The sequence below is a fragment of the Andrographis paniculata genome, unplaced genomic scaffold (genome assembly GCF_009805555.1).
Source record: "Andrographis paniculata isolate CXL003 unplaced genomic scaffold, ASM980555v1 Contig59END, whole genome shotgun sequence".
Lineage (NCBI taxonomy): Eukaryota > Viridiplantae > Streptophyta > Magnoliopsida > Lamiales > Acanthaceae > Andrographis > Andrographis paniculata.
In genome coordinates this window covers 603362-675450 of record NW_026137594.1, presented here as the reverse complement: position 1 = coordinate 675450, position 72089 = coordinate 603362, and the positions used below count along the sequence as shown (strand labels likewise).

General features: G+C 30.0%; 8 protein-coding genes across 9 annotated transcripts; 4 read left to right on the top strand and 4 right to left on the bottom strand.

Moving 5' to 3' along the window:
* The first annotated feature begins 6570 nt into the window (after positions 1–6570).
* LOC127257855 (GATA transcription factor 5-like) lies at positions 6571–8025 on the top strand. The gene is made up of 3 exons (XM_051284348.1): positions 6571–6737; positions 6805–7083; positions 7179–8025. The coding sequence occupies exons 1-3, from the start codon at positions 6648–6650 to the stop codon at positions 7791–7793; spliced, it is 984 nt and encodes a 327-aa protein (XP_051140305.1). The 5' UTR covers positions 6571–6647; the 3' UTR covers positions 7794–8025.
* A 13986-nt stretch (positions 8026–22011) lies between these two features.
* On the top strand, positions 22012–25995 carry LOC127258627 (cytochrome P450 84A1). The gene is made up of 3 exons (XM_051285554.1): positions 22012–22738; positions 23346–23587; positions 25169–25995. Exons 1-3 carry the CDS (start codon positions 22090–22092, stop codon positions 25790–25792), a joined length of 1515 nt encoding a protein of 504 aa, XP_051141511.1. The 5' UTR covers positions 22012–22089; the 3' UTR covers positions 25793–25995.
* Positions 25996–28179: 2184 nt separating this feature from the next.
* LOC127258105 (uncharacterized) lies at positions 28180–33561 on the bottom strand. 2 transcript variants are annotated; one of them, XM_051284758.1, is made up of 6 exons: positions 33421–33561; positions 32503–32824; positions 31241–31410; positions 29246–29315; positions 28755–28851; positions 28180–28622 (listed from the first exon to the last, which is right to left on the bottom strand). In XM_051284758.1, the coding sequence occupies exons 2-6, from the start codon at positions 32786–32788 to the stop codon at positions 28502–28504; spliced, it is 744 nt and encodes a 247-aa protein (XP_051140715.1). In that variant the 5' UTR covers positions 32789–32824; positions 33421–33561; the 3' UTR covers positions 28180–28501. The 2 variants fall into 2 exon arrangements, with proteins under 2 accessions (XP_051140715.1, XP_051140716.1); XM_051284759.1 differs by having other exon boundaries at positions 32503–32815; positions 33421–33557.
* Positions 33118–40656, bottom strand: LOC127258095 (zinc finger CCCH domain-containing protein 44-like). Its single transcript, XM_051284744.1, has 11 exons — positions 39842–40656; positions 39594–39673; positions 38526–38713; positions 37182–38178; positions 36921–37048; positions 36602–36661; positions 36471–36521; positions 36318–36388; positions 35984–36129; positions 35807–35878; positions 33118–35706 (listed from the first exon to the last, which is right to left on the bottom strand). The coding sequence occupies exons 1-11, from the start codon at positions 40207–40209 to the stop codon at positions 33425–33427; spliced, it is 4443 nt and encodes a 1480-aa protein (XP_051140701.1). The 5' UTR covers positions 40210–40656; the 3' UTR covers positions 33118–33424.
* Positions 40657–42536: 1880 nt separating this feature from the next.
* On the top strand, positions 42537–44048 carry LOC127258103 (transcription factor MAMYB). Its single transcript, XM_051284756.1, has 2 exons — positions 42537–43738; positions 43812–44048. The coding sequence occupies exon 1, from the start codon at positions 42691–42693 to the stop codon at positions 43699–43701; it is 1011 nt and encodes a 336-aa protein (XP_051140713.1). The 5' UTR covers positions 42537–42690; the 3' UTR covers positions 43702–43738; positions 43812–44048.
* Positions 44049–44130: 82 nt separating this feature from the next.
* Positions 44131–51911, bottom strand: LOC127258094 (zinc finger CCCH domain-containing protein 44). The gene is made up of 11 exons (XM_051284743.1): positions 51323–51911; positions 51099–51178; positions 50441–50628; positions 48526–49609; positions 48266–48393; positions 47774–47833; positions 47640–47690; positions 47456–47526; positions 46957–47141; positions 46785–46856; positions 44131–46694 (listed from the first exon to the last, which is right to left on the bottom strand). The coding sequence occupies exons 1-11, from the start codon at positions 51685–51687 to the stop codon at positions 44488–44490; spliced, it is 4491 nt and encodes a 1496-aa protein (XP_051140700.1). The 5' UTR covers positions 51688–51911; the 3' UTR covers positions 44131–44487.
* A 4525-nt stretch (positions 51912–56436) lies between these two features.
* LOC127258099 (WAT1-related protein At5g64700-like) lies at positions 56437–60503 on the bottom strand. The gene is made up of 6 exons (XM_051284750.1): positions 60245–60503; positions 59705–59767; positions 59468–59584; positions 58630–58885; positions 57721–57879; positions 56437–56871 (listed from the first exon to the last, which is right to left on the bottom strand). Exons 1-6 carry the CDS (start codon positions 60415–60417, stop codon positions 56590–56592), a joined length of 1050 nt encoding a protein of 349 aa, XP_051140707.1. The 5' UTR covers positions 60418–60503; the 3' UTR covers positions 56437–56589.
* Positions 60504–68590: 8087 nt separating this feature from the next.
* Positions 68591–71581, top strand: LOC127258098 (probable mediator of RNA polymerase II transcription subunit 26c). Its single transcript, XM_051284749.1, has 9 exons — positions 68591–69276; positions 69367–69435; positions 69514–69596; positions 69703–69770; positions 69940–69998; positions 70086–70119; positions 70825–70958; positions 71075–71162; positions 71249–71581. Exons 1-9 carry the CDS (start codon positions 68809–68811, stop codon positions 71356–71358), a joined length of 1113 nt encoding a protein of 370 aa, XP_051140706.1. The 5' UTR covers positions 68591–68808; the 3' UTR covers positions 71359–71581.
* The last annotated feature ends 508 nt before the right edge of the window (positions 71582–72089 follow it).

Genomic DNA, 72089 nt, shown 5'->3' with positions numbered 1-72089 from the left:
TAAAAATTATTTTATTTCTGATGTGTAAATTAGTTTTATGATACCAATATAACTAAATATAAATTTAATACTTTTTCCGTCCCATTAAAATTATTTTTCATTTTCGTACGTCTTAAAATAAGGTTACCATTTCCTAATTTAGTAATTGTACTACTTACTTAACATAATAAATATTCTTTCAAACTTACAATATATTACACAAATGTCATTACTTTTATATTACACCATACTAATAGGGATATTTTTGTCTTTTTTACTATAATATAATATAATACTAATATTAAAAAATCTACGCACAGAAAACAAACGCCACTATTCCAACGGAACGGAGGAAGTAATATTTGTAATATATAATAAAATTTAACATTACTAAAAATAAAAATAAATACTTTGTATTTGTATGATAAAAAATTGCAAATAGTGTCTTACATCTTATGAGTGATATGGAGTGAGCATTAAAAAAAAAAAAACTAAAGTATTTGTTTAGTATTTTAAATTTTAAGTGTTTTTAAATATTAGATATAAAAAAATATATAAATAATATAAAAAATAATATTTTATTCAATCGAAAACTTATTTTGATTGTAAAATAGATTTATTATTATTTTTCATAAATAAATTTATTTTTTTATTATTCAATCTTTATAATTTTATAGAAAAATAAATTATTTTTTGCCAACTGAATAATTATACAAATATAACGTAACTATTTATATATTATCCATATTATTAATTCATTCATTCATTCATTTACTTTTATAAAATATTTATATATAATGCTACAATAAATTTATACTCTCTCCGTCTCGTTGAAAAATTATTATTTTTTATTTTCGTCTGTCCCAAAATAAGGTTACTATTTTCTAATTTAGTAATTGTATTATCAACCTATATTACACAAATGTTATTACTTTTATATTACATAATACCAAGAAAAATATTTTTGATTTTTTTACTACAATTTAATATAATATTAATATTAAAAAATTTACTTGGAAAAAATAAATAGTAATCTTTACGAACCGAGAGAGTATAACATTATATTTATTAAAATTTGTATATACATATCCAATAGTATTGCAAAGTTGATGATGATTAATGAGTAGTGAGAGAGGTGAAATTGTTTCCTACAAGGCATGCTATTTTGTCTCTAAAAAAATCATCATTAGCTTTGTCTAGCTGGCTCAACCGTGTTCTAATAAAAATTATTTAGATAAAAATATAAATTAATAATTTAGTTCAATTAATTTTAAATTACAATCAAATAAATCATCATTATAAATGTGTTTAATTTAAATAATTAATTGAAGAAATATGGTTAAACATTTGCATGCAGTATAAGATTTTGTGTGTCAGGCAGCCTTTCTCACTTTTGCAGCTTTAAGCAACCTATAGTTTCCCCCTTTTGTCACTTCTAATTTTACTCTTTTTTTTTTTTTTTTTAATAATTTTATTTATCATTTTTATTGGTCTTAAAAAAATTAGTTTTATTTTTATAAATAATTATATTATTATTATTTTTTATTTTTAATTATTATTACACAATATTCACTATTTTTTACACTACTACACTCAAAAGACAAAAAAGTTTTTTACCTGTATTTTTTTAAATATCATATCAAATACAACTTATACTATAATTTTTGGAGAGATGGAGTATTTCATTCCATAATCAAACTATTCTTAAATAACATTTATAGTAACTTTTTAATATTTTTATTATATAATATACTCCTATTGTATCATGGAGTATAAAACAATACTCCTTTCTATTCATAACAAAGTTGTTGTTTTATTTTTCTATTTTCGTCTATCTAAAAAACAATTGTCTTATTTTTTTATTTAGTAATCGTAGTTCTTATTTTATAATAAAATTATTCATATTTTTCTAAAGTATTCTTAATTATTACTCTAACATATATTTTAAAATAATTTAAAAATTAAGGGTATTTTAGTCTTTTATCTTCTACTTTATATTAACTTTCAATTAAATATTATTATTTTTTAATTCTCGCGTCCACTCCTTATAAGACATATTTTTTGGGACAGAGAGAGTAATATTTTTAATATTAATATTTCATCCGTTCAAACAAATATTATACGTTTATTTTTGGCACAAAGTTTAAGAAATAATAATATTTTAATTATTGTGGGTAAGTAAAAGTAGTGTAATGATATTTTTGTCCTTGCTTTTTTCGTATAAAAGTAATGATGTGATGTAAAGTAGATGTATTTGTGAAAAAAATAGGGTATTTAATTAAATCGTTATTTTGTAATTGGACATCAAAAAATAGAAATATATACTTTCTAGCCGGACGGAGGAAGTATTATATTAATTTATAATAAAAAAATATAATGATACCTCTATTATTGTGTAATATATAAGTAATAATATGTATATATTATATTATAAATTATAAAAGTGTTTATTATATTAAGTTAATAGTGCAATTATTAAATTAAAAAACGATAATTTTATTTTTAAAAAAATAAAATAAAATAAAATCCTCTTTATAAGAAAGAGTATTAGTATTCTTGTTATTATTATTATTGTTGTTGTTTAATAGTCATGTATATAATGTATATTGAGATGAATGCAATAAATATAACATAACATAAAATGAATTGACAAATAAATTTACGTGGTTCACCAACAGGGGCGTTGGCTACATATAATCTTATTAGAATTTTAAAATGCAATCGCAATTAGAATTACATTATAACAAATACTACATCCGTCCCATAACAAAGTATCTATTTTTTCATTTTAGTCCGTCCAATAACAAAGTATTCGTTTCCTTTGGTAGTAACCGTACTATCTACTTAACATTACAAATACCCTTACAATTTACAATATATTACACAAATGCCATTACCTTTATATCATACATACTAATAAGGTTATTTTAGTCATTTTTACTTCATTTCTATTATATCACAATATAATACTAATATTTTTAAAACTACGTGCAAAGAACAAATGAATATTTAATTCCGAACGGAGGAAGTATTTATAATATATTCAAAACAAATATGACTGTACCCCAAAATATATCCAACAGTCAAAATAGACTATGAGGTAGTGCATACCAAAAACTAAAATATCCCAAAACACAAGTGCATGTATTCGCTCTGGTTTTTTTTTATATTATTTTTTAATATTATTTAACTATTGAACTCTCAAAAATTCTAATGAAAATACAATAATTTGTTTTATAAAATATTATTCAAATATCAAAACGCAAAATTTTATTCGATTTTGATTAAAGTTATTATGTTATATATAACATTTATGATTTTTTTATAAAAATACATTATTATTTTTTACAAAATATATTATTCAAATAAAAAATAAAAACACGACAATTATAAACACACAAAATGATACAATTATGCATTGCTATTTTCTATAAAAATACGAAGTATTATTTTATTCAAAAACTATTCTATTTAAATTGTTATTAAAATAATAATAATAAAAAAAATCAAACAAACAAATCAAAACCAATTAAAGTATTAATAATAATAATAAAAAAAACCTATATATTATATGGATTATTGTCATATAACCATATGTTTATATATTGTATTTGTATTAAAAATTCATATAGAAGATTTATATGTTGTGTTTGTTTATGCTTTTAAAACATTTCAACGTTATTTATGAATAATTTTTTTTTTTTCAAAAATATAAAACATCAAATACAAATTTTTGTTTAATATATTATATCAAATTTTATATTTTAAATTTTTAGAGCAAAAATAAATAAATAAATCAATTCTTTTGTAATTCATTGCTTTATTTTTTATTTTTAAATAAGATATTAGGGTTGCAAATAGTTGATTATTTAAGTTTGAATTATTGGGACAATAGGAGTGGTGAGTAATTAATTACCAACATTATAATCAAACTTATGTCACCACCAACTTTCTAGCTGCCACACCTTATATATATATATATATAGTTATCAAAAAATTTTTAATTTTTTTTAAAAAAATATTCATGTGTATTTATAAGAACAACAATATTAAAATTATTTACATATTTTTTATTAATTAATAAAATATTTATTATTTTTAAATTTATTAAAAAAGTATATATTAAATTGGAACAAAAAAATTATGTATATATTTGTGGGTAAAAATATGCAGATGTGCTATATAGATATACTTTTAATGTTGAAATCAATCGTAACGTATGTATATTGTATGAAACTACGTCATGCGTTGCATTTATATTATATTATTGAAAAAAAAATATCACTTATTTATATTATACTGAAACAATTATTTCAATTAAAATTTTATTATTTAAAACTCTAAGTCAAACTCCTAAAACCCGTAAACAAACACACCTTTCAATTTATTTGATTGTATTCCCTCGATCCACAATCTATCTATCAATTTTATCATTTTGATCCTACGAAATCAATCTATCTATCTTTTTTTAGGAATTGTGGTTCAACATATATATATATATATTTTTTTTAAAAAAATTCTTACATCTTCCTTGTTATTACAGTAATATCATCATGATAAAACTATATTACAAAACATTTATATAGATAAAAATCTATATTCATTCATCTATTATACTATACGGCATATATATATATATTATCAATATTTTAAAATCAAGGTGCAATAGGTAAATAAATATTTTCATTATGGCCGAATGGAATATTTCAATTTCCCATTTTCAATATTCATTTATATTCTTTTAACTTTAAATCAATAATTTAAATTCAAAATTTACCAAATTTAAAAATAATAAAGATTTCAAAACACCAGCAAACAAATCATAATTAAAAAGACAACGCCACAAACAAACAAATCCTTAATAATAATAATAATAATAATAATAATAGTGTTTGTTTGTGTTATTTTATGAAACGGGATTTTCTGGGATAAGTTGAAAATGCAGTAGCGGGAAAAAAACGATTAGTCGTAGTCAGATAAGATGGGCCCCACTACCCTAAATTCGTTGCAATAAATTATTATTATTATTATTATTCCACAACAGTCCTAGTTTTAATTATTTCCAAAAAAATGCAACATTTATTTTTGGTACAAATTTTTAGGTGAATAGTATTGACTAGGATAATTTAGAAATTAAGTAATACGATGTAGAGAAAAATATATATTTTATTTTTTAATTTGGATGATATGAGAGAATAAAATGTAAGGTAAAGATTAATCCTTTTTTATTTTTGAAAATATTGCAGATATTTGAGACATACACAAAAAAAAATTGTAGAGTATTTGAGACAGATGATCCGATAGAAGTATTATTTAAACTTCAAAATTTCAAACACATCCTTTATTTTTATTTATTTATTTTTACAACGGAAGAAGGGTCCACTTTCCCGTGACTGACTCTCGCTTCCATTGCACACATTATAACATAATATTTCCATCATTTTTAGTCAAATTAACTTTAGATTTCATATATATATATTTTAAAAAATATTTATGAAATATTAAATTATAATTATTTATAAAGGATAATTTAAAATTTCAATCTGGACAAAAAAAAAAAAAAAAAAAAATCCATAATTTCCATGAAAATGAAATTACTTGTATTATTATATCGATAATTTCATTGCAACATTTATTACAGGAGCGTTACTTGTAATATGAATATAAATAAATTACAAAATTTGATGGGAAAAGTGTTTCTCTTATTAACTCTTATGCTAATTTTGATATATTTCTTTTTGAATTGACTTTTTATCTTTTTCATTAAATTAATTTAATTGCTAATTTTATTAAACATTTAAGAAATAAAATTATATTCAAACAATGATTACATCGGTTAAAGTTTATAATTAAAAAGTAAAATAAAATTAATTTGAAAAATAATAAATTAAAAAATTGATCAATATAGTACAATAAATATGAATTGATTGTAATACGAAGAAGCGTTAAAATGGTGATTAATTTAATTAGAGAATAAATATAGGGGTGGCATTTGTTGTTCAAATATCTATCTGCATCTGCATCTGTATCTGTATCTGCTGGTCCGCACGGGAAACGAAACGGCCACTTTTTGTTTCTTTCTTTAATTTTATGTAATAACTCATTTCCATAATTTTATATAGTTTTATCTTCTTTTCTTAAAATAATTTATTTTTTATTATAATAAAAAAAATTCTAATATCAACACATTTTTATATAAATTACTAATATATTCTTATACATTTTTATTAATTAATAAAATATTAATACAGCAATTTCATTTTAGACTATATATTTAGTCGTTTAATTTTATAGTGAAAGTTAAAAAAAAATAATACTAATAATAAATAGTTAAAAAGAGAATAAAAATAATTTTATTATTATTTTTTGTATAAAAATAATGATATTGTAAAAAAATAAAAATATTTATAAAAAAATTGAATATTTTTGAAATATTTTCTTTATTATTAGATGACTTAAAATACAAAAAATATATACTTTATTAGTAAAATAAAACTATTATTAATAAATTTATTACAAAAAATTCAAATATATATACACATTCATTTGTATGTATCATGTATGTATATGTATTTGAGGTGAATAGGGTAAGGTGCTTTAATCCTGTTCCCCCATCCCTCAGCGCCTCTCTCACTCCTGTTTCTCACTCTAACTTTCTTTCTCATTCAATGCTTTACCGAACCCTCCATAGCCCTTTCCTCTTCACTTTCAACCCTTTCTCTCACTACCCACATCTGCTCTCTTCTTCTCGCTCTAAGGCAGGTTCCTCCATTTTTGGCTTTTTCTATTTTTTCTTGTTCTAAGCTTACTTTTGGGGCTTCGCAGGGAATGGAGTTTCTGCACGAAACGGCGTCGTTTGGAGATGAAGGCTTGTGGAGTTCCGGCGCCGGCGCCGGCGGGGACGACCTGTTTGTCGACGAGCTTCTTGATTTTTCGAATGGAGATTCTGAATTGGAGGAGCATCTCGTGACGGAGCAGCCGCCAGAGGAGAAAATTGGAGCTTCCTGTGGCTCGCCGGAAAAACCCCCGGCGGGGGCTGAAATGAAGGGCTTCGCCGGAGAAGATGAGTTCGGGTCTTTCCATGGAAGCGAGCTGAAAGCTGAGGTGATTTAGCCATTTAGGGTTTTATAATATTTATTTATTTATTATTATTTTTTTAATTTTTGAAAAGATTTGATTTTTAATTTTTTATTTTGCAGGCCGAGGGTTTGGAGAGTTTGGAATGGCTCTCGCATTTCGTCGAGGATTCGTTGCCGGATTATTCCCTCGCCGGAAAACTGGTTCCTCAGTCGTCGGAAAAAATGTCCGACGCGGCGGTTCCGGCACCGTGCTTTGCGACCCCGGTTCAGACGAAGGCGAGGACGAAGAGGGCCCGGACCGGGGTCCGGGTCTGGCCGGTTCTGTCTCCGTCGTCGTCCACCTCGTCGTCGATATCGTCGGCGTCGTCAACGACGACGTCGTTTTCGCCGCCCAATCTTCTACTGGTCCCGGCCCAGCCTAAACCGGCGAAAAAACAGAAGAAAAAACCGGCCGACGGCGGCGGCGCGGCGGCGCAGCCGCGCAAGTGCAGCCATTGTGGCGTCACCAAGACTCCTCAGTGGCGGGCCGGCCCGATGGGCTCAAAAACACTTTGCAATGCCTGTGGAGTGAGATATAAGTCGGGCCGGCTCTTACCCGAATACCGGCCCGCTTGCAGCCCGACCTTCTCTACCGAGTTACATTCCAACAATCACCGGAAAGTTCTGGAGATGCGGCGGAAGAAAGAGACGGAAACCGGTGGCGCCACCGGTTCGCCTCCGGTTCAGAGTTTTTGAAGAGGTCTCAATTTTATTAGGTAGGAAAGTACCAAAAAATAGGTAAAATTATATCTATATTTATATATATATGAATTTTAGGGTAAGAGTTAAATTCGAGGCTACAGTAGGATATGATATGATCTGAAAACCGGTGTGTTGAACCCGGTTCGTGTATCAGACAGCTCGGTTCAGTTAGTGTACATTCTTTTTCAAGGACCAGGGGCATGGAAAGCCTTTAATTTTTAATTTACTTTTATTTAGTAATTCCTTTTATTTATTTATATATATATTTAATTTTTTTGAATTATAAAAATGACACATTTGAGTAGTTGGGAGTATGAAATTTTTGGTTGAAATGGCATTTAGTGTTGGCATTAATAACTGATGATTTTATGAAAATTGATGGCTTAAATTTGTGGGTTTTGCTCATGTCATTTGTTCTATTTTTGGCATAATTTAATTTATTTATATTATTAAAATTGGTAGTCTTGGAATATGAAAAATAAAATTTAAAATTTGATGAAAGGCCTATATAGTGTGATTTGTGGATGCTGAGGTGGACCATTCTTGATGGATCATAACAATTACACTTTCGTCAACACAATAATAGAATATATCTAATTTATTGCAATATTACAATATTTTATAGAGTTAACATTGATATGGATATTTTATGAAAAGAAAAAATATATAAAAATTTTAAAGCTTGTTTACTTTGTGTTTTTAGGTATAAGTGTTTTTTATTTTTAGATATAAAAAATTATATCAGTAATATAAAAATTAATATTATATATTTAATTATTGATTTTTTGTTAATAGATAAAATATATTTGTATATGTATTAATATGTGTGTATATTATATATTTTTAAATATTTTTTACAAAGAGTTGCTCTATCTTAAAATTGGTAAATGAACAAATTCTTAGTACTATAACCATTTTATTTAGTATGTCAAACTTTTATAGATCAAGTAGTGAGACATTCTGGGTTGGTGTGTGTGTGCATGTGTTGGGTGAAATTCCTGTCGAGAGTGTGAGTACACATAAAAGAATAAAATTGATAGAAGTAGTTGTCAATCGTCAGATTTGCTGACAAGACATCATTGTAATATATCGTAAATTGTGTTTATAACATGTGAATCATGTGTGAGAATTATTTTAAAATTATAATGTATTGAAATGGAAACTTATATAAAAATAATCTTACATATACATATATATATATTATGAAAGCAATATATATTTTATTTATATAGTTACAACTAGTATTTTTGTCAAATAATTAAAATAACTTTTTTTTTATATATACAAGCGTGTTCAGTAAATATTTGTATCAATAGTTCCCACACCAAAATTTATAAAATTTCATATAAATTAAGAATAAAAAAGGCTATTACACAATTATATCAATTATATAAATATCTATATAAATCAATAAATAATTCTATCAATTTTATGAATGTTAATGTAAATCAATACAGAATAAGTCATATGCTAAATTTATACATATTCCATCAGTCGGGCCGGTTCGGCCCAAGTCCAGTTGAATATGGACATGAATAAATGTAGCTTGGTTTTAGGCCTGCTTCGGGTCGGGCCGGGGCCAGTTTAACCCATTGGATAGTTTGACTTTCATATTTGATGTATGTATCAATTTATTTTTATTAGTTAGATAAACAAATACTTCCTCCCCCTCCGTCCAAAAGGTCTTTGCAGTAAATTAAAAAATAATAATATTTTATTAGTCAGTGAAAATATGTAAGAAGTTTTGACATTTTGTCGTTTGACTTTATATAAAAAAATAATTGTATGCGTAATTGTATATTTATAATTTAGTTAAAAGTTAATGGTATTTTGGTACGTATATGTGTGTATAATTACTTTTAAGTGAGACGAACCAAAATGATAAAAAAAAACTTTGAGGTGGGACAGAAAGAGTATATTTTTATGTATTATATAAAGTGTGAAATAGTATAGTTACTATCATTTGGTCGAATTTGGTTGTGTGGTTTCCAATTCGTAGGTTTGAAGTTATAAAAAATTTATAACATGTATCAATATATGTATATTTTAAAAATTGATTTGTATTATATAAAATTTTATGGTTTATAAATTATATTTATGCTGTATATATATTTTCTATCAAAGTAATTAAAATAATAAATCCAAACAATACTTTGTTCAAATATTGGGCTCATAATAAGCCCATTATTGAATATTTTATACACATATTGGGCTCATAATAAGCCCATTATTGAATATTTTATCCATTGGGTCAATGATATTTTATGATAGTTTGGCTTTCAATTTATACATTTCCACTAATTACCTTAATAATAATAATAATAATATTGATTGAAAATCGTCTCCTTAAAAAATAATAGTGTGAACACACATAATACTTTTAAAGAATTTTGAACATAATAAAACAATTGCGAGTAATATTTTGTATATAAAATATGCTTTTTGCTTTAGTATTTTAAATATAAATCCGCCCCACCTATATTATCCTTGGCACGGTAGATATAAAATTTTAGGAGTAATAAATAATAAATAATCAAAAAATACATTTAGTAAAAGCAAATACAATTCAATATAAATATTATAATTAAAATTAAAATAATTAATTATTCTAATTAAAATTTTAAAAATTATAAATTTTAAAATATAATTTAAAATAAACTAGTATAATTTTTTTTTAAAAAATAAAACAGTAGATGTGAGATAAACTAAAACAACGAACATCATACGTGAAAAAAAAAAATATTCGATATGATATTTAAAATATATTACTATTGATAAATAATACTTTTTTTATCATAAAATTATAGTTTGAGTTGTGTTTGATACGAGATTTAAGGAATATTAATATTATATTATAGTGGATAAAAAGTATGGATAAAATTTTTTTTGCCCTTGTAAATATATTAGAATAAAAAGTAGTGACAATTGTATAATAATAATGAAAAAGTAAAGATAATTTTATAATGATACGATTATTCATGAAAATGAGACTATTATTTTGAAACGAACAAAAATAGTAAATAAGATTATTGTATTAGAGTAAATAAAACTGAAAGTTAGATTTTTTATTTATTTTTTATCATGTAATAAATTTTAATTAATTTTTTAATTAAATATTTGTTATGGCGGCTGCTAAGATGAGGTGATCTCTGACATTGCAGTGATGTCAGAATCCAAATATGAATGGATATGTACAGACACACGCTATTCTAAACCACTAATTTCCTTTGTTTTTTTTTTTTTCTTTTTTTTTTCTTTAGGGTTTAATTTATTTTTATTAAATATTAGTTCAAATATGATATTCCTATTTTGTAAATATATATAGATAATTTGTCAACTCAAAAGATATATATACATATATATTTATTTTTAGGACAGAGTTTAAAAAATATTGTATCAAATGATAATTAGGGTATACTTTTGAATTTAAAAGTTTTTTAGTTAATATATTTAAATTTGATGTAATGATACGTAGATAAATATATATTTAACACATTAAAAATATATAATAGAGTACATATTTATTTAAAAAATCTATAATTCTATATTTGAATAGATTAAAGAAGCATCAGAATGTGTATATATTAGACTAATAAAAAATAATATACTCCCCCTTCTGTCTCCGCGAGGGATGAATCCTTTTATTAGGGACGCAATTTTTTAGCTAGTATAAATTAGTAAATTATTAATAATAAGTTATGATATTAGCTTATTATTTTTTATATGAATAATATTATTGCTATTTTAAAATTTTTTAAGATTATATTTCAAAAAAAATATATGTAATATGGATATCATTTGATAAATAATAAAATTTTATATAATAAAAAAATATTTTAATTTATTTATCATTATCATAAATTAGTTTTATATAGAATTTGGAATTTTAAATATAGATAAAAAATTACTTCCTCTGTCCCAAAAGATTTGTCTTGTTTTTTTATTTTCGTCCGTTCCAAAACAATTGTCTTGTTTTTCCTTATTTAGTAGCCGTGGTCCCCATTTTATAACAAAATTATTCCTACTTTTCCATATTTTAGCCATTTACATTCCACCTTATACCTACTTAAATACTGTTATTCCTTAATTTCCGTATGAACTCTCAATAAGACACTTCTTTTGGGACATAGGGAGTATGTTAATTGATGAGAGAGATAGAAATAAAAGAGTTTTGAGTGGATTCTACGGGTAAGATGTTAGAAGTTTAATTGAATTAATTTATATTTGTTAAGTATGTTTAAAATTAATAAAATTATCGAAATAAATCATCTTTTTATGGGACTTATTAAAAAGAAAAAGGGTAATCAGTAGCTATTATAAAATTTGCAATGATTAAATACTAATAAAAAAAGAAAATAGAGTCTAAACTTTTACAAACATTGATTAATTAATTGTTAAATTATGCACTTTATTATTTTAATGTTTCTTTTTATAGGGTTTATCTCAATAAATTACTTGCTTGTTCTATTGGTAATTAATTAATTAATTAATTAATATTCAATTGACTAATTCAAATCCCATTTAATTAATTATGTATGTAAAAGTATATTATTTTAGGTACACATCTTGATTAATTTATTTGATATTTGTGGGTGTAAAAATTCAAGTGGGCTGGGTTGGTTTGCTTGTCATGATTAGATGATATATAAATCTAAATGTAAAGATAATTTTATTTGATTTTATTTAAATAGTAATAATTTGTAATATAAAATAATATCTGAATATTATAAGGAATAATCACAATTATATGTCCGAGGACTCGGATAGTTGAATGTGAGGTCACTGGGCTTACCTTAAAATTATTTTCTTATAAAAAAATTATATATTTTATTCACGTTTTAACTTTTTTATTTTATAATTTTAATTTAATTTTAACATTAATAATTTATTAATATAAAATTAAAATAAAAAATTACATACATATTTATTAAAATCGTCATTATTTGTTAATTAATATATATTTTAAAAAATATCACATTCCATATATATATATATTATCTTACAATATATTATACTCCATCCGTTTCAGAAGAAGCGTCTTATTGGAGTTGACACATGTATTTAATTGAAAATGAGTATAAAATAAAATATAAAAGACTAAAATGTCTTACCTTTTTTAAAGATTTTAAAAAGTAGATTAGAGTAATAATTAGGGTTAGTTTAGAAAAATATGAATAATTTTGTTATAATATGGAGACCAAGATTACTAAATAAGGAAACAGGATAATTATTTTGGGACGCACGAAAATGGAAAAACTAGACAATTCTTTTGGGACGGAGGGAGTATAAAATATTTAACGGTAAACTATTTTTTTAGTCTCGTAATTGGACCCTCTTATCATTTTAGTCCCGTAAGTGGAGCCGTCGTAAATTAGCGTGGCTCGCCGGAAGTGACTTGTCCACCAGGTCAGCGACACCTGGCGGACACGTGGATATATTTTTTTTTAAACTCATTTTTTATTTATTTTTAATTTTATTTGTATTTTTTTATTTGGTCCAATTAAAAAAATTAAAATTCACTTGTCAGCCAGGTGTTGCTGACTTGGCGGGACACCCGGTGGACACGTCACCTCCGGCGAGCCACACGGGCGTCTCCAGCGCCGGAGGACTAAAATAGCGAAAAATTTTCACGTATGGGACTAGTTTACGACAGGCTCCACTTACGGGACTAAAATAATAAGGAGTCTAGTTACGGGACTAAAAAAAACAGTTTTACCAAAATTTAATATTTAATCGTTTGCAAAATAATAAAATTTCAAAACTCTTATGGTTAAATTATATTGACTTATAAGTTGAAAATTAAATATGTTTGTGATTGTGAATTGGACACATGAAAGACTTTATTTAATTTCCCTCTTTGACAATCAATCTCTCATTTAATATTATAGCTATCAAACAAAACATATATATTTGTATGGACGGTGCTGATTGATTTGCATCGATCAAAATTTATAAAATAGACTCGTAATATTTATTTTTATTCAATATAATATATATTATGCTAAATAAAAAAATTATATTATTAGTTCATATTTGTGGAGGTATATGTTGTATATACGAGTTTTATTATTCGGGTGCCTTTCCGATACAAATTCCAAAAGGTAATTTTTTTTTAATCTCGGAAGTAGTTCAAATTTTAGAAGCCCAAATGAAAATTTCTGTTAGTGTAAATTTTAGTATACTATATTACTTAAAAAAAAAAAAAGATTTTTTACAAAAATAATAAAATATTTTAGAAACCACCACAAACAAACACACCCTAAACGTTTTTATTTTATTTTAACTACGTTCAATGTGAATGCTTTTAAGGTAAAAATAAATTTTAAATATAATAATTTTTTAGTAACAATACTATTATAGTTAATATTTTTTAAAAAAACAATTGATACTTAAGTAAGTTTAAAAATAGACGCAAACAAAGCCAAAAAAATACAAATAATGAGAATACAACAGTTACATTGACATATGTAACATTTGTCACTTATTATAACCACCAAATTATTATGTAATAATAATAATAATAATAATAATAATAATAATAATTACTCAAAAATATTGAAAATTGTTTAAGATAATTCTTACTTCACAAGAAAAATTTCCGTTCAATTTTCTTATTTTCAAAATTTTTAAAAGTTAGTAAAAACTTTAAATATTCAATATAATACATTGTGAGATGAAATAAATATTTGCAATGATGTGTTCTTTACAAAAAAAAATTATCATTGATGCATATTATCAAAATTTTTAAAATTATATAATTAATCAAAATATTTGTTTATATAATTAATTTTAGGGTTTGTATGTCAAAGTAGTTGAATTTAAATAAAGTTTTGCTTAAATAGAAATTTTGAGATTACTTTGTAAATTTTGCATATATCTATCTATTGCTAACATAGCCTACAACGGTAATTAATTTAGATTTGTCGCGTAACTTTGTAAGGTAAAAATTCCAACAAACTTATCTATCTACTTTAATATCTACCTAAATTTTAATTCAAGCAATTTTAATTTCTAGATATACCTAGTTATATATATATATATATATATCTACATATATTATATGCTTTATAAATAAATGATTAAAAGGGATACATTTAGAGGAAAAAAGTTCGATTTATTTTGAATTTTTTCTATTTGTTTATTCTTAGACAATAATTTTTATTATCTAAAAACACATACTATTTATTCTTGAAAGAGATTATGTAATCTACTATACATATATATATATATATTTAAAAAAGACACACACATACATGTTCATTTTTGTAACTTATGAATTTGTTTAGCTTGTATTTAATTTTTTATTTTTATTTTTACCATTTGAGTCGGCTTTTAATAAAATTATATATTTTTTTTAATCACAAAATATCATATAAAATAATACGTAAATAAAAATTCAAATTCGATTGAGACCATTCAGTTTTCATTTTGTTATTATGAAATTTTTTGCTAAAGCTATCTTTGTTTTTGTATACTTATTTTTTAAAGTAGCATAACTTTAGTATTTTTTTTAAAAATCATTTTTCCTTATTTTTTATTTGAAATGAATTTATAAATTGCATTTAGAAGTGAAAAAGAGAAAAACTTTGGATAAAAAGGAGAAAAATTGCAAAACTTATAGAATATCTCAAATTGGAAATATTAGATAAATATATAAAAATTTGAAGAGGGGTATAGGTAATTGAATTTTTCTTTACGTAGAAGTGATGCATTAATTAATTAAATTTAATTACTATTGTGTGAATGCTTTGAATTTTAAACATTTCAATTTTGACTTGTGAATTGACACAATAATTAATATGTATGTATATATTGTTACTCCTATCAAATATTTATTTTACTTTCACAAAATATAACATTATTATTATTATTATTATTATTATTTATTTTACTTTTTTATTTTTTAACTCCAAAATTTTAAAAATTTATGTCGAAATGAAATCTTAGTCACATCAATGACCAATTATTTTGAAACTTTTTTGCTTGAAAAGATATGTAACTTTTTTATGTTGAAAGCGGGGTTTTGGATTTTGATTTAGTATTTGAATAGTAAAATTTTTGAATTTGAATAGTTGTATAATATGATATAAATAGGTGTTGATGTGATGTTTTGAATGTAAAATTAATTTTTAATATAATATAAAAAATAAAAAATAGGTGTCGATCTGATGTTTTTGAGAGAAAAAATGAGATTGAATAATATATTTAAAATCCAATCCTGAAAACAAATATGGCTGAAGGAAAATTTGTTATTTGCCTTTTAATATTATCTTTTAATACGATAGAGTTGTCTTTCATATAATATTTTATATAAAAACAATAAATATTAAAAATAATTATTAAATCACATGATATATGATTGGGGAGTTGAGATTATGTATGGGGTTTGAAAATGATAAAATATTTAATTGAAATAAGATTTGTTGTGATATTCTAAATAAATATAAATATTTTCTATGTCACATTTAAATGGAAAATTCAATATTTGCTATGATGATTTTAAGGAAAACAAGAATATATCATATTGCAAGACCGATTTGAAACCCTAAGCAAATAGAATTAGGGTTTGTTTAATTGTGTTTGATTTTGTTTAAATGTTCTAAAATTCAATATTTTTTAGGTGAAAATCCTTATTATATGATTTATTTTTGATAAATTATAAATGGTTATATTATTTTGTTAGAGAAAAAAATAAATATATTAAATACTAAAATAATATTTCAAACTCTTTAATATAATTCCTACAGGTGGGCTAGCCATAGATCTTGATTAGGTTGTCCAATCTAAGAGGGGTACAAATATATCATATAAAAAAATAAAATTGTTTCGTAGAAATTAAAATCATGTGTTGTCAGTTCATGTAATGTATTTATTTAGATATCTTTTAAAATTGTAAGTATTATTATAAAATTCAGTTTTTTTTTTATTTATTATTTCTAAATTAAGACTTAATTTTAAAGTGTTGCTATTTTAAGCCACATACACTTGTATATTTAATATGGACCATAGCATTTATTGGACCATACCATTTATTGACTTTTGAATTCTTTTTCATTAGGGTCTATAGTCTCGTCTCTTTGGGTAATTTAAGATGTGTTTGGTTTGTGATTTTTGTATATTTTATATTTCCTTGCTTAAATAGTAATTTCTTCCTCCCTTCGTCCCACATACCATGTCCACGTTACCGTTTCTGTCCGTCTCACATTCCATGTCATTTTTCTTTTTAGGAAAATGATTATACACTTTAATCTCATTTTAAACTTTTTAATTTATTTTTTTAAATTTTAATTAAACTAATTAGTTATTTTAATATTAATTTATAATTATTTATATTATAGGATAATTATTTTCACTAATATATTCTTAATTATCTATTAATTATACCCCTCCTAAAATACCGTATCTACAGTGTAGCAGACACGGTATGTGGGACGAAGGGAGTATTATATTTTATATTTTATAAGAACAAATAATACATATCTATTGAAAGTATATGAAAAATAGTAAAAAAATAGTGAAAAAAAAATTAAAACTTATAAATTTAATAGAGGTTTTTTTGAGGTTTGAAAAACATTAAAAATAGTAAAAAAGTAAATATTTAATATGATGTTTTGTCAAAAATAAACAAATAAATTTTTTTACTATTGATAAATAGTATTATAGCCGTCAAAAGTAGGTATATAAATCTATATAATTGAAAATTGGCTTTCAAAACCCTAATTAGGACAACAATTTAAAACATGTCAAATTATTGTTGGGATTGTATTAACTAATAACTAAGAAAACTATCTATTAAGAAATACAAAAATAAATAAATAAATAAATAAATAAAAGATTTGTTGGTGACCTACATAACACCCCCCCCCCCATATATATATATATATATATATCTTTGCTTGCATTACCAATTTCACATCTCTTTCCAAGTTGGTGTACATCATCTTAATAATAATAATAATAATAATAATAATAATAATAATAATAAGTATAGAATAATTTTGAGTTCTTCTTTCAATTATTTAGTACTAATACTCATTGCATTATTTATACTTCACCATTAAAATATATCCTCAATTGGACACAAACTTTATTAAAAATAAGTAATTATTATTATTTTTTGTTTCTTATAAATAAAAAAGGTATAAAAATTGATATAACTTTTTTACTAAAAAAAAATGAGGTTTTTTTTATTTTTTTTATTTTTTTTTTTATTTTTATGAAACCATAAAGAAAAATGAACATATTTAGTGGAAGTAATAATGTATACTGCATCAAATACAACTTATAAAAAAATGATATAACAATTTCGGATATGATCAAATATGTGTTAAAAGTTCTTTAATATTTTGATTTGTTTAGAAAATAATAAAAATTGTTATTTAGTGCAATGTACTTAAGAGAGTGGTGTGATATTCTAAATAAATAATGTGTCTATGATATTATTCATAAAGATTTTTTTTTTTTAATTTATAAATGGTGTGAAATAAAATACTACATTTTTCCTCTAAACTTATGCTCATTTGATTGGACACGAATTTTAAAAAAATAGATAAAAATATTTTTTTCCTTTTATAGTAAATAAAAAATAGAAAAGAATGATATTTTTTACTAAAAAAAAAGAGATAAATTTTTTTATGACAAAAAAAAAGAAAGAAAAGTAGATATAAATTTAGATGATAAAAAAATATTTTTTTAATAAAAAATAAATAAGTAGAGTTTTGATTGGTTTACTTAGTTGGTTCGACAAAAAAAAGATAGATGCCAAAATTTATGGTCCACAAATGTTAATAGTAGTATATACATACACACATATATATATATAAAATAGATTATATTTATAGTATATGTATTTTAAATTGAATATGTAAAATTAGTGATGTTATTCATTATAATGTTAGCAAGAGAAATTCATATTATTAATACGATGGTGAATTATGTAATAAATTTTTTTAAAAAATATTTCATATTTTAAATTAACTATTAAGCATGAATTCCACACACACACATACGTATAGAAACTATTTTACTCGATTCTCCGTACTACACATTTTTACCATTTAATCGAACTGTATAATAAATATATAATAAAAACATTTGGAATTAATTAGAAGCAAAGATTAATGTTAATTATCAAAGATAGAGTGATAGCTTGGATTTAAAGTATAATGATTGAAAAAATTGCAATGTGATCATAGGGAATGTTTTTTTTTTTTTTTTAATTTTGAAATGAAGAAAAATGACAAATTCTCAAAGGTAAAATGAAATAATCAAATTGTTCAATGGTCCAAACTAAGAAAATTGACTTGAAACTGCATGGAATATATATAGAGGTTTTGCATCAAAATCAATCAATTTTAAATATGGTTAGGAAATTAAAATAATAGTAGTAAACAATTAAATTATTTTGGGTATATATGTGCTGTCATTTTGAAAATTTAATAATATATATATTATATTATATTATACAAACAAACATACTAGTGGGCGTTTATTATATGTATTTTTAATTATTTTTTCAATGTATAATTATTAAATACCAATAATAGGTGACTTGTGTTTTTATAGTAAAAAAATTATTTATCTTGAATATACATATATATATTAATATATATCAATGTTCAATTATTTATATTCAGATAATATATATCTCAATAATTGATCGATGGGTGTATCTGTATATGGATATATGCAATTTTTTTTTTCCCTTTATATATTAAAAAGTAAATAAATAAAGGAATGGTTTCCATGGCCAGTAATCAAATGAAAAGAAATAACATCCATATTTGTATTTTGTAAACAAATTAATGCATTTTTATATAAAATTACGGAGTTGCATAAAAAAAAAATAAAAAAATCAAAACAAACACAATATAAAAATCTGTATTTTGATATCTGCTTTATTATATTATTGATAATTAATATATGGATTACATTAAGTATATCTTTCTATTTAAAATTATGTATATTCATAATTTATTGTTCATCCATAATATACTCCATTTATATATTAATTTTCAATAAAAATATTAATATTTATAAAATATATTTTCATAAAAAAAAAAAGATCTCAAGACACAAAATATACAAAAAGAAAATGACATATAGAATATTTTAAAATGTTTGTTACAACTACTTATATTAATAATGCTATTTTGCTTTTTTGTAGTTCATCTATAACCACTTTAAAGATTTAGCATGTTTACATAATTAACAATTTTTTTGGGTCACAATCCTTAATAATATATTTTTATTTTTATTTTCTTGAAAAAAATGAGATGTAATGAAAAAAAAAGCATTTTGATTATTTATATTAACAATTAATGTTTATTACTTCATCCCTCATTAAAAAAAAAAAAAAAAGCCGCACTCGTCTTCTCTATCTGTCATATCCTTTCGTTCCAAAAGAAACGACTTGTTGGAAGTTGGCACGAGAATTAAGGAATAATAGTATTTAATTAAAAGTGGGTATAAAATAGAATGTAAAAGACTAAAACTTTTTGCAAGATTTTAAAAAATAGGTTAGAGTAATAATTAGGGGTAGTTTGAAAAAGTATGAATAATTTTGTTATAAAGTAGGGACCACGATTACTAAATAAGAAAACAGAACAATTGTTTTTGGACGGACGAAAATGGAAAAACAAGACAACTCTTTTGGGACGGGGGGAGTATTTTTTTACTAAAAAATCATACGATAATAGAAACTGAATATTTTATTATTAATGTGTTATTACTTTACTGTAAATTAAATCTTCTGAGTGAAACAAATAAAAATGATAAAAAAAGTATATTTTCAATTGAGATGAAAAAAAAAAAAAAATAGATATAATCTTACATTCCCTCGGTCTCATATCTATCTATCCATTTACCTTTTGCACAGAGTTTTAAAAATATTACTCCATCCGTCCAAGCTAAAAGTATACAATTACTTTTGGCGTGAAGATTAAGGAATAATAGTATTTTAATTATAGTGGGTAGGTAAAAGTAGTAAAATGACATTTTTGCCTTTACTTTTTTGGTATAAAAGTAATGATGTGATGTAAACTAGGGATATTTATGGAAAAAATGGGGTATTTAATGAAATGGTTACTTTGTAATTAGATGACTCAAAATAGAAATATGTATACTTTCTAACTGGATGGAGGGACTAGTATTATATTGAGATGTAGTAGAAATAAATGTAAAAAGACTAAATTAACTTTATTAGTATTGTATGATATAAAGATAATGACATTTGCGTGATATATTGTAAATTGAAAAGATATTTGTAATGTTAGGTAGATAGTACAATTACTAAAGAAAAAGAAATAAATACTTTGTCATGAGATAGATCAAAATAAAAAAAAAAATGAATAAATTATTAAAGGACGGAAGAATTATTTCGGATGTTGAAAATGTCCTCATGAATGAATATAGTCACATGTGTTGACATAAAAACTTCCGGAGCTAACATATATTAGCTATGCGACATTTATATTGCTAAATATTGACATAAATTTAAATTTATTAGTAAATATACAAAATTAGATTCACATAAATGTACTTATAACAATTTGACATTAACCAATTTTTTAATTTTTTAGTTTTTATTAATGTATGAATTTGTTAGCGGTATTTCAAGTGCACAATGAATAAAATCTCGAGTCTAGCTAAATAGACTATAAATATTAAATCTATATTCTATAAATAAAACTCATATTATATGGAGTATATTTTATTAAAACATAATTTTATAATACTTTAATGTATATCTTATAATTATATTAGTCATATATTATATAATAAATATATATTAATTAAAAAAATATTTCATCCAATGGAATTTTAACCTTCCACGCCCTTAGATATTGTCCCAAACTCAGATATTCACTTTCCAGTCTCCCACTCAATAAATAATGTAGCTTATGGCGCCTACAATATTAATAATTTTCCCTTTAAAGCTCCGGGATCCGAACTCCAACCCCTTTCCCTATTCCCGAAACTAGAACGCGGGAGCACCACTCCCTGGACCTTCCAACAACACAATTAATTATACACAACCTCCCCAAATTGCTTTCGGACATACCCATAGTTCCAAATTACCCATTACCAATACAGTATTTTAAAATTTTAAAAATAATAAAAATAAAAATGGGCCCACCCACCCACCAACCCTCTTTCATCCCACACATATAATACAATATAAATGGGAGGAGAGCCATGGAAGGATAGGGTTTGTACCAAATCCACTTAAAGAGTGTAAAATTTAAAATCCCATTGTACAAATTTTAATTTTTTTTTTTTTATAAAAAAAATGATTTTGGATATTCTACTCTTCTGTGTAATTCCACTCTCTTTTATTCTATTCTCCGTCGCGAAATTCCGCCGGAAACCTCTGCCGCCGGGGCCGCGGGGGTGGCCGGTGATCGGAAACATAGACATGATGGATAAGCTCACCCACCGCGGACTGGCGGCGGCGGCGGCGCAGTACGGCGGAATATTCCACCTCCGGATCGGATTCCTCCACATGGTGGCGATTTCGAGTCCGGACGCCGCCCGGCAAGTTCTTCAGGTTCAGGACAACATATTTTCAAACCGGCCGGCTAATATTGCCATTAAATACCTGACGTACGACCGGGCCGACATGGCGTTTGCGCATTACGGACCGTTCTGGCGGCAGATGCGGAAACTATGCGTCGTGAAGCTCTTCAGCCGGCGGCGAGCCGAGTCGTGGGACTCGGTTCGAGACGAGGTGGACCGGATGGTCCGAGTCGTCGCCACCAGCGCGGCCGGCGGCGCCGTCGATGTCGGGGAGCTTGTTTTTGGGCTTACGAGGAATATTATCTACCGCGCCGCCTTTGGATCGTGCTCCGGCGAGGGACAGGACGATTTTATTAAGATTCTCCAGGAATTCTCGAAGCTTTTTGGAGCCTTTAATGTCGCCGACTTTGTTCCGTGCCTAGGTTGGTTTCAGATTTATGTTTTTTTTTTTCATTAAATTTATATTTAATAAAAAATTATTTATTTATAACTTAAGAACTAATTAGTATTTTCTTTTATTTATTCAACTATTTTTCTTCAAAAAAATATGATCATCTTCTTAGACACAAAAATTTTAATGTAATCACTTAGTATCTCTATCCATCCGATTCTAGGGTTTCATTTACATTTTGCATATTAACTTTTTAATATTAATTATTATATCAACACATAATACAAAAAAAAAATTATACAAATAAAAAGTATTTTTAATATTAGATATAATGCCATAATAGGTAAATATGACCCTAAAGGCTGATGAAGAAAATATTTTTTTCTTTTACTAAAAATACTAACAAAATTTTTTTACACATTTATAAAAAATTGAAAGGAGTATAATAAGTTTATTATATTTTATATTTACTGTACTTTATATTAAAAAATATATATATATTTTTATTCATGTTAAGAAAAGAACATATTTTTAGTGGTCGGAAAAGTAAATATGTATTATTATGATTTATTAGATTAAATTTCTTTTGATTAAATTAGAAATAATATGCAATTTTGAAATTGTATTAAATGTAACAGGTTGGATGGATCCACAGGGATTCAATGCCCGTCTAGAGAAGGCGCGCGCTTCTCTGGACGGGTTTATCGACACCATCATCGACGATCATATGGCCAAGAAAAATATCGGCGGGGCGGAGAAAGAATCGGACATGGTGGATGAATTGCTGGCGTTCTATAGCGAGGAATCTAAGGTTTCAGATTCTGAGGATCTTCAGAATTCCATCAAACTTACGAGGAATAACATTAAGGCTATCATTATGGTAAGTAACAAAGAACCAATAGCTCAAAATCCTTTTATATTTTTCAATTTTTAATATTATATTAAAAATTCAAATTTAAATTTTTTTATCACATTAAATTTGCCTTAAATTCATATTTATTATCAGGTTTTCTTTTCTAACAACAAAAAATCAGCTTTTTATTTAAAATATTATTTATAATTAAAAATTATTCATGCTTTCTTGCCTGGTTGGTGTTTCGAACATAGAAAAGCATTACGAACCTTTTGGATCTTATATTTTTTTATTCAGTATATTTTTTTGCCACACAATCTATCCATTCATAAAATATACTATATTATAAAGGTATAATATTTGTTTGATTTTTTTGATTTAAAATTTAAGTTTTAATTTAATATTTTATATAAAAAAAGAATTATTTTTATTAAAAACAAACAAACAAACACAACCATAGCTTCTGAATAAAAACTGCAATTTTTAGCCCATAGGGTTTGTCTGGTTACCATTTAAGGCAATTTTTTTTTTTTTTAAATAACAATATATTATTACTATTTTTTTACAAAATACTATTATATTAAAATATAATATAGAAAATATTTTGTAGGCTCATATTTATTTTGAGCGGTCAGCAAAAAAAAAAAAAACAATTTGTTAGTTAGTGAGTCACCAATCGAATTAAATGTTCATTAATTACACGAAACTTCTAGCACATTATTGATTTACGCTACAGTTCTATAATAATGTAAAAAACCTAAAATTAGTTGTGCAATAAATTTTCAGAAAATTATTACCAATTTAAATTTGCTTCTTCTGCCCCCTTCCTTTCTTTCTTTCTTTCTTTCTTTTTTTTATTTTATTTTATTTTATTTTATTTTTATAATTATTATTTTTATTTAATATTTTGTTTTTGTCATCCCCATTTTCAGTTTGGTTGGAGATTTTATCTTATATTTTATTATTTTTTCTTTAAAAATATTAAATTTAAAAAATATTTTTGTTTTTTATAGTATAATAAATATCAAATCAACATATATTTATATTATATTATACAATTATTTAAATTTAACTTTTTAATATTCAAAATCCAAACCCTCTACCAAGCACATCTTAATTGTATTATTGGAGTATGTTTTAAGTTATATTTTTGTAAGTGTTTCAAAATTATAGAGATTTTTAAATACAATAAAAAATTAAATAAAAAAAAGTAAACATTTGATATAGTAATTTTTAAATAAAGAAATAAATATTTAATTGAATTTTTAAAAAATAGCGTTTGATAAAGGAGTAATACATAAAATAATTTATATATTTTTTTTAATTTTTAAAATAACATATCAAGAGGCCCCTCCAAAGATCATTACTATACGTAACCTTAATTTTATTAATTTTTTATTTTCTAAATTTGAGATAAAAAAAACTAAGAAAGAGTATAAGATGTTCTAAATTAAAAATATCAGTGAAAGAAACCTTAAACAAATTCAGTCGAGTCGATGCTCATTACTCAAGTATGTCTACATATTATATATACTAGTTTTAGCAACTCCGGGATCCCAACTCCCGGATCAGCCATATCTACGTATAACGCAAGCGTGACGTGAGCAGGACGTCATGTTCGGCGGCACAGAGACGGTGGCGTCGGCGATCGAGTGGGCGATGGCGGAGCTGATGAGAAGCCCGGAGGACCTGAAAAAGGTCCAGCAGGAGCTCGCCGACGTCGTAGGGCTCTGCCGGAAAGTTGAGGAGCCGGACTTCGAGAAGCTGACGTATCTCCGGTGCTGCCTCAAGGAGGTGCTCCGCCTCCACCCGCCGATTCCGCTCCTCCTCCACGAGACCGCCGAGGACGCCGTCGTCTCCGGCTACCGGATTCCGGCGGGGTCGCGCGTGATGATCAACGCCTGGGCGATCGGCCGGGACGCCGCCGCCTGGGACGACGCCGACAAATTCCAGCCGGCGAGGTTCCTCCGCGACGGCGTGCCGGACTTCAAAGGGAGCAATTTCGAGTTCATACCGTTCGGGTCGGGTCGGAGGTCCTGCCCGGGAATGCAATTGGGTCTTTTCGCGCTGGAGGTGGCGGTGGCGCACCTCCTCCACTGCTTCACGTGGGAGCTGCCGGACGGGATGAAGCCGGCGGAGATGGACATGGACGACGTCTTTGGGCTCACGGCGCCACGCGCCACCAGGCTCAGGGCGGTGCCGGCGCCCAGGCTGCTCTGCCCGCTTTACTGACGGCCGCCGGAGAAGATGCTCCGGCGGGGAATTGTTTGTTTGGGGACTTTTTTTTTATTATTATTATATATATTATACATATTTTGTGTGTTTTTTTTTTGGATTTTTGGTGGATTTTGGTAATGATGTGTATATTAGGGAGAATAAAAATTGAAAAGTGATTAATATTATGGAAAAATTAATAAGAAAAGGGATTGGAATTTGATCCATGTATTTTAAACTTTTTGTTTTCAGAAAAAATAAACAGTTTTTTCAACAATAATTGTGGTCTTTTGCTATGTCGTTTTAAATTTAATTTCAATTTGTTTTCAAGTTTGTCGTCATTATAATTTCTTATAAAAATATAATATTTTATTTCATATAATAAAATAAAATCAAACTAAAAAAGAACACAATATTGATTGTGTTCATTCAACAAATAATTTTTAATATATTTTTTTATTAAAACTATCAATAATATATATATTTATATATGTAGACAATATAGGGTGTGTTTGTTTGGAGATTTTTCCCTAAATACACTATTTATCTAATTTTTTTTTTCAAAAACATCAAATCAAATATTTATTTTTTATTTTTTATATTATACTAAAAATCAATTTTACATTAAAAACATCACATCAACACACACTTATTTATATCACATTATACAACTATTCAAATTCAAAATTTTTACTATTTAAATCTCAACTCAAAATTAAAACCCCCGAACAAACACCTTATGTATTTGTAAAAATGCTTTATGAAACCCACTATTTTCTTGATCAAATTTGAGATAGATACATATAAACATTTATTTATTTATAGTGTATGAAAATAAAATGGATATCAATCTAATAGTACTATTTAGTAGAAATAAAATAAAAATAAATGAAGTAGTGGATGTACGTCCTCTTCACATTTGGTGGGCTAATATTGTCAAATTTAATGAACTATTATTATTATTGAGTGTTTATTCCGAAAATGTTTCACCATGTGTCCAAATCAAATTTGGTGAATTTTGCCAAGGCCCTTTTCACCAAGTCCGTGTTTGATTGTAAATAAGAATGTGTAGTTAGAAATTTGATTTTAATTCTATTTAAGTAATGATATATTGTTTGATTATAAATTAAGCTATAATATAATATATATTTGATCAAAAATATATTTGAAATATTTTTAAAAAGTATACTTTACATTGAATATGAACATTATTTTGTAAATAATAAATTATATATAATACAAAAAATATATATATATATTATTAACATAGATTAGTTTATAAAAAAATACAAAATACAAAATTTATTTATTTATTTATGAGAGATGAAAATACGAGATTAGAAGTGAATTTCTATCTTAAAATTTTTGGAAAATAGTTTAATTAAAAAATTAAAATATATTATCAACTTGTATTCCAACTTCAAAACAAATGGATCCCAAAATTTGAAGGATAAGTGTGTTGTTTAATCATCTTGAAAAATATTAATTTAAACTCCCATTCACAAAATTAATCATTTTTCCAACTGATTATTATTTATATTTATATAGAAACATATTATTCTAACACTTCAATCATTTACTTACCATTTCCAGCACAATAATATTCACCACTTTCACCATTCTTGAAACTCAATAATGTCTGCCCTGAAACATATTAATCAATAAAAAAATAGTCTTGTTTATATACACACATCATATATATATATATATATATTTAAAAAATAAAATACTAATATCACTATTATTTTTTTTAATCATTTTTTTTTTTAATTTTAAAACTCTAAAATTTAAAAATCTCTATCAAATGAAACGCAATTCAATACTTTCAACTTCATCACATAAAGTGTACTTGTTTTATTTTAGGATAACTTGAAGATGGAATTTATAATGTAGGGTCAGTTTGCGAGTTGAAATGTTACAAATATGTTGCAGATTATTAAAATACTAGTCGTTTTTAAAAATAAATAAATAAAAAATAAAAATCCAACAATGGGTTTCTCTTCAAGGTTAAAATGAAAAAGACTAATCCACTTGCAAAAGTAAAACACGATTTTGCAGAAAAAGGAATAAAAGAATGCGACTTCTGCCAATACCTAAAGTCGTCATCAATTTTTGGAGTTAAGGGACCATCTAAAAAAATTGCCATTTTAGAGTGGTGCCCTGTTACTTTTTCAATAAATAAATCTGAAAATGAAAAGCAAATGATGAAACTGGTTATCACTTACTTAGCCTAAATGTCCACATCTTTGGTCCGAACCACTTCGAGAAAGAAAATTATATTCCAAAACCTGAATATATTTATATCATAATTTTTACTATTTTCTTTAAAAATTAATTACTAAAACATTTTTTATAAAATAAAATATTACATCCAATTAATTATTTATTTATATCGTGCTAAAACATATCCAAACTAATTAATCCTTGTATGTTCTCAAAATCAATAGCTACTTGGGAACACCTAAAACTCAAGTAGATTCCCAAATGTTGTATTAAGAAGTAGCACAACACAAATTCCTAATTACCAAACAAAAATCACAGACTAACAACAAGAGTAATTCCCGACGCCCATTCCGGTGGTTTAGTCCGATCAGCTGAAGAACAACAATTACACACGACAAAATGGTGGAAGATAGCAAGATAGATTTTTTTCTACTACAAAACCAGTCAGGGGAGTCAAGAAATCGCGATTTATTTTCCATAAGTGCGTGCAAAATTAGCCTTTGCTTACTTGGGCCGTCGTCTGTAGGGATACAGAATGTCGTCCAGGCTTTGTTTAATTTGATTTCCAGCTCTCTCGATGTTCTTCGCGACCTCATTTGCGACTAGTTTGGCATTGCGAGCAAATCTGCATTAAATGGCATAGATTTAGGCATATAAGATTCAATGTAGTAACTAGAACTTAATAGTGCAGCTAAATTTGTGCTAGCCAATTCATTCTTGAATGCGACGAGGGGCGAAGATAATGTAAGAAACTTGCCTAGTGAGAAATGGATTCCCACTTGAAGTGGATGGTTTAGGTGTTGCCGGAGATGGTTTAGGCAATCGACGCTGAGGTTGAGGCAAGCCACTGCTATCTGTGAGAGATAACAAAATGATTATTTTCATAACTAAACCAATGCCATACTATAAATTTATGGAAAAATAAATTATTTTTCTTGTATAGATGGTATTCCTCATTGTAAGGAAATACTATTGTATCTTCATTCACTGTTACTCGCATATGGCGACTGCTAATTCAGCAGAGCATCGACAACATATAACTACAGACAATACACGATTTATATTATTTTTAACGTAATACAAATGCAGCACATAAACTACCAACACACGATGTGGCAGAATCCCATAGAGCACATACTATCATTCATTTCACAAGCACAAGTTAGGCATCACTCTTTGTTGTCTCTCTTTAAACCTCACAAGTGTAAATCGAATTTAATCAGAAAATTACACAACATGACAAGTTACCTTCTTTATGATGCATATGAGCAGGGGTTGATTCAGGCTCGATAGAGTGAACACTCCGATCCACCAAAACCTGCACAAATACATTGTCACGACTGTTAATAAAACAATGCAATTAAATGAAACGAGTTGGAGCAAAATAATTACGAATGATCACCAATCATCCTCAAGTAAGTCATCAATTTTAGGACCAAATTGTGTGCTATGACAGATATTATAATTTTTTTCCTCAATGGTTGCTTTTCATTTGATAAATGCCTACCTCATAGCCAAAGAACAGCCGAACAATTTAGGGTTTGTTTCTTTAAGGTCTAGATTTGGTCTTGCACTATTAAACAAAATTTTCACTCCAAAATCGTCAAATCAAACACCTCTTTTCCATTTAATATGTTACACAAAAAACCAATTTTATTTCATTCACACATTTCATCAAAATTTCACCATTCTCAAAGTCCAAACCTCAAAGAAGCACACGACTTATCTATATGCCCCAACAATCCTATAAAAATACCTACTAAAGCTTTTTCAGAGAGAAAAATTAATAACCAGTGAAGTTATCATTTTTGCAACTTCATAAGCATGATAAGGATCTCCATGGAAATGAGAAAAAGACAGAAGAATACTTATGAATGTACCAAAGATGCAGATCTCTAGCCTATCTCTACAGAAATATCAGTAGAGCACACTACCCCTTCAAAATTCCCCCTAATTCTTTTCTTCCATAATGTCCAAAACATAGCAAGTGAAATGTTCCTAACCATTTTCTTACTACTTCAATCACTGTGTCCGAGAATCATTAGAATGTTTCAACTATGTACCAATAATGTACGTCAACTCTACCCTATCGTCTGTCATACTAGACTTAAGCCCACACTTGAAATTTCCCTGTCAATTTGTTGTGTTTTGCGATCCATGTGCACAAAAAAGATGCTTAAACTCTTAATCTTTAAAATTTGTCTCAGCTTATTACCACTTCAAAAATCTTATTAGTTGTTTGCTCTAAAAGCATTTATAAGCTCATGAAGAGCTGTTATTATAGAACCCTATAAGAGGTTTACAAATAAGTAAGATACCCCAAATCATGTTTAGCAGATTATATACGTTACAGAATATTTAGGAACAAATACCAGTGATCTTATCCATTAGCATTGTACAAGATACAGAACATTAATGAAAAGCACTCTTATTGTGTAATCAAATATTTACTATCAAACTTTATTACTAGACGTGCTCTATTAGCTACAAGAACTTGCAAGCTCTAACCGATAAGGTGGTAAACAGCCTTCTTAAAAGAACTTGTAGTCTATGCTAGGAAAAATAGCCACTCCTTAATTGAACACCCAAAGAATCCCTAACAGTTCCCACCATTTTCTTATGATATGTTTATTTGGGGGTTTGGATTTTGAGTTGGGATTTGAATAGTAAAAATTTTGAATTTGAATAGTTGTATGATGTGATATAAATAGGTGTCAATGTGATGTTTTGAATGTAACATTAATTTTTAGTATAATATAAAAAATGAAAAATAGGTGTTTGATTTGATGTTTTTGGGGGAAAAAAATAGGATGAATAGTGTATTTAAAATCCAATGCCCCAAACAAACACACCCTTAATGGTTCCATCATTACTAAAATGGCAACAGTGTACCGTTCCTCCATCAAAAGCAACTTATTGTTTTAAATTGCGGAGGACTTTGAATGATTAAAACTCGTTATTATCCTCAACCCGTGATTATTATGCTAATTTAAATGATTATCCTATCATATTTCACAAGTAGGATAAAATAATTCCTTAAAACATGATTAAGTAATAGAATCCTATCCTTAAAAGTAAACACGCCCTTATTGAATAAAACACGAGACAATTACAAACTGCTGCCTTTGTTCTTCAATAAAAACTATATAAACGCTGGAAACTCGCACCCAAATCTGTTGCATTCTTACCTTTCTACAATAAGAACCAACAAATCGAAAATAGAGAACCTTGTGAGCTACTAACCTCAAGGCCCACACAGACTGGAAGTTCATTTTGAGCCTTTTTCCCATCAGCGGCTTGTCCTTTACGGTCCATGTAAAGTGAATAACCAACACAGGCATATCTAAAATCAGATAGGCCCCTGCCGTCTTTAGATGCTTCCATCTCGGATTGTCCAACAATATATGGGGGCACTAATTCATGAAACAGGGATTAAGCCCAATTTTTTAACATTGCCTAGCGGGAAAACAACATATTGAAACAACATTTACAACAGGAAAACCACAAAGCATTTCACATAAACAACTAAAATAAAAAATTGAAAGGCTTTACTAAACTTCAGTAAATCTAAAACTTCATCTCCCCATGATTTCATGCCATGAATCATGATAGTTTTTAAGCAACCATTTACATTCTGAGAAGTATACTGAAATAATAAAACGGCCGAGACAAGCATAGAGTTCACACAATCTTTTCACCAAGTTATTATGTTTTTGTTTTGTTTTAGTGTTTTGGGTAGTTTTAGATTTAGAAATTTGTGTGATGAAAATAGATGTTGGCTGTATGTTTTGAATGAAAAAGATAGGCATCAAATGTGAACTTTTAATAACGAAAAAAAAAAAAAAAGCACCGTAAATTGGGTGTGTTTGGTTTCTGTGTGTCTTATATCTAAATAGTAGTTGAACTTATGTTTTGTGAGAGCAAATTAGTATATTTTTATAGAAATCGTAAGAACACATAATGCAGAGCATCCAAATGATGTCAGAGCACACAATTCAGAAACAGAAAACCCCATTTCCATAAAATGATCTTGGCTTAAATAGACACTACAATAAAAATGCAATATTTCATCTCACAAAATATTCAAAAATTACAAAACAAAATTATTTTAATGCCACTTCACATTTTCTAATAACTAACAACAAAAACCCTCAAATATTCATCAACACTAAAAGAACACCACCACATATGAGAAATATTCAATCAATTAAGTCCCATACTGTCATCTTTACAATAATAACTCTCACAGATTTTTTTAGCTCCAACAGATTCATAAATTTCAGAAACACATAATCCACTCAAAGATGCAAGTTTCTCCAGAAGATAATACACACACACACATGTATATATATTTTAAGTGAAGAAACAAGAAGGTAAAATTTTATAAATTCAATCCTCAATGGAAGCAATTAATCGGCGAATTGTCACTAAATCAAAGCAACCAATTGCACGCACAGCGATAATCCATCCACAATTAAATAAATAAAGAACAAGATTAGGGTTACCAGTGGGGAGGGAACGGGTAAGGCCAACACAAAGAGGATTACGAGCACTGGATTTGAATTGAGACGAATAATAGAGGCAGCCTTTGCAGGATTTGGCTTTGTTCCCATTACTGGTGGGGTCTGCAGCAGCCCGAATCTTGGGCGACGATGGAGATGCGCTGCGATCGCTCGGCCTCGATTGATTGGAATCCTCCGGCATGTGATTCACAGCCGCTCCGATCAATTCCCCGTGCGGTGGCCCCGCCGCCTCCGGCCGAGCATTTATCTGGTCCTCTACCTCCGCCATTTTTGTCTCACCCGTTAGCTCGCATTTCTGCGTAGGCTGAAGATTTCAATTTATGAATAGAAGATTCTCAAATTTTATTTTTTTATTATTAATAATAACACAATTTATTCATATGGTATTGAGGAAAATAAAAAAAATTTAACCATTTTTATTTTTCTTATTTTTCCGTAACTCCTTTCTACCTTTTTTTCTTATCAGTAAATTATTGAATAATAATAGTATTAATTAGTAGAATTATACAAAATGATATACTAAATATTACTTTCTTTTGGGCTTTTTCGTTGGGTCATCCGAGTGAATGTTGGAGTAATTTGAACAACAGTGGAATCTGAATAATGTTCTTAAAATCTTTATGGGTAAAATGTCAAAAAGTAAATCAAACACGCATATAAATACTTACAACCTAATTCGATAATAACATGAAATTATTGTAAAATTGAAAGTAGGAACATTGATTTTAATGTCCAAAAACAGCCATAAAATGGTAGTACGTACCTTAGCTTCATATTCATTTACTTACTAATAGAGAGAGAGACAGAGATGACCAAACTCACAACAAATCTACACCTAAACACACATCAACAACAACATCAAAAGTACCTCATCTCCAACCACAAATTTAACATCATTACCTCATCACGGGTGAAGGTACCCACAAAAGGCACCCTTCTTGCAGAGCCCCTTCTCGTAGAATTTACATACTATCCGTGGCCCCTTCCGCAAGAATCCTCCCCCCGTGTACGCCTGCCTACCCCTCGGGGGCCTCCCCCGGCTGAAACCCGCCTCGCTGCTTTGATACCCCGATCTAGGGCTCGTGTACCGTTCCCCGCTGTATTTGCGTTGCTGCTGCGATTGCTGCGACTGCGGCTGCTGCTGCTGTTGTTGCTGCTGCTGTTGTGGCTGCGGCTGCGGCTGCCCGTCCCACGGCAAGCTCCCGTTTCGGGGACTCAGGTTTATGCTCGGGTTGACCCACCCGGTCCCCGGGTTCGTCCCCCACCCGATGTTCGCCATTCCCTGCGTCGGTCCTCCCAAGACGAGATTGACATTGCCCTGAACGGTGACGAGATTGATGTTCCCTTGGACGTTACCCCAGCCCGGGTCGACTGGATCAGCTCCGTTGCTGGTGGCGGTGTTGCCGTGGCCAACCATTTCTTGGGCTGGGTTGTTCAGTGCCGGCGGGTGGAATTCTGAACCGGCGTCTCCCGAGTAGACTTGAGCATTCGTTCCGCCCTCGCTGCTTGCCGAAGAATTTGCGCTCGATTTCCTGAGCGAGTCGAAAGCATCGAACGCCTCGATGGGATTGCACGAGGATTGGGATGTCATCTGCATCTCCATCTCTCCCGTCGAGCCGGAAGCGTCGCAGCGTTGTGGGTCGGGCAGCGGGTTGAAATCCTCGATCGAGCTAAAGCAGTCGTCCTTGCATTCTTCAAGGAATTCGCGAGCAAACTTTATGGCTGAAGTAGGCGAATACATCACACCTTGCGATTCCATGGCGTCGACTTCTGCCAACAAATCCGATACTGATTCCTCGCCCAAAGCATCAAACTCGATCGGCTCGTTTAAAATCTCCAGCCAGCTAGGCATATTCGACGTCGCCGGCTGGGATGCAGGAGCATGAGAAATCTGGTGACCGTAGGCCATCGAGGTAGCCGGATATTCATCGAGCACTTCGGTTTTCATAAAGGGAGCAGGAGTAGCAGATGCAAGACCAGAATCCCATTCCGGGATAGACGGCTTTACCGGCGTCGAGGAATATCCGCACCATTCATTTCCGAGATCAGGAAGTTCCATGCCGCCTGCTGTTATGACGGGAGCACCGCTACAACTCAGGCCTGAATCAAGAACAGGAACGTTCAGCATCTCGGATGGCTTGGTTTCGGCTGTATCTTTGGTTTCTTTGGCCTCGGTAGCATCTTTATCATTCGAAGATCTCGGGGCAGGGCTCAGTAACTCCAGAATACCAGAGGTGGGCGGTTGATTCTGCGTGTTGGCCAACGGTGGACTTTGAAGATCAGATTGATCAATGTTCCCAATCTGTTTGTTTAAATCCAGCGAGTTCGACACCGGCGTAATAACAGACTCAGATTCCATAAGATTCGAGCTCAAATCAATATTCAGAGGCCTCGAATTTTCTTCGGCGGGTTGTTTAACTTCATCCTCAGTTTTGCTTTGATTCTGAAGTTCATTCCCGGCGCTCGTCTCATCTTGAGTTGGCTCGTTCAAATTCTTTTCCCTGTTTCCTAAGCCATGGTTTAACTCGTCGCTCTCCTGGCAACGTGCATTCGCTTGGACATCATCGGCGCTAGAATTCTTGTTATTGAGCAAATCCCAGCATTGCGGCCAGGAGGAGTCGGAGGCATTCTCATTCACATGTCGGGAATTTTTCTCGGATAAAACACTTGCATGATTCGTCGCGGTATCGTCTGCCTCTTTACTCTCTGCAGTGGCGCCATGTGTACCCTCACTTTCACCGATTCCTTCAGAAGCCCGATTCTCTTGCGACCCAGGAGAGTGTTTACACGACGACTCGGATCCACCGTGGGGATCACCAATCAGGGCATCAGTGAGAAGCACAGAGTCGTACTGTTCGTGATTAGTCCAGATCCTCATATCAGGCGGCAGTAGACCGGTTGTGTTCCATATCCGCATATGCATCATTGAAAACGGACCTTGAATCTGACCATTAGGATCCCGATAGTGCCAGAGTTTCTCAGTTTCCATGTTAGTAACCGATGGCGAGTTTTGAACAGAGGCAGTTGTGCTCCAAGTTTCTACTTCAGACCTTTGTACAGCTTGCTCGTTTTTATCGCCAACATCAGCAAGGGTTGCAATGCCTTGATCCACGGTTTTCCCAGAATCATGGGTGCCATTTGAATCCATTTTCCGATTCTGTGAATGTACGGGCTGATCTTCCTTACCTGAAGTAGATGTAGCAATAGTTCAGCTGATTGAATTGCATTGAAATGATGCTCCCGACTAAATCCACAATCCGTAAATAGCTTCTAGTGCAAGTATTACCTCTTTTATTGGAGGAAATTGATTTTCTTCGGTTTTGAGTTTGTTCTGAGAAGCTCGGCCGCACAAGCTCAACTGCACAAAAAGTGCACCATTGATAAAGCCACTCGCAAAACAACAAAATGTATAAAAGGAAAATAGACACCTATCCAATTTTGGAAAGCTGCGTCACTGTGATACCTTTTTTGCTTGGCTTGCCTTCTATTTCTGATTCATAATTTAGGCTCATTTTTGGATCCGCGTGGATCTCGGGAATCTCAGCTATTCTACGCCGACGCTCCTCTGGCGATTTTAGTAACTCTAATCTGTCTAAATATTCTCTAAGCGTGAACAAGAATCAAGGAATTCCAACAAAGAGTGCACAAAAACTTGGGTGAAACATTAGAATATTTCACAGAGAAATTGTAGCCGAACAAGATGCCAACATTCAAGAAGACATTTCCAAAGATAAATTAATAGAAGAGATATTTCCACATATATATTAATCATATAGAAAGTTAAAAACAAAGGATATTCTTTCTTACATCCACTCCTGCTAGCCTGGTCCCGAAGATGATTTAGTCGGGATACCTCTTTCTCCAGCATCTAACATTCAGCATAAGAAAATATCAGAAACTGAGGATCAATACAAAGAAAATAAAGATTGATTTGTGGAAAAAGAGCTCACATCTTTGATCCGGGCAGGTTGAAGTGCTGTAGCTACTTTTTTAATATCACCCTGCAGCAGCTCATATAATGAGGAAATTAATGCGTTGCAATATAAGGTCTAATTCCAAAATGACATAAAATTGGACTTACAACAGTAAGTTGCTTCACAAGCCCACAACTAATGCTTTTCCGGAACCACCTGCATTCATCCTGGATAACAAAATAGGCGTGATGACCCAATGCAAAGAAAGTAAAGATACTATTCACATAAATGAATTAAAGGATAGTGAGACCACAAGAAAATTTAACAAATAAGTAAACATGGGGTTTGTGCATGTGCACTGGTCTTGATGGAATTAACAAATAAGTAAACAAGGCTGCAAAAATTAACAGATGTGTGTATTTTTATATATATGGCATATAAGCATAAAAGGATAGATTGAGAGTGATCATGTATGCACTATATTACCTCGGTGAACTCGTCATTTGAGATGGCATCAATTGAAACTACCTCCTTCTCATCTAAATTCAAAACTTCCAGCATGACGTTGGCTGTCCTTTCGCCAACTTTATAGGGCTTTGCCATCTTAATGGTCCCTGAAGAACAGATGAGTTGAATGGACACAGAATGAATTCAATGGATGCATAGAAAGCCAAAATAACACGTGGAAGAAAAAAGGAAAAATTGGAAACAGCTAAAGCATTAACATAGTAAAGAGAAATTCCATACCTACAACTTGGACCAGTCTGTAAATATCTAACTTCTGGTTATGACTCAATGCTCTAATTCTCACTATCGACCCAATAACCTTATTATCCAAATTCTCTGGATCTTCAAGAAGATTCTTCATTAAATCACGTCGCAAATATATCAAATTGATGTTATGGGCATCAATTGCGGCATATTCAACTAAATCATTCTGAGATGCTCTCTCTTCATTCCTATTACTAATTGCAGCAGGCACACTGTTGACATTTCCATCAGCTCCAAAATCACTTTTAACAAATCCAGTTGGGATTAAAGAATTCTTCTTCCAAGAATCTTCCTTCCCCGGGAAGTGAAGCTCAAGAAGCTTCAACATCTCAATGTGACCAATATGGGGCTTCCCAAATAAGTTTTGGAGGGTTTGATCACATGTTATGAGACTCCTCTGCCGGGAATCCCAAAGATTGTTCCTCTTTACATAGTCAAGCAATAATGTTTGGACATCAGATTGCAACATGGCAGATTTATCACCATGCCTCATAAATGCAACAAACTCCAAAAGCTCTTTAGATGCCCATTGAGATTCTTTCTTATCCATGCTTTCGCTAATCCATTGCTTGACATTACCTTTGGAAGTGCCTCGATCATTCTCAACAACCGGGTTATCAGGGATTTCTGTTTTATGACTTTGAACACCAGCCGCATCAGTGCAATTTAGTTTATCCGAATAGTTAACAATTCCTGACAATGGCATCCTTAATCCATCGTTCTGCAAAACATGAGTCTCTATGCAGGGTGAATTCAACTCCAGATGTCCAGATCTCGTGGAAGAAACTGAAACTCTCCCATCAACTCTGGCACGAAGTGCCTTATTCGGTTTCCGATCATAAGCCACATCAGGGAAGGGTGGCATAGCTCGAGTGAGCTCACTATAAGTCAGCGACAGTTTCTCTTTCAAAAATACCCAATATACCTTGAAAAGATACTCCCAGCTAGTTTTGTCATCAAAATCTACTTGAACCTGTTTATCACGACAATAACATCATGTTATAAAATTTTACAGGCAGCGAAGTGATATAAATGTTCTGCATTTTAAAATGAAGCTTCAAATTCTCTGAGTAATGAAGGTCCTATAATTTCCACGTGATCGCTCTCGGGGTCATAAAAGTACTCAACAATCCAAAAATCATTTAAATTTAATCAACCTTCTTAAGAATCAGCGGATGAATGGACATTTTGCTTACATCTTCCATGATATGCGATAATAAACAGGGACTTTATAAGCACGATAAACAATAAAATGAAAAAACAATTTTACAAGAGCAACTGATTGCCTTGAAATAAGTTGCAAAGAAATGACTTGCGTACCAACTGATTGTTCGCTTGGTCCTTATTTTCGATCAGCATTATTGTTTTCATGCATGTCGAGCAAAATCCTTTGTTTCCTCTAACGCATACGTAATCGGTGGCTTTTGCACAGCCTTTGCACAACGAATAAGTGCAAGTGTAGCACATATAGTGAGACGCCTTCATACACACACTACATATATGCCAACCTGAAAGCAATAGCACCACAAGTAATATAAGTAGGCTATACGCATGCAATTATGCATTACGAAATCAAATGTGATATAAATATGAGAGAAGGACAAAAGTAGCAATATAAGTCCCAATTTATGCATACGCCATCAAAAGTTTGTAATGCTTTCGTATAACTGCATAGTAAGAAACATTTGAGTTCGTTAAATGATTATGATGATTGATGATGACGTATCAATTAATCGCAAATGAACATAAACTACAAGTGGCAGAGTCATACATTTTAGAAAACAGAAAATCAAATATTTAACAATAGTAAAAGAATGACCAGAAAAGTGGAAAGAAGATCAGATATAATTTGATCATAAAGAACAGGTGTACCATCTTCATTGAATCGATTGGCAATACTGTTCTTCGAACCAACAAAACTTCCCAAAACAATCATCACCAAATACAAACATAATTAAAAACAGAAAAGGAATGTGATTTAAATACGAGAAAAGGTCACAATATAAGTTCCCAAGTTAGGCATGTCATCAAAAGTTTGTAATGCTTTCGTATAACTGCAATAAGAACCATTTTAGTTCGTGAAATGATTATGAAAATCGACGAGCACTTATCAATTACTTGTGAATGAAAAGTAACTACAAGTGACGAAGATATACAATTTAGAAAACAAAAAATCAAATATTTCCCAATACCATAAAGATTAACAAGAAAAGTGGGAAGTAGATCAGATATAATTTGATCATAAAGACTAAAGATGTGAAGCATCCTCATTGGATCGATCAGCTCTCTATTCTTCGAACCAACAAAACTTCCCAAAACTAATTGCAAACGTAGTTACAAGCAGACAATACTGAAATGCAAAAGAACAGAATTCTCAGGCCAACATACCACATATCCACTTGGCTTTTGATGCAAAAAATTCTTCGTCTCGCTTAATACAGGAAGGATGGTATGCCTTTGGGCAGCCCCTAAGCATCAACAAATCAAATTCACTTCATCATCATAGAAACTCCAAATACAGAGCAACAGCAATGTCAATCAAGCAAACATTTGTCCAACAAAACCAGAAGTAAAAGCAAAAATGAATGTATAATCTAAACAAGATTTTTAGTTGAAGAAGAAAACCAAAGACTCACTTGCGATCGCAAAGTACAAGAGAACCACCATCGAAGCAAATAAAGCAAACATCCTCCTCATCCTCATCCTCCAATTTTTCCCGTTTCGGCGGCGGAAGCTTAGCCGCGTGCTGCCCCTTTGGCGGCCGCCCTCTCTTTCTCTTCACCACGGCGCCGATCGTCGGAGGTGGGGGAGGATTCGTCCCAACCGGCGTCGAGGTCGGAACATTTCCGGAAACCTCTTCACCCGGCGACTGAACCCCGCCGGAATTCCCCGGCTTCGAATCGGAGTTCCCAGCCTTAGGCGACGGCGCAGGAGCAACAACAGGATCATCGTCGAAGCCCTGGGTCTGAGCTACAGCAGCCAACAAAGTCTCAATATTCTCCATGACTTAAAAAAAGCAAAATCCCCAAACCGAAACCCTAGAAAATCCTCGATTGTGGCTGCAGCAATTCCCACCCAACTCGATCCCCGCAATCATTGGTAGCGCAACATCCTCCACAAAATCCGTTCACATAACTCGGGAAGAAAATCAACACAACAGCATAAAATCGAAATTGAAATTTTGGGGGTGGATACAGGATATCTATCCTTGAACCAAATCTTGGGGCACGAGGCGCGGAGCGGATCAATCAATCAGGGCGGCGCTTCTGCAGCAGTAATGGCGGCGATTGGTGGTTAATTTGGAGAATCGTGGAGTGGGAAGGCGATCGGAAAACGAAGAAGAAGATGTGTTATTGTATTGTGGACTGTACAACACACCACACGGTATTGCAATTTACATGTGATGTCCGATGGCAGAGAGAGCCCCGCTATTTGTCAAAAGACTTGAAGTTAATCTGTCGGAAATTAATAAGTGGGGATGGGGTGGGGGTTTGCCCCCCCCGGGTGGGTGGGGTGGGAAGCGGTACGGGGGGCTTGCTGTAAAGTTAAAACCTGCACGCTCTAAAAATTGACTTTACATTTATTTTCGGATAAAATTTCGTTCTTTGTTCTCAAATTTTGCGTGCGGTTTAGAGTTTTCTTTTAGAAATAAAATTAAAAATAAAAAAAATTAATACTCACTACCTTATCTAAAAGAGAGATTTATTTATTTACGTATGTTTTTTTATGAGATATATACAATTTTGTCTTTTTCTATAGTAAAAAACTATTATAAATATATTTATTTATAAGATTTTTATGTTCGTTTTATTATTTAAAAAATATATATATTACATTAAATAATTATTTTTTATTTATTGTATTTTTTCATTCGAAAATTTTATCTTCATTATTTCCAAATTCGCAATTTCTTCTATATTTATTACTACTATAACTATTATTATTATTATTATTATTATTATTATTATAAAAATATTAAATTCAATATTATTATTTTATTTAAAGCATTATATTCAATAATTATTACATAACATTTTTTTTAATATTTAAATAAACAAACAATCAAAAATTTATTTATCTTGTGAAATAATTTAAAAAAATATATATTTTTATGGGAAATATAAAAATTATTTAAATAATATAAATAATAAATGCATAATAAAAACATACGATCTAAACAAAATTATCATTTATACTCCTTATGTTAGGTAATAATATGTAGATTTTTGAAGTATGTAAAAAATAATGTATTGATATTATAAAAAAATTTAATTATTGATAAGAAAATGATGTAATAGATAAAAAATAGTAATGAAATAATTATTATTTAATAAAATAAATATAATGAAATTTATGGGGTATAAATTTAATTATTATAAATAAATTATATATAAATTTAATGAAGAATTTATTTATTTTTTTAAAAAATACCAATAGTAATATAATTTTGACCAACTTAATATTATCTTATTCTAAAAGTAATATATCAATTTAGTTTTTTAATTTTTCGGTCACAAATGTATTTATTTATTTTAATCCATCGGCAATCTTTATAAATAAGAGAATTAAATAATAATTTTATATATAAAAAAAATAAAGCATAAAAGATAATTATTAAAACTTATTAAAGTAATTAAGGTTGTTTACTTTCTGTTTTGAATGTATTTTTTAGTTAGATATGTGAAATTGTGTTTATTTTTTTTATATATATAAATAAAATATATTATATATTATGTTATTGTATCGTACATATTATATTTTTATTAATATTTATATAAAATTTTATCATTTAAAAATACTAAGTAAATAAAATTAATTTTTAATATTATAAATTTAGTTTTACTCTTTAATTTAATGTAAAATCAATTGCCTGCAAAAAGGAAAAAAAATACATATATATAAATAATTTAAATTTAACTAGAATTGAAAAAAAAACCTATAATTATAATAATACCATAACTATAACAAATAATAGCAAATAGTAAATAATAAAATGATGACGTACATTATTGTATTTGTATTTATACTTTTGGAATTATATCACAAAAAATGTATTGAAGATGGATACATTCTGTAAAATAACATGTATTAATATTTTTAATAATTATAATCATAAATTTAAATAATATTTTTTTGAACTTAATATAATTTTTTTACTAGTTTTTATTTTATTAAAAAAAAAATTATTTTCTATTATAATACAAATAATTTTTATATACAAATATATAATACTTGTATTTTTCTAAAAAATATTTATTTATGTATTTTATTTAAAAATACATTCGATAGAGACGGTAGTAATACAGGATACCTACACAATGAATGGTTAATATTTATATATCCACGTGGACTGGTATTTGACCGGTGGCTCATTCCGGGACCTCAGGTCCCGGATCTGGCCAATTATCAGCACAGGGTTTGGCAGAAAGGGGGAAAATTGAAGAAGATACCAGTAGAGTCAGTCGAGGTCCATCGAGATCCGATCATGGAGTTTCTGGACGAATACGAGAGCCGGCCGAGGTTTCTATTCCAATCCAAGCAGTCGCCGCAATCCACAGGTACAGATCGCGATCCTCACTCTGCTGTTGCTTCTTCGTTGCTATCATCTGTCCGCAAGCCCTCCTTCATCGTTTCGGTTTCGATTTCGCTCGTTCTTATCGCAATCGCCTTCGTTTATTTGAATTCCGAGCCGATGAAATCCATCCTCTTGTGGCTCGCATTGTCTCTCCTTGTCGGTCCCTTTGCGCCGCCGTCGCTCACCGCCGGGGACGTCCGCGTCGGCCTCGGTCCGCCGCTCGAGGAGGAAAGCCCTAGCAATTCAATCGAATCTACCGAGAAATCGGCTAGAAGATCGACGAAGACTAGGAAGAAGGTTTCGGACGATTCCGAGGGTTTTTCAGAGAAATTAACGATTATCGACGGAGCTAATGTTGATTCCGCCATTAACGAGTCGAAAAGATCAAGTAAAGCACCGATCGCGACGAAATTCGAGGAGGAAAGTGAATGGAGTGAAGCGGATGATGAGTTGTTGAGGAAGTTCATGGCAAAGCATCCTGTAGGGAAGCCAGGGCGATGGGAAGCCATAGCCGAGGGTTTCAAGGGGAAATTCAACGTGGACACCATTATATCAAAAGCTAAAGAAATTGGTGAGAGAAAGATGAGTGATCATCAGGATTCTTTCAAGAAGTTCTTGAAGGATCGAAAGCCTGTCGATAAACGCGTTCTCGACGAATCAGGGAATGAGATGAACCCCGAAACCAGCAGTCCAAACCAGAATTCGAATTCGGAAGCAGGGAAGAAGGAGATCGGATGGAGCAGTGCTGAGGATTTGGCATTGCTGAATGCACTCAAGACATTCCCGAAAGATGTGACAATGCGGTGGGAGAAAATCGCGGCTTCAGTTCCGGGGAAGACAAAATCATCCTGCATGAGGAGAGTGACAGAGCTGAAGAAAGGTTACCGAAGTTCGAAGACTTCGTCAGGGCAATCTTCGTAGGCAAATGAACACTTTCAGAAATGAAATGTATACGAGGGTACTTAAGGCTGCCTCTGTTGATCGTCAAATATGTTTATTTGTCGCTGATTGTTTGTCTCTATTGATTGCAGGTTTTGATTTGCATTCAGTGAATCAAATCGAATCTAACCAGCCATTGTTATCTCTTTTCTAGTGGCTTTCCTGCTCGAAGGTAATGAATACAGCCGTGTTTTCGGTGGCATTTGTCCTTGATAGGTAACATATGGTGTGCTTGATTAAATGTTGTTTAGATAACGAACAATGTGCTCGATTCAACTTTGTTGCCGATAGTTTATAGCAATAAAAACTTAGGGGTTTGTTTCTTTTAATTTCAAAATGCATGTTTCGACTATTTAGACACTGCGTTTCATGGAAAAATCATATCGTTTTTAAACAAAACATCCCAACTCGAACAAAAGAAACATACCTTTAGTACTAATAAAATACATGGGAAAAACACCAAGAAAAGAAAAGAAAACAAAAGAAACATCAATCAATTATTTATAGTGACCTTAATTAATTCCTTCCTAGTATGAACTCACCTAACTGTCCAAATCACATCACATCTTCATACAACAAATCTACATCTCTACGTACATTTATAATATATATATCCCTTCATCGCTACCGCAATTAATCTTACAACATCGATGGATGCATTCGATCGATCAAACGAATCAACCAACGACAAAAAAGAATCACCTCCAAACTTTTAGTAGACAGACAATTCAACCCGAACAAATACGAACGAACCCGACCCATCACCCATCACGACGGGTGCAAGAAGTCGCAAAACGCGCCTTTTTTGCAAAGACCCCTCTCGTAAAATTTACACACCCGTTGCCCTTTCGGCAGCGGCCGCGAAAATCCTCCCCCATTGTACGGCTGCCGCCCTCTCGGCGGTCTCCCCCTCCCGAACCCGACATCGCCGCTTTGGTACCCTCCTCGGGGGCTCGTGTACCTTTCTCCGCCGCCGCCGCCGTACTTCCGCTGCTGCTGAACCCCGTCCCACGGCAAGCTCATGTTTCTCGGACTATGGTTCATGCTCGGGTTCGCCCACGCCGTTCCCGGGCTCGCCCCCCATCCGAGATTTGCCATTCCCTGCGTCGGACCCCCCAAGACGAGATTCACGTTGCCCTGCACGGTCACGAGATTAATGTTACCTTGCACCGTACCCGCCCACCCCGGGTCCATAGGATCCGCAGACCCGCTGCTGGTCGCCGTCGTCACGGCATGCCCTATCATGTCGTGACCGGGATTGATGTTCGGCGGAGGATGGAATTCCGATCCTGCGTCGCCTGAATAGACTTGTGCGTTCGTCTCGCCCTCGCTGCTCGCCGAAGAGTTTACGCTCGACTTCCGGAAGGAATCGAAGGTGTCGAACATCTCGATGGGATTGCACGATGACTGGGAAGTCATCTGCATCTCCCCGGTCGAGCCCGAAGCATTGCCGCCCCCGCCGACGCATCTCTGAGCGTTGGGGGTTGGATTGAAATCCTCGATCGAGCTAAAGCAATCGTCTTCGAGAAAATCCCTCGCCAATTTTATGGCCGTATTAGGCGAATGCACCGTGCCTTGCGACTCCCTCGCGTCAACTTCCGCAAACAAGTCCGATATCAGTTCCTCGCCCAGTGCGTCGAACACAATCGGCTCATCAAGAAGTTCCCGCCAATTCGACATATTTGACGCAGGATCAGGCGGCAGAGCTTGAGAAAGCTGGTGGCCATCCGAAATCGATGTCGCGGTGTACTCGTTCGTGATCTCGGGTTTCAACGACGACACGGAGGCAAGACCCGAATCCCATTCATTGATAGCCGGCTGCTTTATAGGCGTCGGCGAATATCCGCACCATTCATTAGCTACGTCCGGAAGATCGACGCCACCGGCAACTAGACTCGATGCGACACCCCAACTAGGTCCCGAATCTGGAACCGTAATATTCAAAAATTCGGACTGCAAATCGGGCTGCTTCGCCTCAGTTGCTGCATCCACATTGTCCGACCTCGGCGTAGGGCTTAGCAGCTCCAAAATACCCGAAACCAACGCCTGATTCTCGGCATTTTCTGGCGTAGGACTGTGCAGACCGGCGATATCTATATCTACATCCAAAACCCGTTTCTCAACATCTGGAGCGTCTGAAACTGGTGCGACAATGGCTTCTGTCTCCATAAGCGTCGAACTCAAATCAATATTCAGAGATTTCAAGTTTTCTTCATTCGGTTGCGCCGTTTGGTTCTCACTATTCCCTTGATTCTGAAGCTCATTCTTTTCGCCATTCTGTGTTCCACAGTTCAGCTCGTTGCTCTCCAGAACCTGCACTGCCAGAGGAACGTCTGTTTGTCCCCGGTTACGTTCTTCAGCAGTAGAATTTCTGTCGTTAAGTAAATCCCAGCATTGCGGCCAAGAGGGGTCGTCCGCATTCTCCTTCGCAATTCCAGAAATGTTGTCGGACACATCGCCCACATTATTACCGCCGGCTGCTTCTGATTGTTTGCTCTGTTGGCTATTCCAGTCCGAGATCTTAGTTTTGCCAACTCCTCCGGCAGTATTATTTTCCGGCGATCCTGAAGGCTGTTTACATGACGGCTCGGATGCTCCGTGGAGATGCCCAATCAGGGCATCCATGAGAAGTAGCGAGTCGTACTGCTCGTGATTCGTCCATATCCTCATATCAGGTGGAAATAGACCAGTTCTGTTCCATTTCCGCAACTGAAGCATCGAAAACGGCCCTTGAATCTTACCGTTAGGATCACGATAATGCCAGAGTTTCTCGGTTTCAATATTATTAGCCGGCGAGTGTTCTACAGAGGCAGTTGTAGTCGAAGTCTCCAATCCCGTCCTTTGTTGTACATCTTGGTCATTCTTACCACCGGCTTTTAAGTTAGTAATATTCACTTCAATCGCGGGCTTATCGGACGTATGCGCGCCATTTGCATCTTTTTTCGCCCGCATTGCAATGGGGGGCTCCTTTGCACCTGAATCAGATGTAGCGTACTTTCGGGGATTAAATAGCCAGATAATAATGTTGACTGAAAACCTGCAATGCCTTTTATCTTGAAACTCACCTTTCTTGTTAAGAGAAGCGGGATTTCTTCCATTTTGAGAAAATGACGAGTAGCTTGGTCTCACAGATACAGCTGCACGGCGAGTGCAGAATCAGTAAAGATCCTTAAAGAAAACAGCAATAACCAAAATAAGCAATAAATCGATATCGGATTCTGGAATACCAAAAATTACCTTTTCGACTTTTTCTGCCTCTTTTAGCTGCCGGCTTGTCATCGTCTACTTCTACTTCTTCTTCTTCTGATTCATAACTAGGGCACATTTTCGGGTCAGCATGTATCTGTGGAAGCTCCGAAATCCTACGCTGTTGCTCACCCGGTGATTTCAGTAGCTCTAATCTGTCTACATATTCTCTAAGCGTGGAAAGAGTCAAAGAACTCAAAAAGAAGCGCCGAATCACGTGAGCTTAAGAGAAAGTAAATAACTATATACTCGATCTTATTTCAGCTTTAGAACACAGATACAGACCTGTAGCTCTTTGCTCAAGCAAATCTTTCGATAGATATAGGATTCAATCCTCAAAAATCACATTTTACGACTGGCAACTCATCAGTTAAAAAGGTTTAGCTATAGAAATATATTATTCAGATAGTATTATATGTAGGCACGACTACACTAAGAGCACAACTTCACCTTAGAGACTCGAAAATAGTTGAATACAAACAAAGGATATTCTTTCTTACGCCCGTTCTCACTTGCTCTATCTCGAAGGTGATTTAGCCGCAATATCTCTGCTTCTAACCACTACAAAGAAAGACGGGATAGAATATCAGAAGCAGAAGGATCTACAGCAAATATAAACATAATGGTTTTGAGTCATTAATTCCACTCAACGAAATAAGAAGCAACAAACTCACATCTTTAATCTTCACTGGTCGAAGCGTCAAAGCTATTTTTTGCAGTTCGCCCTACAATTAAGTATAAGCGACCAGTAAAATGCTATTGCAATTTATAAAATAAGTATATTAAGAACAATACAAAGAACACTTACAATAGTAAGTAGCTTCACAAGCCCACACCTCATGCTTTGTCGTAATCGTCTGCACTCTTCCTGAATACCAAAATAGGTCAGTATGTGCAAAAACAAAGAAAATTGTTTCACATTAGTCTTTTATCAAATCAGGCAGCTATATGTCAGTATCACAGATTGGCATTCGTTGAATGTATTTGTAAAATACCTAACGACTAATCTCTTTCATTCACACAGAAGACATCGAAACTCAAGAAACCTGAGTAAATAAACTTGACAGCACGTAAAAATTTGAAGCCAAATCGTTGACCTCGTCTGTCAAATAAGTTATTCTTCTAAATCTTTAATCCTAAAGCAAGAACCAATTGATAAGAGTTGAACAAGAATTGAGGAAAAAATCGAAGAAGAAACAGAGAATCAATCACGGGCACGAGAAAATCACAAAGGCTAAAGATACTATGGAAACTTTCCCGAGTTTCGTGAGAAGCTGACAAATGACGCATCTATATTTACCTCGGTGAACTCTTGATTAGAAATGGCATCGATGGACACCACCTCTTTCTTGTACAAATTCAAAATTTCAAGCATGACAAGTGCCGTCCTTTCTCCAAGTTTGTAGGGCTCAGGAGCCTTAGTTGTTCCTGCATTATAAATTATTTGAATGGAATCATGATATGTATGTAGTGTGTGTAGTAGTTAAAGTTACATATCAAGAGATAAAAGGCGAAGAAGCTAAAGAATACGAGAAAAATAATAAGATATATGATCTATACCTACAACTTGGACGAGCCTGTAAATATCTTGCTTCTGATCATTACTTGATGTTCTAATTCTCACAATCGATCCAATAACCCTTTTGCCGAAGCTCTCCTGATCTTGAAGAAGATTCTCCATTATGTGCCGTCGCAAATAGATCAAACTAATGTTATGGACATCAATCGCAGCATATTCATTTAAATTATTCTGAGGAACTCTCTCTTCATTCCTCTTTCTTGTCTTTCGCTTTCTACTATTCATTGAGCTTGGGAAAGTGTTCGAACTTCCTTGAATTTCCGGAGCAGTTGCAACAAATCCAGCCGGAATTAAATTATTATCCTGAGAACCCTCAGTCATGGGGAAGTGAAACTCGAGAAGCTTTAACATTTCAATGTGACCGACCCTCGGTTTCAAGAATAAATTCTTGAGCCTTTGGTCACATATAATTTGACTCTTCTGACGAGGGTCCCGGAGATTGTTCCTCTTTATGTAGTCAAGCAATAACCTTTGGACATCAAATGGTGACATAGCTGACGTATCGCCATTCCTCAAGAAGGCAACAAACTCCAAAAGGTCTTTAGATGCCCATTCAGTACACTTTTCGGTTCCTGTCTTGTCGGGCTCTTTGGTGTCTGTATTATCACAAATGCCTTTCTTGCTATTGTCATCAACGATCCTCATTTTGTCTTCATCCTTCTTGAACCCTGTCTCATCATTGGCTTTGTCCATGTCCGGTTTTGATGTGTCATTATTACACCTCGGCCCACTTTCCCCGTTATTGGAATGCACCTTATCCACAATATTATTAATGCCTGATGGTGTTGGCCTTAGCTCATCATTCTGCGGCAAATTAGTCTCAGCATGGGGAGTATTCGACGTCAGATGTTCTGTATTTGTGGATGAATTAGAAACTTTGCCATCGAATGCAGTGTGAGGAACATTATTTAACTGCGGTTTCCATGGTACATCAGCGACCCCTTTCCAGGGAGATTTAGCTTGAGTGAGCTCATTGAGAGTCAACGATAGCTTTTCTTTCAAGATTACCCAATAAACCTTGAAAAGATACTCCCAGCTAAGTTTGTCGTCGAAATCTACTTGGACCTGCATTAATTGATCCCAATAGAATCAGAATAAAAGATTCCATACATATTCGGCAAACAAGAAGATGATATAAATGTGTTGCACCTTTTCGTCCAAAAAAGCCGAATATTCATATAATAAAGTCTCACAATTTCCACATTAGACACATGTATATATACATATAGGGTATGCTTACTTTCACCTATTAAATAATCTGTGTAATTTACATAACATTAGTATATAATCGGTTTAAAGCAAAGATTCCTCGACACATCGTCTCCTTCACTCTCACCATGCCACATGTCACAAAAGAAATATCATATTGACTTGTGTATAGGGTATATAGGGTATGTTTTATTTTTGCCTATTAAATCATTGTAGTGCAATTTTCAGAACATTAATATATAATCCGTTTAAAGCAAAGATTTCTCGTCACGTCATCTCCTTCGCTCTCACCATACCCACGTGTCACAAAAGAAATATCATTTTGTCGTGTGTATCTATAATAAATGAGTATATAGTGATCACTACGATTCCAGATTAATCAAAAAAGACGATAAATGAGAACTTCACATTCAATAATCGAAACAGGAAAATATAATAAAACCAGCCCTAAGCATTGAATTGATCATTTGTCTTACATACAAACATATAATTCAAGAAGAATTCACAAAATAGTTAACTCCAAGAAGATATTTCCCAACTTTGAGTACTAATCATGCACATGAAAAAATTGAGTGAATAAAAACAAAAGGAGACGAGCTAAAGAAAAATTCATAAACATAACAAATGAACAGAAAAAATTTGAGAGCAACGGACCCAAATTAACAAGCAAAGTAAGTACTTGCATACCGGCTCATTGTTGGCTTGGTCCTTATTTTCGATCAGCATGACCATTTTCATGCACATCGAGCAAAATCCTTTGTTCCCTCTAACGCTCACGTAATCTTGATTCTTTGTACACCCCTTGCACAATGAATAGGTGCAAGTGTAACACATGTAATGAGATGCCTTCCGACACACGCTACATATATGCCAGCCTGAAATTTACAGAATCATACGTAACACAAACCATGCCGACAGAAACCATAACTAATAAATGCAAAACAAAATCGCAACAACAAAGGGAATGTACACATTCAACCAAGCAAATTCAACAATTCACTGATAAACCACCATCGAACATCTGACGTAATACCCTCTGCTGTACCATTTCCGAATATCATCCTCCAAATCAATGCAATATCATGATACGAATTGAGTATCTAAACTTGAGTATTTGAAATTTGACTCTAAATGAAGTTTTATATTCGATCGTTGAAAACAAAAAGGGAAACTACACATTCAATCAAGAAAATTCATCAATTCACTGATAAACCACCATCGAACATCTGACCTAAAATCCTCTGCTGTACCTTTGTCAAATATAGCTCTCTAAATCAATGCATATGAAATTTGACTCTATACGAAGCTGTAAATTCGATCGGTGCAGACAAAAAGGGCGACGTACCGCAATTCCACTTAGCTTTCGATTTAAAAAATGATTCCTCTCGTTTGATACACGCCGGATGATAAGCCTTCGGACAACCCCTAAGCATTCACAAGGAAAATTCAATAGAGACACCATAGAGTATTACAATGTGATCATCTTCTTCATCATCATCTTCAACAAATCCAAACCAGGAAAGTAAAATTAAGGACAAACTTGCTCAGGATTCAGCTGAGAAAACTCACTTTCGATCGCAGAGCACAAGAGAACCTCCATCAAAGCAAAGGAAGCAAACATCCTCCTCCTCTTCCTCCTCCAGCTTCTTCCGCTTCGGCGGCGGAGTCCTCGCCACCGCAACCTGTCCCTTCGGCGGCCGTCCTCTCTTTCTCTTCTCCCCAGCGCCGATCACCTGCTCCGAAGCCGCAATCGGGGGCGGAGGGGGAGCAACCGCCGCAGGCGGTTGAGCATTTACAGAACCCTCACCAATCGGTCGAACCGCGCCTCTCGAATCGGAATTCTCCGACGACGGCGGCGCGGGAGCGGCGACAGGATCATCATCGAAGCCCTGCGTCTGAGCTACGGCGGCTAACAAAGTCTCGATATTCTCCATTAAAAGCAAAAACCCCCAAAACGAAACCCTAGGAGAAGATCCTCAATCCCTGCAGCAACAATAACGATAATTCCCATCCAATCCAAATCCCAATCGTACAATCAGCGATCGCGCAGCATCCTGTTCGTAATCCATCCACATAATTCGACTGCACAAAATTAAAAAAATCTGCAAAAACGCGAATTGGACGGTGGAGGGAGTAAAATAGGGGCGTGGGGGGGGGGGGGGGGGGGCGGGGGCGCCTGAGGAGTTGGGTCAGGGGTGGGTGGACTCAGTGTGGCCTCCTTTCCAGTTTCTCCCCAGCTGTAATGGCGAAATTACTCCTTTATTTCTTCCATTATTATCTTTCGGCACGAAGTGGGAATTCGAATGGAAGGAACCAACCCCACACCCCACCGAGCTATTACACGCAGGCACAGTCAGTCAACACATTGACGTACTTTGATTCGTCATTGGTCCCGGACCTCAATGTTCCATGTTCGTGGTGGATTTCGGGTCCCGGATCTTGCAGCGGCCCTGCTATGGCTGTGGGTCCCGAGCACGTGCTTGGTGGTCAAATTTTGGGGCTTGTCTTCGACTCAACTTTTTATGTTCCCTGAATTTGTTGTGGATTTTCGAATTTACTATAAATTAGTACAGCAGTAAAAAACCTGCATAGTAAAAAGTATTCCATTCTAATCATATTAGTTTCTATTTTTCTAATTATCAGTCAAATTTATAAAATAATTTAGTATCTATATTTTAATAAATAATTACTAATTTATCATTATCTTTTTAAGTAATTTCTTAAATATTATTTTTTATAATATTCTAATTTTATGTTTTCCATATCTTGGATTTGTTTATTTAGTGAAATAATTTAAATAGATATTTTTTTATATAAAAAATTGTGTAAATTATATAAAAATAATAAATATAATTTTTTTAGAAAAATATGTTTTTAGAAAATGTGTTCTTCAAAAAAAAAAAAAGAAAAAAGAAAAACACACCCCTCATATTTATGTTAATATATTTTTATTTTTAATATTCATACCTAATGAAAGTGGTATAAATATTCCGGACTGAGGAATATATATAAAGTTTATATGTTTAAATTTTTGTTCTTTCTGCCACTGTTAAGATTTTTAAAAAATAATTTATCTAGGTTATATTCTTAATTAATATCAAAGCCTTTATAATAAGAAATATCAACTTCAAAATGAGACATTTCAAAAAGAAGGCCATTTTGATTTAAAATGTTGCCCTGAAAATTTAAAATTTGGAGTTTGATAAAAAAAAAAAAAAACACTTATTTTAATATTATTTTAAATTTCTCTATGAAATTTTGCAAGAGATTGTCACAAAGACTTTGTCCAAATAATGTGGGATAAGTTGAAGGTTTTATGAATGAAGAAATTCAATAAGAAATAACTTTATAGGAAGCAAAGCCTCTGTATGTTTTGAACGACAGAAGATACCCTATTGCTCTTTCATCTTGACAACGTTGATTCGATTATTATGTTTAGACAATATTGATACTAAGATATATGAGGAGGATAAAGTAACCTCTGTTTCTGTGATTTGTATCTCAATCTTTTAAATTGTTTTATGACATGCATGACCATTTATTAAAAATAATTCATCTTATCAAAATATTGAGTCTGTTTTTAAATTTAAAGAACAAATAGACAGAAATATCACTGGATAAAAATAATGTTGAAAAACGTCTAGTTGTTAGAGAAGGTCCAATAAAAGAAACAATAACAATAAATTTAGATCGAAATTTAGACATTGAAATATAAAATGTACTCATTGTCATAAGACAGGAGCATATGAAAGTTTATTGCTTTAAATTAAAAAAATAGATCATCATAAGAATTGAAATTCTAACCTCAAGCATGTCAAAGGAAAACTCAATCGTTTAAACTACACATCCTCGAGAGAAAAGTAAGAAATTGATATCAAACATATATGGAAAATTAAAATAACAGATTCAATGTTTCATTTTAAAAAATATTATATCTAACCTACTATGTAACAAAAATTCAAAATCTTCGAGATTGAAATTATATATTTTTTTTATTTAAAAAGTAATTATATACTCCCTCCGTCGTCTAATTATGTGCTCATTTGACCGGATACAAATTTTAAGAAAAATACGTAAAAATAAAATTTATTTTTTTGTGTAAAGAAAAGTGGTATTTTTTTACTAAAAAAAATGAAATGTGAATAAATTTGAATGACAATAAAAAAAAAAAAAGTGAGAATAGATTTGATATAATATTTTATATAAAAATAGTATATTTGTATATATATATAAAAAAAAAAAACAATGAATTGTATAAACTAAAAAAAACCTAAAACCAAATTACAAATCCTCTCTCATAAAATTGACTAATTAGAACAATTTAGAATCGGATCTTATTTTCGCTTTTCTACACATATATACAAATAATTGTCAAAATTAGATTCAATTTAGTTCTGTTGGAATATGTTATTGAGTATCAAAATCCTCTAGTAGCAATCCATTAAAATAAATAATTTAAAATGAAATTTAAATTCAAATAATACACTATTCAAAATTCAAATAGTCGGATCCGAAGACAACCCCGATGTCATTCTTAATTTTATCCTCGATGAGTTGGTTTTGCTTTATCTACATTATTTTTATTTTTATTTTCTAATTTTCAATTAAATATGATATTTTGCATATAAAATTAATACATTTTTATTAAAAACTATAAAACTATATAATGTTAAAAACACGAAACATAAAAAAAAGAAAAAAAAACAATTAATATATTTATTTCAATACGTAACAGAATGATGAATCATCATATAGACATCGTTCTTTACGAATAATCCACACGGCAACTCCAACTCTTTTTCTTCCTCTGGTGCTGGGGCTGTCTTCTGCTCTTGTTCTTCGTATTTTTCTTCATTCTATACATTGTAATTTAATAAAATTACATCAAATAATTTTTTTTATAAATCTACCTAAAATGTGTGAGAGAAAATAACGTATTTTATTAAAAATATGTCAAGTGAATAATGTCAATTTTTGTTTAAAATAATAATAAAAAAATAAATTTATAAATTACCATAAATATTACTCCCTCCGTCAAAATTACTGTTGTCTTAAAGTATATTTGCATGATTTTTTAGGTGATTGTTTTTTTGTTATTAATTGATAAATTTGCTAGAGATTAAAAGTAATAAATGAACGAAATGTAAAAATGTAAAATTTGTATTTAAAAGTGAAAATAGGACAATAGTTATTCGATGTCCCAAATAGAAAAATAGGACATTAGTTTGTGGACGGAGGAAGTATTATAATACCTGCGGGTGCTGTTCTGGAAGTGAGCAGCGTTGAAGCTCCGGTGCCGGTGGCAGAGAGGAACTATCGCTGTCGTCGGCATCGACGTTCTTCAACATGTGCGACTTGGATGTGCACGCTCCCATTTTCTTTGAGATACCGACAAAGAAAGAAGGAGCGCGAACACACATTTAGCCTCAGACGCCGGCTGATCAATTTATATACAAATAGATAAGTAAATTAAATACTATTACACAAATAATTAATATGTGACGTACATTTATTTATGGGAGACATTTATGTTTTGCCACTCCTATTGTCATATCCCTTGGTTATTATTGTTTCATTTTATTTCGAGAGTTTGATATTTTAAGGTGTGTTTAGTTAAGGTTGTGTTTGTTTGGGGGTTTGAATTTTGAGTTAGAGATTTGAATAGTAAAAATTTTGAATTTAAATAGTTGTATGATGCGATATAAATAAGTGTTGATGTGATGTTTTGAATGTAAAATTGATTTTTAGTATAATATAAAAAAAACAAAAAATAAGTGTTTGATTTGATATTTTTGAGGGGAAAAAATTGAATGAACAGTGGATATTAAATCCAATCTCCCAAACAAACACACCCTTAGAGTTTCCTTTTTTTTTTTTTTTTTTTTTTTTCTTTGTTATGAATTTGTTCTTCTAGTCATTTTATTTTTATATTAAAAATATTTTTTAATTGTTATAATTTTTTATGAAATTTATTATTATTTAATAAAAAATATTACATTAAAATTATAATTAAAAAAAAAAATACTAAACAAACATATTTGTATTCCTAACCATGATTTTCATAGTTAACTATTAAAAAGAAAAAGAAAAATCAACACTAATCATCATTCTTTTATCTAGAATATTTTCAAACAGTAAAATTTACTTTCAACAATATCTTATAGTATTTTTTTTTTATAGTGTGTAATTTATATTAATAAATATATATATATCTATTAAAAGCATGTTTTAAAATTTGAATTTTAATTCAATGTATTTTATCCAATATTTATTTTTAATTTTAAAAATCAACTAGAAAATAACTTAAATATAAAATGAATCCGTAGGATTGATTAACTTGGTTGGGTTTTTTTTTTTTTTTATATTTTTGAAATAGTAAAGATTTTGAATGATAATAATTATTGATATACTATAAATTTACATTTGATGTGATATTTTATATAATTTATTTTTCTAATATAATATCTTAAATAAAAAATAAATATAATGTGATATTTCAAAAAGAAAAAAGTATTGTAAATGATAGTAAAAATAGAGATCAATTAATGATAGAAATTTAGTATACCAAGTTTTGTTTCTTTTGTGTTTGTGTTTGTTTAATTTTTTTTATTTAAAATTTAATTTAAATAATATTTTAATATAATATTTGCGAAATGATATTCTATATTTTTATTGATAATCTATGATAATAAAAAAGTTTATTTAAAATGCAAGCCAAACTAACTCAAACAACTACAAGATAAAACTAATAATCTTACATACATATAAGAGAAACAAATTTTCAATTTATTTATCTTCACACAAATCCAAAACCCTAATTGGTATGTAACAAATTATCACTGTGGCTGTTGGTTCTTGAAATTTGATGGTTTCTCAACATCTTTAATAGGGTTTGTTCCTTCCTCTTTGGCCTTTCCCCAAAGCACAAAATAGAGGCCTCCGACGAGCATCACGGCCCCGAGCACGCTCCCGAGACCAATTATCTCCCCGACAACGAAGGCCGATATAATTGTGGTGAATACCATGATCAATGGCGTCGTCATTGCCAAGAACACCGGACCTTTCTTCTCGACAACCCATGTTTGTAGGTAGAACGTCAATCCGGTCACCACTACTCCCTGCGCCAAATTCATTCATATAGATACGTAATATTGTATCTGTTCTAAATTTTTCGCTATTGATATAGTAAAAATTTTAAATTTTTTTTTTATTTAGATGCGTTTTTTCTCCTTATTTTAGCTTATATATTCTTTTTTTTTTTGTTGCTAATTTACAAAATATTTCAAATAAAAATGTGTAACGAAAGAATGGAGTAAAACATTTATTTTTTCCATCCTCAATCAAATAGGTCATTTGGAGTTTTGTAATAAATTAAAAAATTATGGTATTTTATTAGTTAGTGAAAGTGTGTAAGAATTTTTGATATTTTTGTCATTTGACTTTATGTATAGAGTAATTATATATGTAATTATATATTTGTAATTTAAATAAAAATTAAAATATTTTGGTATCAGTGTATATAATTATTTTTTAAAAAATAAAAAATAAATACTTTGAAGTAAAACAGACAAATAATAAAGAGCGTATTTAGAATTATGACGGAGGGGGTATTTAAATTATTCTCTCCACATAACTACTTATGTTTTTTCAAATCAACTACTTAAATGATATTCATACTTCAAAATATAGTAACATTTTTTGCAATTTCCGTTATATACTATTGAAAAAACATAGCGTTTAATGAATTTTCTAAAATATTGTTGAATAACTTTAATTTTTAATTATTAAAATACTATTTATTTTTTAGTCTCTTTGTGCAAAGTCATATGATCATATTTTTAGCAGACAGGGGTACTAATTAAAAAATAATAACAAAATCAAAACTAGTAAATAAATTGCCATCAAGGGGTATATAATAATTTTCATCAAAAATTATAGTTAAATTTAGTTGATATTCATTCTCTTACACAATAGGCGACTGAGACGAGTCTAATATTGAACCCGAGTTGCCAATCGATTGGATCTCGTGTAACGAGTGCAGCCACGATGAATGATTGTATCGTGCTCATCGAGCATTGTATGGTCGTCAATAACAGCTTTGATGGATAGCTTTTGAGCATTTTGCCCTGAATATATATTGCGACAATTTTCAACAACATTAGCAAAAGTTTTATGTCGTATTATTTAATTTTATAAAATATTACATTCAAAATTACAATTCAAATAATAAATAAAATAAAAATAATAAAATTACCAACTAAAAACACACTCCAAGTTTGCTTAGATAAGAATTTTGGAAGTTTTACATAATTTTGAAATAGTAAAAATTTATGTTAGGAGATAAAATATATATTTAATATGATTTTTTTAAAAAGATAAATTAATGTTAATAAATAACGTCAGAAGAAACACTCGAGCTTGGTATGAAATTGTTATATACGCGAGCTAAAAGGAAAAAAATTATGAAATTGTTAAATACTCGAGCTTGCTATGAAATTGTTGAATACTCAAACTTTAAAAAGGTTAATCTTAAATCAAAATTTGATTAAATGGAATTAATTAATCATACAAAAAACCATTTTTTATTAATTTAAATTAATAAACATTTATCCAAAAAAATTTGCATTACTATAAAAAATATATATGTATATATCAATTTAGGATATGATCAATATTTATTAATTTAATTTCTTAATTAATACTATCGATCATTCCTAAACAAAGCGATCTAAAACGCATTTTACTTATTCGTATTTTGCTCGTTTAGTTTACCGAACAAATTTTTCCAAAGTTTGCTCAAATCAATTTACAAACTATTAACTCATTTACCTTACGCTTCTATCGTAATTATTCTAAATGAAAATTTAAGCGCGTACCTGTAATATAAGCCAAAAGGCCCAAGCAAGATTGGCGAGGATCATGAGGAAGACACCCTTAATCCACGTCGTCGGAGAAGGGACCGTCGGCGGCGTCGTGTGATTTTGAAAATGTGGAGTGATCAAGTGATGGTGCAATAGTAGTTTGAGGAGAGGGCCTCTATAGAAAGCAATGGTGATTATTCCTCCAATACATAGGGAAACGCCTACGACTTTAAGTATTCCCGAGCTTTTTCTTATATTTAGTTTCTCCATTCTGCAATATTAAATTTATTCGGAAAAAAAAAAAAATTAAAATAGATTGGACAACTTGTGCCTTGATGATGTGTTATGAACATACTACGCTTGTGTTCAAGGTTTTAATGAATTTTTTTATAGGTTTATGTTAGAATACAAATGTACAAATATTTTTGGACATATACTTTAAATAATTTTTTTTTTCTTGTCCGGTAGGAAACAAAATATACGATTTTTATTACGTGAAATTATGTTGAATAGCAGATAAATAAATAAATATTTTTTTACTTAACTTTTAAAATAACAATTTGAATATAATATTTTATAAGTGGATATAATATATTTTTGTAAAAAAAAAAAAATTAAAAAATGCTAAAAAGAACAAAACCGATATTCCCAGTAAAAGGTAGAATGGCATGGTATGGAGCAAAAGATATATTTGCTTTATTCCACCAATATGACACATGACTTTTTCCAACTGATAAAAAGATATATATTATATATTCAAATTTAATTGATTACATTACAGCAATTATATAATTAAAATGGAATTAATTAAATAAAATAAAGAAGATGATGATGATGATATATATATATATACCCGAATAGAAGTGCAAGAAAGAAAGTGATGACAGGGAGAGTGTTGGAAGTTGCAGCACCCAAAGTAGCTGTTGTATACTTCAAAGCTACCCCAACTACATCTAATCCCATTGTTATTCTGCAACACAAATATATATATATATATATAATATTTCATTTTTAGGGTTTTCGAATTTAATCGAAAATAAATTTAACAGAAGACCCTGAAAAAAAAAAAAAAAAAAAAAAAAAACCTCACCCAAGAAGACTCAGAAAAAACATCTTGATGAAGATGGAAAATGTCATTGTTGGAGCACTTTTCCTGCACAAAACAGATGATCCATTTACTGTCCCAATTATTACATATATATATATATATATATAACTATTTTTCTATCTTTATATATTTTGGTTTTTTATTTTTAAGTGAAATAGTTGTTGAATATAAAATCTTTGTATATTTCGATAGAACTGTTTATTTATTTTTTTTAATTTAATTTTTTTGTTAAACCGTAGGTTTGATGTGATATTTTGTGAGAATAAATAATGTCCGGGGTGTTTAATGAATGAATTTTCTGTTTTATTTAAATGAGATGTTTTGTAAAAAAAAAATATATTAATATATTTTTATACAAAATTGTGGAATTAAATAGTAAAAAAATTTAAAATAATTGCTCAGTGAACAAAACAATAAGGATTACATAGTAAACAAATTGAAAAAAAAAAAAATCAAAGTAACAACAGTTATATATATATATATATGTATGTATGTTTGAATCTATTATGCTAATTAGGTTACCTTTCAAGGAAGATGGCTATGGGGACTAAGAAAAGAGTAGCAGCAGCCTGTCTGTAGAAGACAAACACAAAAGTGTTCATACCGACATCGAATGCGAGCTTTGTCAGCAAGAAGTATCCGGCGTATATCAATTGGATCGTAAGAACGGCCAAGAATGGTTTGTTTTCACCCATATTTAATTTGTAATAGTTATGATCACTCGGGATCGATCACCTATGTAATGAAAAGCTTTGGTTGTTTTGTTGAGAAAAAAAACTTAAGGAAAATTCGGTATTTATAGCTATGGCACTTGAGGTCCGATATGTATATTTGTGCTATATTTGCGCGTGCTTGTAATAAAGCTACCGATAGTATTGATGGAGATGGTTCAATAATTCGGAAATGATTAAATAGCCTTCTTTTAATTCAAAGTTGAAAGAAATTGACGATAAAGATCGTTCAACTAATTTTGTGTTTTTTCTTTTAACAATTTTTGGGTAAAATAATAATTGTATGTGGTGTTTTAAATGAAAAATAGATATTGAATTTCATATTATATGTATATATAAGAAATTAGCATATAAATTGAATTGTAAATAATAAGATTAACGAATATATACAATTAGTAATAGCCTTTTAACTGAAAAATATAATATGATGAGTGTGTTCAGTTTGTATTTTATATATTTTGCCGTTTTTAGATAAATTAGTGATTTAATGAGATTTTTTCATGAAAATTTAGTATGTTTTTATTGAAACGATGAAATTACGTAGTAAAAAAATATTACAAATATAATATATATATATACAAAAAAATATATAGTCTGTGAAATTTAATAATACACATGTTTTAGGTCATTTTCCAAGTCATTTTACTCTTAATTCATTATAATTTTGTCATATCTAATTAAATTTCACAATTACAAATATTGTGTGTAAATGTAATTTATTTGGTGAAAATAAATTAAGCAAATTCTTTTATATACTATAGTAGTATTTTATTGTAATAAAATTAGAAATATAGAAAAACACTAATGTCTCTCTATCTTTGATTATGTTACACAAACTTATCCGAACCAAGCTTAGTTGATTGCGTACGATAAATCGAAACTAAAGGTTCTGCTTTTTCTAGAACTCACGACAAAACATATCTAAATAAAAGGAAAAAGTATTTGAACAAACTACATCAGCAAATTAAACGTGAAATTCATGCAATTTTTGTAAATTTTAGAAACATCATAGAAATATAAAATTTTCGTTGTTACTATTGTTGATTGAAGAATATAATGCCATTCAAAAAATTCGATGGCTACACTTCATCTTTTTAAATCCATTGTTACTTTTTTATTTCAATGAAATTCTATCACGTTTCAATAGCTCGCATTATTTTCAGAGAAGATACAAACAAATATACGATAGGTATGCATTTTTAGAAAAAAAAGATAAACAATATATATGGATTCATGTCGCCTTGAAAAAGGGATATTTCGGTACATTAATTCAAGCTTCTTTTTTTTTTTTTTTTATCGCATATGCATTGTAGTGATTCTTATGTAAGAAGGGTTTAGAGCCACTCCTTTGAAAAAGGCATAGGGCTCGAATTAGAAATCATCGAGGTCAATTTTGCGCTTTTATTTAATGCAATTTTTTTTTATCAACCAAGTGCGTGTGGACATTGTTTTTAATTATAAATTTAAATTAAGATTACGATGTAAGTTAATGCCTGTCTTTTTATATATATCGCAATTAATTCAGCGAATAATAAAAGTACTCCGACCATTTCATTTTATCTAAAAACTTTGAATTATATTTCAAATTTTGAACTCAGCGTAATTTGAAATTATAAGAGTATGTTCTTACTTTTTAAAAGATAAAATTTAAAGTAAAAATAATTATTTGATATAATAGTTTTAAAATAAATATCATGTGAATATATATGTTCCCTTATATATATTTCATTCTATCTGGTAGCAATATACATATTTAGCTATTTAGAGTATATACAAATATTATAATATACTCCCTTCGTCCAACTAGAAAGTATACATATTTTTATTTTGGGACGTCCAATTACAAAGTAAATATTTCATTAAATATTTCACTTTTTTTCTACAAATACTCTTACTTTACATCGCATCGTTACTTTTACACCAAAAAGCAAAGGAAAAATGTCATTTTACTATTTTTAACTACTCACTATAATGCGCCAAATATTTACATTGTGTGTGGACGGAGGAAGTATATTTTTATTTAATAAATGTGAATGGTACGATATTAATAAAATATCTTATTATTTTATATAAAAAGTATAAATACCCATTTTAATTATCTTGTTAAATGTGAGCTTTATAATCTAAAGATATTTTATACATTTATTTATTTTTTTTACAAATATAAAATGCTATTATTTCTTATAAATATATTTAGAGAAGAAATATTTTTACCTCCAACTTTTCAAAAAAATGTGAGATTAGGATTATTTTTTATTTTTTATTTTTAAATATTTACACAGTAAAACTTACATATATAAATAAATAAGTCCTTATAACAGTCCATAATGATTTGGAATGTATTATGCTTTATATTTTCTACTTTGTGTTTTAAAAATAAAAATAATTATTAAATGGACTATTTCTAAAATGTAATAATAAGTTAAATAAAAAATGAATAAAAAAACACTAGAAACACACTCTTAAGTTTTTCAATATGTATGAAATAAATAATAAACTTACATATTTCTTATGGTATGTTCCACTTGAATGTAACAATTTATATATATGTCTCATTCAGATGTATTTATTTGTTACTATGATAAAATGAATAACATAGTAATACAAAAATATATTTGATTTTAATATAAATTGCATACATATCATTACAATTGCAACATATTTATATATATAATACAGAAACAAAAATATCAAAATATGCATATTTCTCTTAACTAATAAAATATTGTTATTTTTAATTTCCTATAAAAAAAAAAAAAATAGAACATTAGATGGATGTAGTATTTGTTTGGTTTGTTTTTGTGTTTTAATGTATTTTTACATTGAAATACTGGTTCAATGTAATATATAAATATTTGATATAATATTTCTAATAAACATTATTTTTAATATATTATATTAAATAAATATATATTATAGTGCATTGCGAAAAAAAAAAAAAAAAAAAAAAAAAACATAACTATGAATATAAATATTGAAAACTTTTTTATAAAAAAAGTCAAAACAATTACATGTAAGTTATTTTATCTTTCTTTTTAAAAACCTTATTCTCCAAAATAAACTATATTCATTAAATACACATAATTCAATAAAATCTACACCTACGATACATATATGCAATAAAAATGAATTTCAACGTCATCAAAAAAATAAAAAATAATAAAAATGAATTTCAACGTACGAAACATTAATTTATTTTCTATAATATCATAACTATTCTTACTTTAAAGTATAAACATTAATAAATAATATCAAAAATAATTTGAAAATATATATAAATATTTTTTTATTAATTTAATTTTTTATTTCTTAAAATAGAAATTCTAGTTATTTCTTATTTGAAAAATATAAATTTCTTTATATCACTTATTTTTAACACAATAACAAGTTCTAAAATAATTTTAAAATATGTCAAAGTACAAAATGAAAATAGTTTATTTGGTGAATAAATATTTGTTTTGTCACCATCCAAAATAAAGATTGTACAACCAAATTAAATAAAAGTATATGCATTAGTATATGCTATATATATATATTATGTTATGTTGTAAGTTTGAACTTTATATTTTGAATAATAAAATTTAAATTAAATTAATAATTTAATATGATAAAAAAATTATTTATATAATATTTTGTAGTATAAAAATAAGTTTTAATATAATATGATAAATATATATGTTTAATTTAGTATTTATTAAGAGTTTTTTTATATAAACAATAAATATATATATCCAAAATCTAATAAATAAATAAATACAGCAAAGTTGGCCCCTGCTTTTTTTATTTAAACATGAATGGGCAACTTTTGACAATTAAATAAAGTGGCAACATGTGCTTCAATCTAAAGTTGATTAGACAATATATATATATATATATTATACTCCCTCCGTCACATTCCCACGTTGTCATTTCTGTCCGTCCCATATATTATCTCATTTTTTTTTGGAAAATGATTACACACTTTAATCTCATTTTAAACTTTTTAATTTTATTTTTTTTTAAATTTTAATTAGACTAATTAGTTATCTTAATCTTAATTTATAATTATTTATATTATCGGATAATTATTTTCACTAATACATTCTTAATTATACCATGTCTACAATGTAGCTATATGGGACGGAGGTAGTATTATATTATACTCTATCCGTCCCACATATCATGTCCACATTGTCGTTTTTGTCTGTCCCACGTTCCATATCATTTTCTTTTTTTGGAAAATGATTACACACTTTAATCTTATTTTAAACTTTTTAATTTTAATTAAACTAATTAGTTATCTTAATCTTAATTTATAATTATTTATATTATAGGATAATTATTTTCACTGATACATTCTTAATTATCTTTTAATTACAACAACTCTGCTAAAATACCATGTCTACAAGTGTAGCAGACGTTGGTATATGGAACGGAGGGAGTATTATGTTATATTATTACTATATATATTTAGTTATGTTTATTTTCAATATTTTTAATAAAATAAACAATATATATTAAATAGTAAAAAAGATCTATACAAAAAAAAAAATGAAAACAACATTTATAAGGGGAAAAGTGCAAAAAAATATTATGTGCAATATTTAATTATTATTTTTGTTTTTAATTGTCATTTTAGTAAAACATATTTGATATTTGAGTATAATGATTACACGTGAATTTCTATCTCAGTCGCATTAACTTGCACTTTATGGATACCGTAATAAAATGTTACAATTTTGCTAAAAATATTTTGTAAATATATTCAATATTAGATTAAATTGCAAAAAATATCCCACAGTTATACCCTATTATCACTTTTGTCCTGTATTTATCCACTGGCAAAATATATCTTACATGTTTACAAAAATCGTTATTTATGTTCTTTTCTCGCGCGTGAAATTCACACAACGCGCCCTTACGCGCAATCACGCGCGGTCAAATGATAGAAATAACGACCTTTGAAAACATGTGAGATATATTTTGCTAAAGAGATAAATACATGACAAAAGTGATAATGAGGTATAGGTGTCGGATATTTTTTGCAATTTTTCCTTCAATATTATATAACGTGTCATTCAATGACAGAAGAGCGTAAATTTGAAAAAATGTGAAACTCACGCGATGTTTTTATAATACTTGAATAATAATATATTTTGTTAAGATAAAAATTAAAAAACAAGAATAACAATTATACAATATGTACAATATATGTTTTTCAATTTTCCCTTTATAAGGCATGTCATTTTGTGGCTTTTAATCATTTTGTTTTTTAATCAAATTTCAATTGTTTTTTATTTATTATTATTTAAGTTACTTTTTAAATTCAAAATGGCTATATTATTATTTTTTAAAAAATATTACATTCAGTATTGATTTGTTTAATAATAATAATAATATCACAATAGTATAATTTTGATTTTTATTTAAAAACATGAAAAATAAAAAGTGAGAGAAATAGCAAAATTAAAAAAAGAACGGGATATATATCTCACAAAATAAAAGTCATACCCATACAACGTATATACATGAATTGTTTATAAAATTTTGCATGTGATTATTATGAGAAATTTGTGTGTTTGATTGTCTTTGAATTTAAATTGTTTTTACAATAATAAATAGATTTTAGATGCCGTGTTTCAAATTAAAAGTACTCTCGTCACTTCGTCTATTTGAAAAATATGTCATAATTTGCTATTTTCAATCATTTTAAAATAAGTATTTATTTTATTTTTTAATAAATTTGTACTATTATACATTACAAATATCTAACACGTTTCTAACTATATATTTATTTTATCACAAAAAATTAATATTTAATATAAAATATTATTATTTACATTACTAACACAATTATCTATGTTTCACATTAAAAAAATAAATAAATAAAATTATAACACTAAACAAAAAACCCGAAGTCTTTTGCTAAAGAAAAATTAGTCCAAAAATATAGATTAAGAAGAAACAAGGACAAAGCTAGTAAGGAATCCGAAAGTGAATAAAACAAATAACGAAAAATTGAAGCACTAAATACAATAATATCGACAAGAAATCGGGAATATAAAAAGTACCATCTAAAAGTTATCCTATCCTAATAGGATTAATTTTGTTGTAAAAAAAAAAAGAAAATTACTATTTCAAATATGGATTTATATATATATATATATATAATTATTGAAATTTATTATTGTTGTTGTTAGTCCTTTGTATTTATATTGCCCTAATAACTCATGTTTTGATGGTGCTTTTCATATTTCTAATCAATTCTTGATAGCCTTGATCTATATATACCATCAATCATATATACCAAGATTGATTTTACTTGAGAAGTTTTTTTACTCAATAATTGCTATGTTACTTTTATGAAAAATAATGTCGATTTTTTGTCCTAAAGTAGTAAAGAAAAGTCGTGAAAAGATAGTACCATAGTTCAATAAAATAGTTAGTATTGAGGAAAGTTACGAATATAATTATTGATTTACACATTTTGAATAGTTACTATATTATTTGGTATCTTTTCTAAAAAAAAAAATAATTGTCTTGTATTGAATTGTTCAATTTATTTTTATTTTATTTATATTTGTACAAGAATTGATCCTTAATAAAAGTGGGAAGGATAGTTACCAAAGCCAAATTTTTAAGGAAAGCCTATGCTCCCCCAAAGTTATTCATATATATGAGTATTATTTTTGTAATTATTTATAAAATTAAATTAAATTAAATAAATACTATTTTGATTTATATATTTATATAATTTGTTTTGAAATTTTTTACAGTATTTATTTGACACAATTTTTAATAAAAAAAATTTATTTATACTCACAAAACATCACATTAAAATACTATTCAAATTAAATTTTAAATGAAAAACTTAAACTCAATTCCAAACTGAACAAACCTTTTCTTTTTTACTTAGGTTTCAATTTTTTATTATAAAATTTTCAGGATTCTTACATTTTTTATTTTTTTCTTACAAACATTCCATAAAAACCAATATTCGAATAAATATAAATAAATAAAATTAAACTCCAAAAAAAAAAAAAAAAAAAAACCAATTGGCCATGTTGTTAAGCCCATGTCTATGTGCTTAATTGATAGATAATCATTTTTGCTTAATTTGGTATATGCTATAAATATAATTCCTTTTTTTTTTCTTTTTTAGTTTATTCGACATAATATTATAAAAATTCAATATATTTACAATAATGTCATTCAATAATTTTAAAAACAAAAACATAAGAGATACGACCTAAGACAACTACTTTTAAATATTATTAGTAGGGTCTATTAGTGAAAATAATTTAAATAGATATATATATATATATAGTAAGTATAAATGAGAAGAAAAAATATATATATGTATGTTTAGTTTAAAAATACTTGAGCAAACCAATTTTTTTTATTTAATATTTTAAATAAAATTTAGATTAAATATAACATTTTTAATGATTTTTTTTTTTTTTTTACGAATTATAGAAACATTGATTTAAAAAATACAAATAAATAGAGTTTATATAATATTAATCGATAACCCAGGATTGTTTTGCTGGATTTTTTAAATATTTTATTATAAATTCTTCACCTTATCTATATATCTCTTGTCATGTGGCCCATTGTATTTTGATCAACCCAAAATTATTACTATCAATTTCTAATGAAATTGAGTTGACCAATCATAAGGATCACGTGTTAGAATAGTGTCAAATCGATACTACTGATTAAATTGTACTAATTATATTTTATCATTTTTATATATCTCTTCAGAAAATAAATTTAAAAATATTTTATATTTTATATAGATATATTTGAACTTAAATTTATTTACATTAATTTATTCAAAATATATAATTTATTATTTTTTATAAAATTTCCAAAATTCATATCTAAAAGGAGCCATATATATATTTGTAGTTAAATCAAAAACCGAAAATTCGATTCTTATCGATTTAATCATTATTGTAAACATTTATTAAAAATAAAAATAGAAAAAAGAGAATCAAAGTTTATTCCCTTAGATACCCTCACACAAATGCCGCCCGCCAGCACGCTTTTACACTTCAGTCAGATCAGTAAATACCCACAATGATTATGCCCATTTTTGTCATTTCATAAAAACGATAAAAAAAAATTAAAAATAGCGTCTGCTGCTTCATGTTCGAATAAGATGAAAATTCCCTCATTCGGTACGCAATCACCGTACGTATGCTCTCTACGACGTCGTTTTACACTGCCCAGCCTCCCCACAAATTCCGTTCCTGATGAGATCCGATGATGATGTAATGTATTAACCCTCTCCATCTTCGATTCGATTCGTCGTCGTCGTTGTTGTTGTCTGTTTCCGGCGAGGCATCGGGGAAAAGCGGGTGCGATTCGTCGATGGATTCGGATGAGTTTCGCGCGGTTCTGTCGAGATCGAGAGTCGGAATATGGGAGATGATCGAGGCGGCGATTCGAGTCGCCGGCTCCGATCACGGCGAGGAGTTGCGACGCCGGAGAGATGGAATTGTTGAGTCGCTCTACGCTACTGCGGGGCGGCGGTGTCCTAATTGCAGCGGCGACGTCGAGGAAGGGCATCGTAGTGAGGCTCGCAATGATACAGCTGGTAATAGTGACGGTCTTGACGATAGAGACGACCGTGAAAACGATAAGGTCTGCATCGATGAGGACGATGATGAGGACGACGACGAGAAAAGTAATCGCAATTTAATTGAGGATTTTGGTAAGAGTCCTGACCATCGGAATTTGAGCGAGGAAGGGGATGATTTGGATCCATTCGGAGGTTTATTTGACGATGAACAAACGACAATTATCAGCATCAAAGAGCAGCTTGAAGATCCACACCAGGTTTTCCTTTCAATTTTGATTTCTGAGTATAAATCGTATATGAAATTAGATGCTATTGTTATCGAAATTTGATCCTCCATTGGTGTCTAGAGTGATGAATCAATTGTAGAACTGCTGCAAACACTGTCAGACATGGATATCACTTTCCAAGCTCTGAAGGTGAGGATTTAGTGACATGAAGGATTGGGGATTAATCGATTTATGTTTGTTCTAAACAGTGACGAAAATTTTGTATAGGAAACTGATATAGGACGATATGTGAATCAATTGAGGAAGCATTCGTCGAATGAAGTTCGAAGATTGGTGAAGCATCTTGTTAGGTTCGTTCCTTAAAGATCGATGGATGGATCAATTCCTCTTGAAAATTGGTTAATTTGTTGCATTTCTGTTTGAACTTTTCTTGATTATGTACGCATTCGAGTGCAGAAAATGGAAGGAAACTGTGGGCGAATGGGTTAGCGTGAATGAACCTCATGGATCTTCTAACCTACTTGGTAAATTTATTTGGTGTTTGAAACTTAGATCGAGTTACATGTATAGCTGAGTAGTATTTCTAGGTGAGTTTGATCCCAGCTAAGAACGAAGTTTTCGAATGAAAATGAATAATTAAAATAAGCAAGAGGTTCCATGTGTTGTTAACAATGGTGGCGACTGTGGTGGCAGCTGATGCGGATTCGCCACAGCCGAGCATTCCCAGAAATCGGCAGAATGGTCATCACCAGGTGAAGTGAAAGTTTCGAAATAAAAGGAGATCAAATTATCTTCACAAACTCCATGGTTGAATTAATGAGGTTTTTGGATTCTTGCAGGTTCCGGATTTCGGGTACTCTCCAAATCCTCGAAGTGAGTGTCAAATCTGATTTTGATATTGATTTTGTTATCATATTATGGGGAAAGTAACAATGACTTAAAATATAGAAATAACGGCTTCTTTTTTCAATCTTGTCTAAGAAATTAAAGCTCAGGTTCAATTTCGAAGCCTATGTTATTTTTAGTTGTAGTTACTCAAATATGGATAGAGTATTCTACGGAGATTTTATAGTAACTTAAAGAGATTCTATGCAATAAATAGACGAAGCCTATCCTTGTTGTTTTTAGTTGTAGTTACTTTTGGATAGAGAGAGTATTCTGTTGAGATCTTATAGTAACATAAAAGAATTCTATGCAATAAATAGAATATCAGACTTTTTTTTATTCTTTTTTCCTTTTTTCGAGCTGTGAAATTTAATAAACCACAAGGACGTATAATGTACTTTACCGGGGACGGTTTGCCTTAGTGAGCACATGCTGTCTAGTTTATACTTGTAGGTATATTGTATGAATATATTTTTGTGCTGGAATTAATGTTAGCTTATGTTGTATGAGACTATGTCATTTGCTGACAATTCATATGTTGTTATGTCATATGTTGTCAGTAGATATATTGTGTAACATCACAGGATGTGTTGTGTTGTTGTGCTAAATTATAAAATTTGTCACATTAACTGCGGCCATACTTTACCCTTAAGTTACCAATCCAAGTTTTGATCTTTTTTGTCGTTTTTGCAGATGGGAATTCTAGTGCAGAAAGGAATTACGTAGAACACGAACCGAAACCAAAACCATCCCAATCCGCGCCTCGAAGAGAACCTCCATCAAGACCTCCGCAGCCAGTTCCAAAACCGACCTCCACTCCTCCTAATGTACTTTCTCCTAACCTCAAGATCTTCCATTACATCTTATACTATAATATCCCAAAATAGTTCAGATGGTTTTACTTAAATACGGCAGACATTTTACTTGAAAATTTCTTCTGCAGAAGATGCAAGGAGGATCTGTTATAGACGACGAAAGGCTGAATTCAGCAAGAAAGCGACTCCAAGAAAACTACCAAGAAGCACAGAATGGTCAGGAATCAAACTTCAAAAAAAACATACAATCTTCTCTATAGTATTACTGACCATTCGATTTTATTTTTTTTATCACTAAACAGCGAAAAAGCAAAGAACAATTCAAGTGATGGATATCCACGACATTCCCAAACCGAAGAAAGCCTTCTTTGCCAAGAACAAAGGCGGCTTTCAGGGAAAATTCAACCGGTGAGTCTCCTCGCCTTTCTTTCGATCTTTTTTGTTGCTGTATGCTGTGTTAATTTACACAATGCATTATATATTATGGTTTCTGCTAAACTGTGACCGTTCCAAAACCAAAACAGGGATTCGAACCGTTATTATTTATTTTGAGCTAAGGATATAAACAAACTGAAGTGAAACAAGAATTATAAATACTTCAGTTAATACATCATTTCCTCTGCTTGATTTGGTAATGTTGGATTTTTTATAATTCTGCATTTTTCACATTGGCTTCATTACCGAATTAATTCTGCATTTGTTGGTTTCTTGACTATTACTATTAAAATTTTCAATTTTTTTTTTTTTATTTTCTTTGAAAATATATGATATTTAGTATTTATTTCTTATTTAAAGTATTTTAAGAATTACATTTTTTTTTTCGTTTGTTCAAAAGATATATATAGTTAATTTTTAGCGTAAATTTTAAGAAATATTATATTTAAATAATAATTGGTAAATACTTTATATGAGTAAAAATTTGGTCTTTAGGTTTTAATTTGATAAGTTCAGAGAATTTATCGGGATTGCATCTACTAAAACGGAAAATACTTGTGGACCGATGAAAATGACAATGGAATGAGTACATTAATAATATATACTATTAATATTTATTTTTATTTTGTAGAGTAAATATGTGGTACGGTCACTTTCAAATTAATAAATAAATAAAAGAAATCAAAGGCATAGTGGTTAATAATAAAA

Bases quoted from the DNA above. Each gene is read 5' to 3' on its own strand.
- LOC127257855 (XM_051284348.1), top strand. From the start codon at position 6,648: ATGCTTTACCGAACCCTCCATAGCCCTTTCCTCTTCACTTTCAACCCT. The intron at 6,738-6,804 runs GCAGGTTCCTCC...GGGGCTTCGCAG, and splicing joins TCTCTTCTTCTCGCTCTAAG to GGAATGGAGTTTCTGCACGA. The intron at 7,084-7,178 runs GTGATTTAGCCA...TTTATTTTGCAG, and splicing joins GAAGCGAGCTGAAAGCTGAG to GCCGAGGGTTTGGAGAGTTT.
- LOC127258627 (XM_051285554.1), top strand. From the start codon at position 22,090: ATGATTTTGGATATTCTACTCTTCTGTGTAATTCCACTCTCTTTTATT. The intron at 22,739-23,345 runs GTTGGTTTCAGA...TAAATGTAACAG, and splicing joins CGACTTTGTTCCGTGCCTAG to GTTGGATGGATCCACAGGGA. The intron at 23,588-25,168 runs GTAAGTAACAAA...TGACGTGAGCAG, and splicing joins ACATTAAGGCTATCATTATG to GACGTCATGTTCGGCGGCAC.
- LOC127258105 (XM_051284758.1), bottom strand. From the start codon at position 32,788: ATGGCGGAGGTAGAGGACCAGATAAATGCTCGGCCGGAGGCGGCGGGG. The intron at 31,411-32,502 runs GTAACCCTAATC...TTCATGAATTAG, and splicing joins TACCCGTTCCCTCCCCACTG to TGCCCCCATATATTGTTGGA. The intron at 29,316-31,240 runs GTTAGTAGCTCA...GTATTTGTGCAG, and splicing joins CAGTCTGTGTGGGCCTTGAG to GTTTTGGTGGATCGGAGTGT.
- LOC127258095 (XM_051284744.1), bottom strand. From the start codon at position 40,209: ATGGAGAATATTGAGACTTTGTTGGCTGCTGTAGCTCAGACCCAGGGC. The intron at 37,049-37,181 runs GTATGGAATTTC...TCTGTTCTTCAG, and splicing joins CAGACTGGTCCAAGTTGTAG to GGACCATTAAGATGGCAAAG. The intron at 36,130-36,317 runs ATATCCTTTGTT...ATTCTTGTTCAC, and splicing joins AGGAGTGGATGTAAGAAAGA to GCTTAGAGAATATTTAGACA.
- LOC127258103 (XM_051284756.1), top strand. From the start codon at position 42,691: ATGGAGTTTCTGGACGAATACGAGAGCCGGCCGAGGTTTCTATTCCAA.
- LOC127258094 (XM_051284743.1), bottom strand. From the start codon at position 51,687: ATGGAGAATATCGAGACTTTGTTAGCCGCCGTAGCTCAGACGCAGGGC. The intron at 48,394-48,525 runs GTATAGATCATA...TTTATAATGCAG, and splicing joins CAGGCTCGTCCAAGTTGTAG to GAACAACTAAGGCTCCTGAG. The intron at 47,691-47,773 runs GTAAGTGTTCTT...ACTTAATTGTAG, and splicing joins TTGTGAAGCTACTTACTATT to GGCGAACTGCAAAAAATAGC.
- LOC127258099 (XM_051284750.1), bottom strand. From the start codon at position 60,417: ATGGGTGAAAACAAACCATTCTTGGCCGTTCTTACGATCCAATTGATA. The intron at 58,886-59,467 runs GTATATATATAT...TTAATATTGCAG, and splicing joins TTTCTTGCACTTCTATTCGG to AATGGAGAAACTAAATATAA. The intron at 56,872-57,720 runs GTAAGAGAATGA...AATTTGGCGCAG, and splicing joins TCGTCTCAGTCGCCTATTGT to GGAGTAGTGGTGACCGGATT.
- LOC127258098 (XM_051284749.1), top strand. From the start codon at position 68,809: ATGGATTCGGATGAGTTTCGCGCGGTTCTGTCGAGATCGAGAGTCGGA. The intron at 69,597-69,702 runs GTTCGTTCCTTA...ATTCGAGTGCAG, and splicing joins TTGGTGAAGCATCTTGTTAG to AAAATGGAAGGAAACTGTGG. The intron at 69,771-69,939 runs GTAAATTTATTT...CTGTGGTGGCAG, and splicing joins TGGATCTTCTAACCTACTTG to CTGATGCGGATTCGCCACAG.